This window comes from Balaenoptera physalus (assembly GCF_965194825.1).
Source record: "Balaenoptera physalus genome assembly, chromosome: Y".
Classification (NCBI taxonomy): Eukaryota; Metazoa; Chordata; class Mammalia; order Artiodactyla; family Balaenopteridae; genus Balaenoptera; species Balaenoptera physalus.
Window position 1 is genome coordinate 2,330,511 of NC_138904.1, and position 72,089 is coordinate 2,402,599.

The window sequence follows — 72,089 nt, forward strand, 5'->3', positions numbered from 1 at the left end:
GAAAAGTCAAATATTAGTCAGTTAGAGCAAGTCAGGTATCAGCATCAGGTTCGCTTTTTTTTTTTTATAATCACAGTACATAATTACCCATACACTCATTGTAAGCAATTCAGGAGACCTTGTGATTAAAATAGCAAGAAGCCACTCAACGGTCAGCACAAGATTTCTCATGGATTTCACATAGCTTTGAGCAGTGTAGACTTCTATCTGCACATAACATCTCCTTTAAAAGTTGTAATTGCTTTTCAGACACTCCTATGAAAAGAGTAAGGTCTCTTTAAACGTAAAACTAATGCACATACGCTACAGCAGGCTTGCTAATTAATGAGTGGAGCAGTTCTATGATTGGCTTAGGGGGAAAGGTTTCTTAATGTTGAGTCTTAAGTTTGGAGTAAGATGCGAACTTGGACATTTATTTCTAAAACAAAGTTTCCCTCAAGGTCCTACCATAGAGCAGAGGGAACTATACTCAATAACCTGTGATAAACCATAATGGAAAAGAATCTGAAAAGGAAGATGTGTGTGTGTGTGTGTGTGTGTGTGTCTGTGTGTGTATATATACACACACAGACACACACACACATATATGTATAATGGAATCACTTTTCTGTACAGCAGAAATCAACACAACATTGTAAATCAATTATAGCTCAATAAAATAAATTTAAAAAAAGAATAGTCACTGTAAGAAACAGTAATGTAGTGTCAGACCCGCCCCCCCCCAAGATAACCTTCCTGTAAATGAACTCAAAGTCAATTAATTTGGAACAACATGAATGTCCACAGACAGATGAATGTATAAAGAAGATGTGGTACATATATACAATGGAATATTACGCAACCATGAAAAAGAATGAAATAATGCCACCTGCAGCAACATGGATGGACCTAGAGATTATCATACTAAGTGAAGGAAGTCAGACAGAGAAAGGCAAATACCATATGATATCATTTATATGGAGAATCTAAAATACGACACAGGGGTTCCCTGGTGGCACAGTGGTTAAGAATCTGCCTGCCAATGCAGGGGACACAGGTTTGAGCCCTGGTCCGGGAAGATCCCACATGCCACGGAGCAACTAAGCCTGTGCGCCACAACTACTGAGCTACTGAGCCTGCGTGCTAGAGCCCGCAAGCCACGACTACTGAGCCCCCGTGCCATAACTACTGAAGCCTGTGCGCCTGGAGCCCGTGCTCTGCAACAAGAGAAGCCACCACAATGAGAAGCCCACGCAAAGCAACAAAGAATAGCCCCTGCTCACCACAACCAGAGAAAGCCCGCACACAGCAAAGAAGACCCAATGCAGCCAAAAGTAAAATAAATAAAATAAAATAAATTTTTAAAAAACCCAGCATCTTTAAAAAAAATTAAAAAGCCAAAATACGACACAAATGAACTTATCTACAAAACAGAAACAGACTCACAGACAGAGAGAACAGACTTGTGGTTTCCAAGGGGGAGGAGGGATGGGGGAGGAATGGAGTAGGGGTTTGGGATGAGCAGATGCAAACTGGTATATGAAGGATGGGTAAACAACAAGGACCTACTGTAGAGCACAGGGAACTCTATTCAATACCCTCTGATAAACCATCATGGAAAAGAACATGAAAAAGAATATATATATATGAATAACTGAATCACTTTGCTTTACAGTAGAAATTAACCTGACGTAAATCAACTATACTTCAATAAAATAAATTAAAAAAATAAAATAAAGGTTCCCTGTGGATTCCTCTGTTTCCTCACTGCCTGTAGTGCAGAGCTTTCTGAAGACTATGGTCACATAAATGTTAGTGCCAGGACAAGTGCTTTTGTAATGAAGCCTGGGCACCCTCTCTTTCCCGGCATCACTTATAACCTCTCTTGTGGGGTGGGGAAAGCACAGAACTGGGGTATCGTGATTCTGGGAACTTTCTCCCAGTGAAGCGAAGAACAGAGGTAATTATAAGCCATGCCCGAGGACTGTGAAAGTGCCACCAAGTATTGATTTGGGGGTTTCCAACATATTTTAAGGAGCAGGCGAATTGGCAAATATGGAATCGACAAATCACGAGGATAAAATGTATGTTCCAATAGTATAAAGTGTGTGGGTTATAAATTATGTGTGTTCGGTTATTTCAGATACAAAAAGGGCACAATTAGATCTGCTGCCTAACAATTCAGCCACCAGTTAATGGTTTAAAACCACAAGCATTTAAATGAACTTATCTAGAAAACAGAAATAGAGTCACAGATGCAGAAAACAAACTTATGGTTATCAGGGGGCAAGGGGGAGGGATAAATTGGGAGATTGGGATTGACACATATGCACTACTGCATATAAAATAAATAAGTATTGATAATAAGGACCTACTGTAGAGCACAGGGAACTCTTCTCAATACTCTGTAATGACCTATATGGGAAAAGAATCTAAAAAAGAGTGGCTATATGTGTAAGTATAACTGATTCACTTTGCTGTACACCTGAAACTAACACAGCATTGTAAACCAACTCTACTCACAAAAAACAAAAGCAAGAAAAACCAAGCGTTTATTATTATTTCCTACAATTGTGGTGGTCAGTTGGGAGAGTTTTCTTTGGGGAGATTTTTTTTAGGGGGGCTGGGTGAATCTCATATCAGACTCTGTGGGTCTGTGGAAGCTGGAGTCGTTCAATTTCTGTAGATTCTACGCTTCCCAGCATGTCTGACTTCTTATCTCCACTTAGAGTTGTAAATAAAACAAAAAAAATGTCACTCACCATCTGGTTCTATAAGGATTAACTTATTAGCTACTGCAGTCACTGACCTACAGTACGCCCTGAAAAGATCTCAGGGTTAGGATGAGGATGAGGTATTCTGTGCTTTGGGAAAACAGGCAAAAGAGGCCCTTGGATGGTTAGATTATCTAACCATCTTGGATTTTTGCATCTGGTCATGCTTAGAAAAGCACTAAAATCATGCACTGAGGTTATCTGTTCCTCATGACTAGCAGTAACCTTCTATCGAAACGTGTGCTTGATTGGTATACCCCTTCCCCAAAATCATGCATATAATGACCCCCTCACTGCCACTTCTTCAGAGCAGTTCATCAGAGCTACCTGAGAGCCTGTCTCTCAAGCTATGGTCCTTCTTAAGTCCCTGAATAAATCTAAAACTCACAGCAATCCCATTGGGCATTTTTTATTTCACTGGGCAGAGTTTTGGAAACTGAACATTCTTTACTAACTTGCCAATTTGCTGATGCACTTTTAAAAAATGTATGTTTTTATATTTTGTTCACCACTATTAATAGCTGTTCTTGGCAGGATTAGAAATTGCAGTCCCGTAACTTCTTGTTTTCAAATACTTGACAGTCTAAATGGAATTAGGTTCTAAAGTCCTATCCCTGTGGGCTAAGTGAGCAAGCTTGGGGCTGTGAATTCCTGAGTGTTTGCTTAAGTGGCAGAATTTACTATGCAGATACACTTCAAAGAAAAGTAATCAGGGTTTTTCAGGGATGGGTTTACAAGGGTAAGAAAATGCCTGGTTGCCAAAGGAATTGCATTTGGAATGCTGGATTTGCTGGTGGTTATTTTCATGTGAATCATGTAAAAAGTATTCAGTACAGCATGCGAAATATTGTTCATTCTAATAAAGCCGGTGACTCTTTTCTGGGGGGAAATTATACTTGGAACATTACTCCGGAGAGTGGCTATAGTTTCGTGAATGGCACTGCCTGCTTTGTGGCTGTTCTTCCCCTGGTTAGAGAAGTTTTGTGCAGAATTGTTTTGATTCACAGCCCAAGGATTCCTTTCAATCATCTCAGGAGTTTGAAAGAATGGTTTTGCATCACCCACCACTGGCTTCTATGTCATGGGATAATCCAGCCTTGCTTCTGAGGGGAGGGAAGAGGGCAGCAGAGAAGTACATGTGGGCCATTTAATCGAAGAGCAAATCACATCGCTGCAACCAGCATTCAGAAATGACCTTCTCATCTGAATAAGGAACTCCCTTGAGGCCAGACTATCACAACAATATTTGGCAGACAGACTGGCCACAGGACGTCCGTGAATACATGGACCCAGGAGCATATAAAGTGCTTGAAGGTCCTTTCTGTCCAGAAAGAATGCCTTGCATTTTGTATCAGTGTTTCTGAAGTAGTTCCCCCTCCTTAAGATGCTTAGTTGTGATAAAATATACATCACGGGGGCTTCCCTGGTGGCGCAGTGGTTGAGAATCTGCCTGCCAGTGCAGGGGACACGGGTTCGAGCCCTGGTCTGGGAAGATCCCACATGCCGCGGAGCAACTGGGCCCGTGCACCACAACTACTGAGCCTGCGCGTCTGGAGCCTGTGCTCCGCAACAAGAGAGGCCGCGATAGTGAGAGGCCCGCGCACCGCGATGAAGAGTGGCCCCCACTTGCCGCAGCTAGAGAAAGCCCTCGCACAGAAACAAAGACCCAACACAGCCAAAAATAAATAAATAAATTTATAAAATTTAAAAAAATGTATATACATCACATAACATATACCACGTTGATCAATTTTAAGTTTATAGTTCAGTAAAGTACATTTATGTTATTACACAACCAACATTCTCCATTCACCTTCAGCACTCTTTTTTTCTTGCAAAACTGAAATTCTATACCCATTAAAAACTTGCTCTCCATTCTACCCTCCATCAGCCCCGGCACCCACCATTCTGTTTTCTGTCTCTTTGAATCTGATGACCTTAGTACTAGTCTAGGTACCTCATGTAAGTGGAATCATGTAGTATTCGTCCTTTTGACGATTTATTAGTATTAGTATTATTAGTATTATTTCACTTAGCCTTGTGTTCTCAAGGTCCATCCACTTTGTAATGCGTGTCAGAATTTCCTTCCGTTTTAATACTGAGTCAGAATCCATTGTAGGTTTGGAACACACTTGGTCAACTGCCCTGCTTTGCGAAGGGGCTAACCTATGGAATCCTAGGGTGGCGATGCCTGCTTTCCCTATATGGATAAAGAGAAGGTCATCCATAATGGATCAAGTCATGGAAAGAATGTAAACACTTTCCTCCTTAGCCAGGTAGACGCAACCCCAAGGGCAGGAAGCCTTCTCTTTCTAACTGAAGTCAGGGAAATGAATTCAATGTGACATTAGGAAAGCACAGACAACCCTCTGGGGTCTTTCTTCTCTCTCTGAACACTTGAACCAAGTCAAATTTCACGGTGGAGGAGTCCGGTGACGACCAGGGTTGGCCACCTGCACACTCAGCCCAGGTAAATCTTGTTCTTCCAGGTCGCTAGAGAGCTTTCTCTGGGTTACTAACGGTGTTCCTTCCCACCCTTCCTGATATGAATTAGAAGAAGTCAGATTACACCGTCCTTTTGTTACTGAACTCAGGTTTTGTTGGTTGTCGCTCAAGAATCCAATACTGAGAGACAAGGACTGAGTAAAAGGAAAGATGGCTTTACTGAGGAAGCCTGCAATCCTGGGAGAAGGGGGACTCATGTCCCGAAGAACCAACTCCCAACCCCCCAAGTTTTGCTCGGCGATTATAGAGGGGAAAGAGGAAGGGGCTATGCGTAGAACAAAATAGTCGGGTCCGACAATCATCTTGAAATCGGCCATGTGGATGTCTGATAAGCATCATGTTGTTTTAAGTACAGTTAATCTTCAGTTCCAAGGTCAGTTTGTTCCCAGTTCCTTGAGGCCAGTTCTTGGAATTGTGCAAGATGGAGCAGCTTATGCCATGACTAAGGTCTGGTCATCATGGAGCTAATTTCTTCCACCTGGTGGGGGTTTCAGTATCTACAAGACAGCTCACAGGATGTGGCTCAGAATATTCTCTATAACCCTTGAGGAGGAACTAAAGGTCCTTGATTTTGTTTAACAGCTTAAACTATTATTATTTTTGCCTTGCTTGACTGTTTTCCTTTCCTTCTGCATTTTCTTACTTCTCTGATTAAATGTATTCTTTGGAACTCGGGGAAGGCCTAGGAGGCTAAAGTTTTTCTACAAACAAGAGGGGCAGGCAAAGGACACAGGGGGAGGGATCTGTCCCAGAAAGGCCCCATAGTGTCCTGCTCGATTACGGTTTCTGGGAACCATGGGATCCGAGAATGGCATTTGGGCCCTGGACTCCAAACTGTCTGGGCTTCCTTGTTTTACTTCATCATTCTCCTATCAGAGTGACCTACAGAAAGAGAATAGCATTTGTCTCTGTTTGTTAAACCACCCAGGTTTCTTTTATGAGAAGTATCTCTTAGGCTCTCTGCTTGTAGAGCACAGCAGAGTGTAAGAGAATCCCTTTTTGCCCCTTATCTCGGCACACATCTTTCTCGTAACACTTATCTCATTTTGCTACCGCGATTTTTTTGAAGGTCTGTGGTTCTATCTAGACATCCTCTCTTATCCATCAGACAGTCAAAGACTGTGCCCTGGATATTACACATATTCCTATTCCCAATGCCTGGCATGGGTCTTGAATACAGTGTGTGTAAGCAGCTCTTTGCAGGAAGCAACATTTTTATTTTATTTTATTTTATTATTGGGGTAGAGTTGATTTACAATGTTGTGTTAGTTTCTACTGTACAGTGAAGTGGAGTTCCCTGTGCTATAAAGAAGCAACTTTTTGCAGGAGGCCCCTTGTCTTGTCACTTTAGCAAAGCTATATTTTAACTTAACCTTTATACCAGGTGTCCCCATGCTTCACTCATTTCCAGCCCAAGCACACCTCTCACATCTTTTGATCACACAATGCCTTGTCTAACCTGTTGATTCTTTTCTTAGATCAAAGAAGTAGGAATGAAGAATAAGTAATTAATGGATGACTAGATCTTTTCCCCAGCTTTCCCTTCAGTAATTACATGAGAAGACGGTGTGAACAAGACAGCCTCTTAAAGAAAGATCATTTTGACAATATTGATTCTTTCAGTCCAAGAACGTGATACATCTTGCCATCTGTTTGTGTCATCTTCGATTTCTTTCATCAGCGTCTTATAGTTTTTAGAGTACTAGTCTTTTGTCTCCTTAGGTAGGTTTATTCCTAGGTATTTTGTTCTTTTTGATGTGGTGGTAAATGAGATTGATTTCTTGATTTCCCTTTGTGATCTTTCATTGTTAGTGTATAGAAATGTGGCACTATTTACAATAGCCAAGATGTGGAAACAACCTAAATGTCCATCGACAGATGAATGGATAAAGAAGATGTGGTACATACAAACAATGGAATACTACTCAGCCATAAAAAAAGAATGAAATTATGCCATTTGCAGTTATATGGATGAACCTAGAGATGGTCATATTAAGTGAAGTAAGTCAGAAAGAGAAAGACAAATATATTATATCACTTATATGTGGAATCTAAAAAAATGGTACAATGAACTTACTTACAAAACAGAAACAGACTCACAGACATAGATAACAAACTTATGGTCACCAAAGGGAAAAGGTGGGGGGAGGGATAAATTAGGAATTTGGGATTAACAGATACACGCTACTATATATAAAATAGATAAACAACAAAGACCTACTGTGTAGCACAGGGAACTATAGTCACTATTTTGTAATAACCTATAATGGAAAAGAATCTGAAAAAAATATATATATATGGCTGAATTACGTTGCTGTACACCTGAAACTAACAACATTGTAAATCAACTATACTTCAATTTTAAAAAATAAATAAGAATTAAAAATAGAAGGATCACAAGGAGTCAACAACAAATGGGAGATGGCAACTAATCAGACCCCCTACCTTGACGATTAACTGAGATTATTTCCGCTTTCTCCCTTTCAAAACTGTCGTGACCGAGCAGAATCTTTGGAGCTGGTTCTTGGATATAAGTCTTCCTTCTCCTCAGGTTGCCAGGCTCCTGAATAAAGCAACCTTTCCTGTTCCAACCAACACTTGTCTCTTGATTATTGGCTTTTGAGAGGTGAGAAGCCAAACCGGAGTTCGGTAACGCATATGTTAAATACATATTTGCTGAGTGGAGAATGCTCTTTTGAATTCCATCCTGAAGATGGTTCTCATTCAGTTAGTGTTCCTTTTCAAGGCTCACTTTGGGGGCCCCAAGCCTGCCCTTCAAGCTCCCTGGAGGTGGTATCGTGGCATCTAATTGCACGTGTGTCCCAATCATGCCAATAACTGAGGGATTTCCCCCCTCCATACATCTAATTAAAGTCAATAAAATAAATAGATCGAAGCAGCATCCTGGTTTGAAGGCAATTTAAAGGCATGAGCTTAATATAGGAATACATCATTGAAGCATAACGTCTTCCCAGGGACAGTTTGCGCAAGAACATGTGAGCAACAGAGAAGAAAAGTGAATGACAGGGGTGAATGACAGGCTCTCTCTAGGGATGGAGACCCCAGGTACAGGATGGAATTTTGTGGGTTTGGAGCCAAAAAAGCGTCTTCTGAAGTGTGGTAGAGGCTCAAGTTCTTACCCGTCCACCAAATATCCATGCTCCCTGTCTACTAGTTGAGTCTCTGTGGAGAAGTGGCTTCTGCAGCCGTATCTCTGTTAGACAGCTCCCTACCCGCAACCTGGGGACTGAGATGGGACCATGGGATGCAGTCTGGCCGACGAAGTGTGTACAGACGTCATGCATTTATTTCTGGCTCAAGAGTCCAGAAGTGGGCATGACTTCTCTTATGGACTGAATCGTGTCCTCCCCAAATCCATATGTGAAGCCCTCAGCCCCAGTGTTTAAGAATGCGACTGTATTTGGATAGAATCCCTAATGAGGTCGCTAGGGTGGGTCCTGATTCCATAGCACTGGGGTCCTTATAAGAAGAGGAGATCAGGACACAGACACACACAGAGGGACGACCACGTGAGGACATAGGGAAGAGACGGCCGTCTACACGCCCAGGAGAGAGGCCTCGGGAGGAGCCAGCCCTGCCCACACCTGGATCTCAGACTCCAACCTCTAGAACCTGTGAGGCAATAGGTACCCATTGTTTGAGCTTCCCTGTCTGTGGTATTTGGCAGCCCAAGCAAATAAATCCATTTTCTCCACCTTCTCTACTCTGATTAAAGAACGACGATGTCCTGGTGAACCTGGACACAAGTGTCGCAAACATATTGGGCACAAAGTGCAAAGGGGCAGGGTCTCCGCACCAGCTCTTGGGGGACATCACCAGCCAACCAGAAACAATCATTTTGGACATAACACGAGCTATCTGTTAATAACACTGAGATTTGGGAATTCATCATTTAAAGCTTCACATTACCCTAACTAATAAAGCATGTTTTGCCTACACAGGATGCTTTGTTTTTGGTCAAGTGACGCAAGATCAGGTGAGGATGGGTCATACAACTTTGCTGTACATCCCCCATCAAAACAGTCCTTCCTTGAGTTCCCTGAGAGGGCTCTTGACTGCGGGACCCATACTACATGGTCGGGGTCTGGGTGTTCTTGTCTGAGTAATGAAGGTTCCCGTTAAGCTGGAGTTCAGTTGCCTTCCCGGCTAGAGTTGCTTTATGAGAGTCTTCGATGTCTTTAATAAGCTGAGACCGTTGGGTCCCAATACAAAGGGAGAAGATAATTTATTTTGGACAGAATTTTGTTTCCTAAAGCTCCATGTTTCATTCCATTTTAAAGGGCATTTCAGCAAATGATGTATGAAATGGGGAAAAAAAAAAAGTCTGTATGGTTTCACATAAAGGGCATGCATAACTAGAGAACAACTCTGAAATGATTTGGAAAAATGGCTATTTTTCTTTTAAAAAATTAAAGGCTTCGGATAAATTCATGTCAATTGGCCAAACATCATGTGCTTGTTATGTGCAAGGCATCGCATGGATTCACAGGTAAATAAAATATTTTCAAGAAGTGTGCAGTCCTGTTATCCAGTAGGGGAAGGAGTTAGGGACACACAAAGTTACACAAAAGTGGATTATGATGTCGTCTTGAGGAGAAAGAGAGCAAGCGGAAGAGATATAGAAGGAGAAAAGTGTGTGATATTTTCAAGAAAGGGAGAGCAAGTGTTTTTGTTTTTAAGTGGATTAATTAATGTCATAGTTGTAGAGGAAGAAAGTGACATATATGATACCTACATACATACACAGTTGTATAGATAGATACATATGTATGGTTTAATATAAGACTTCTAATGCAATTTGCAGCATGAATTCATTACGAAGACGTACTGCATTGGATAGTCCTTCCCCCCACTCCCCCCACAAAAAAAAGGTATGTCCAAATCCCAACTTCCAGAACCTGTGAATGCAACCTTATTTGGAATCTGCTGCAGGAAGAGTTGCTCATGGGGACCATGTTCCCAGGGCTGGCTACCACTCTCTTGGTAAAATATGCCCCCTGGGAGAGCAAGTTGGCGTCTGGGGTCTCCTGAGGAGCCAGCATCACACTTTCCTCCTGAGAGTCCTGGGTGGCAATGTGCAGTGCTCGAGCTTCCTGCAGCCATAGAGCCAATGCATTTTAAGATGACAAGGCACCTTTAAGATTTTCTCAGTTGATCGCTGAATCCTACCTAGGAGGAAGATAAGGTCTAACGAAGGAAGTGATTCTCAGCACCACCGTGGTGCGCCTTGGTCCTGGCGTCAGGTGTCACGCCTTGCTGCTACACCAAGCTTGTAGAAGGTAATTTTCGTTAAGTTGGAGTTTAATTAATGTCATAGTTGTAGATGAAGAAAATGACATATATGATACTTACATACATACATAGTTGTATAGATAGATACACATATACATGCATAGATGGATGGATAGATACTAAGGGATGATAGATAATAGATTAATAGATAGACACAGATGATAGATGAATGATAGATATATAGGTGGATAAACATTGATAGATGGTGGATAAATACTGATAGATGATAGATATTGATAGGTAGGTGGATAAATAGATGATAGACAGATACTGATAGGTAGGTGGATAGATAGATTGATAAATATTGATAGATAATAGTGATAGATTTTTTTTTTCTTTTCTTTGTTTTTAGAGTATATTTGATTTACAATGTTGTGTTAGTTTCTGCTGTACAGCAAAGTGAATCAGTTACACATATACATGTATCCACTTTTTTTAGATTCTTTTCCAATATGTCATTACAGAGTATTGACTAGAGTGCCCTGTGCTATATAGCAGGTTCTTATTAGTTATCTATTTTATAGAGTAGTGTGTATATGTCAATCCCAATTTCCCCGTCCATTTCCCTTTCCCTTTCTCCCCTGGTAACTATAGGTTTGTTTTCTACACCTGTGACTCAACTTCTGTTTTGTAAATAAGTTCATTCATATTGTTTTTTTAGATTCCAAATATGAGAGATATCATATAATGTTTGTCTTTCTCTGACTTACTTCATCCAGTATGACAATCTCTAGGTCCATCCATGTTGCTGCAAATGACATTATTTTGTTCGTTTTAGTGGCTGAGTAATATTCCGTTGTATGTATGTACCACATCTTCTTTATCCATTCATCTGTCACTGGACATTTCGGTTGCTTCCATGTCCTGGCTGTTGTAAATAGAGCTGCAGTGAACACTGGGGTGCATGGCTCTTTTTGAATTATGGTTTTATCTGGATATATGCCCAAGACTGTTGATAGGTAAATAGATATATACATACATAGGTGAATAGTTAGATATATAGTTAGATAGATATTGATACTTATAGGCGGATAGGTAGATAGACAGAATGTAGCAATAAAACGCACCTACCTGAAAATATAGAGTTAATAAAAAAACAGAACATGGGTTTTGTATTCTCTAACACTGAGGCAAAGGAAATAATGGTAATGAGAAAGCAAAGAATGGCAAAAATAAAAATGTTTTTTCCTGAATCTCCCTTCCAGCAAAAGAGAATTAGGTGCAAGCAGAATACTGGTTCTGTGCATGTGCCTAGACAATGGAGCAGGGCACTATTACACGGAGACGAGAATCAGCGCCGAGTGTCTGAATCCGTTATTAACAGGCACAGAGCTTTCCGACATTTTGAAGGGTTGCATGGAATCACAATTTCTGGGGTCTTAGTTTTATTTTTTATGGTCGAGTCTCCCCATTTCTATTGGATGGAATGCAACTCCGTGAGGTTTCCTTCTTGAAATAACATCTCCGCTCTCTCCCTCACGCAGGAACGAAGTAGGTGAGACACAGGACACGTTTGCTTGCCTGGGGTCGGAACCATGAAGGGGCAGGAGTCTTGCGATGCTCCGGCTGGGGGGTGGGTGCCCTGCTGCCCCTCACCACCTAGAGGGATGTGGGGTGGCCTGGCATCTCGGGGACCTTGGGCGGCCCAGAAAGGCTTCCCTGTAGCTGTGAGGATTCCATAGGCGGAGGGCGGGGCGGGGCGGAGGGTCCCTGCAGAGAAGTGAATCCTTTCTGTTCAGAGGCTGCTGCATGGGAGGGAGAGCGAGGGGGCCTGAGAAGGTCACTCACTATCCCACACTCTATCCACCCTCCCCAACCCTTCCCTTTGGGTTCCCAGCTGGTATTTGAAAGCTGTGCATGTGCTGGCTTGAGAGATGGCAGACACCTCAGCTCTCCTGGCAAAGCAATGCCAGGTGTGGCCAAGGCACCCACCCAAATCCCTCCCCCTGGCATCCAACTCAGCCTCATCCCAGACTCTGACCTGCCCGCCTGTTTCCCACTCTTCCCCAGACATCTACCATCTACGTGTCTCCCGGCTTTTACTTTTGCTCTACAGCAACTCATCAAAGGCTCACAGGAGAAAGACCAAATAATGACCCACTGGTTTTGCATAGAGCTGTGTCTGCATATAGCTTTTCCTTCCCAGAGCGGTGAACACAAGGCATTGACATGGAAGGTACTTAATAACAACCCGAATGACATCTGTGAACAAAGGCTGAGCAGCCTCTGAGCCCTGGGATGCACACGGTAAGAGCATCCCATCGTTGTTTACCGCGGGGACGGTGAGACCACCTGTGGACAGAGGGCCACTCAACAGTCCTTAACAGGTCAAATGGGGTGATGAAACTGAGCAGGACCCGGTGGGGCTCCTGGCACAAAAGGCTTTTTGTGTCCCTCCTTTCATTTTCTTCTTTTTTCTTTCCTCCCTCCCTCCCTTCCTTCCTTTCTGGCTGCGTTGGGTCTTCGTTGCTGTGCGTGGACTTTCTCTAGGTATAGTGAGCAGGGGCTACTCTTCGTTGTGGTGCATGGGCTTCTCATTGCGGTGGCTTCTCTTGGTGTGGAGAACGGGCTCTAGAGCACAGGCTCAGTAGTTGTGGCATGCGGGCTCAGTAGTTGTGGCATGCGGGCTCAGTAGTTGTGGCATGCGGGCTCAGTAGTTGTGGCTCACAGGCTCTAGAGCGCAGGCTCAGTAGTTGTGGCACGCGGGCTCAGTAGTTGTGGCTCACAGGCTCTAGAGCGCAGGCTCAGTAGTTGTGGCGCATGGGCTTAGTTGCTCCGCGGCATGTGGGATATTCCCGGACCAGGGCTCGAACCTGTCTTCCCTGCCTTGGCAGGTGGATTCTTAACCACTGTGCCACCAGGGAAGTTGCATCCTCTGGTACTTGATTACAGGAAATAGGCTTCATTCAGCCCCCATGACCTTCCCTGAGTTCCAAGGAGCAGTTCAAACAGTTGCTAATCAGAGAATGGAGGGGATGCAGAGACAAGGCAGGAGCAGCCAAGCAACAACAGTGCAGCCTTGGGACAGGTCCTGGTTCCCCCTCTAGGGATACACAGAACAGTATCTTTGAGCTGCTTTGCAGATGGGAGAAGTTAACTGCATGCTGCCCACCAGCACACAGACCCCAGACCGGTTGGAACCAGAAGGTTGATGATGCCGACTCCTTATGATCTCCCCACCAACCAATCAGAAGAAGGTCCACGAGCTGACCACGCCCCCTTTGAACCAGGACTATAAAACTCCTCACTACCCCCTGCAGGTCAGGACACAAAGTTTTGAGGGCATGAGCCCACTGTGGCCCCCTTTGCCTAGCAGAGCAAGAAAGCTATTCTCTTCTGCTTCACCCCAAATTCTGCCTCTGAGACTCAATTCATTGTTGGGGTACAGAGGCCAAATTTCGGGTGCAGTGAGTGGTGGGGAGATATGAGAGGGTCAGGAGGTTAATGAGAAGTAGGGACAGTGTTTGCGTGTGTGTGTACGAGTGTGAGAGCCTGTGAACATGAGCATATGTGTGACTATGATTGTGTGTGTGTGTGTGTGTGTGTGTGTGTGCTCTCAGAAGAATGGATTGGGGCAAAAGCATCTCTCACTGTCTGTTCCATCCTAAATAATCTCCTCCGTCGCCCCCCCAGCACCCACCATGAGGCAAAACATAAGAGTTATTTCTTTTTCAGAGTCTTTGAAAGAATACACACACACACACACACACATATACATATAACTGAATCACTTTGTTGTACAGTTGAAACTAACACAACATTGTAAATCAACTATATTTCAAAGAAAAAAGATAGGTAAGTATTTCTTTCCTTCTCTGCTTTTACTCTCTTCCTACCCAGGGCATCACCATCAACTTCCCCATCACCTTCAAAGGAGGCATGTGGATGGATCCTTGGATAAAGACAAGGAGGTGTGTACACAGAATGGAATTCTATCTAGTCTTAAAAAGAAAGGAAATTATGCCACTTGTGACAACACAGAGGAACATGGAAGATATTCATCTCAGTGAAATAAGCCAGACACAGAAGGACAAGTATTGAATGATGTCAATTATGGAATGTAAAACAGTTGAACTCATGGAAGCAGAGAGTAGAACGCTGGTGGCCTGGGGCTGGGTTGCGGGGAAAAATGGGGAGAGGCTGGTCAAAGGCACAAACGTTCAGGTATGAGTAAATCCCAGGGATCTAATGTCCACTGTGGAGATGCTAGTTGATAACTGTCAGTAAGTCCTGCAGACGTAGTATCCAGCATGGTGACCACAGGTGACAATCCTGTGTTCTATACTTGAAATTTACAAAGACAGTAGATCTCAAGTGTTCTCACTACAGACACACAGAAAAGCTAACTATGTGAGGTAATGGATGTGTTAACTAACTTGATTGTGGTTGATCATTTCATGATGTATGCACATATCAAAGCGTCACATTGTGAAACTGAAATATATGCGATTTTATGTGTCAATCGTACATCAATAAAGCTGGAAAAAAAAAAGTTTCTTAGCGAGGAATTAAACAGGAATAAATTCTAGAATTAATCTTGAACAGGGGGGAAAAAAAAGAGGGCTGTGTCTCTTCCTTCCAACCACTGGTTGTCAACTCGGTAAACAAAGGATGTTGCAGCCGCCAAGCCCTCAGCCACTGCAGCTGCCCCCAGCTGTGCCCCCTGAGGGGACTCAGGATGGAGAAAAACAGGAAACTGGCCCCAGATAGCTGAGGTGCCTACCAAAGGAATGATTTCAATGAGCCCAGACTCTTGCATCTTCCCATACATAGAAAAGCGCTAAATTCATTCCGTTGAGATGTCTGGTTTTCTTTCATTAACAGTAATCTTTTGATGTTCCCACTACCTAGTTGTTTTTGCAAAAAATCCTATAAATCTGGATCCTGCCTTGTCCCTTTGGAGCCGTCCCTCAGAGCTACCTGAGAGGGCTTGTCAGAAAGTGCACCGAATAAAGCACAATTCTCAACTTTTAGGTTGTGCCTTTTTTTCAGTTGACACTATTAAGCCAGGTATTGTTTTAACTAGAAAAAATGAAGTGTCAACATTTTGAGCGCCGGTTCACAATCATTTTTGAAAAAACCGATTCTGCATTTCATTGGCGTTAAAAGGGCTCCCTGACTTCCCTCTGTTAGTGGTCAAGAAATACCGCGTTAGGTGGAGTCATAGCAAATCGCACCCTCTAGATGGCACCAAACACCAGCATTTTTCTATCTCACTCAGAAACACTGTTTTGGACACATCTTAGTGTTTTAAACCCTCATCTGACACTGAGCGGGTAGGTGGAAACGTGTGAACTGGTAATGATTTGTAATGGAAAGCTCTACCTGGTTCATGGAACCCAGCTATGGAATATTTATCATCACATTAGAGGTCCCCCAGGTGTGCTTAGAGTATGCGAATAAAAAGCCTATCACCTCCAGGTGAGGTCAACCAATGGGTGAGTGAAAATTGCATCATCGCCTGCTGGGGGCACTTCTGTGAGGTAAAGACAGCAGGAAGGTGGAAAAGTCAAATGCACAGGTGTCAATGAGAGTGTGAACATTTCTGAAACATTTTCGTAATGCTTGTGGTGACCACAGTTTGTTATAACCATTTACCTGTTTGGCCTATTATGCATGAAACCGCAATAATATTGGTACAGAAATCTTTTTTCTAATCCCCCTTTCCTCCCCCTGTCATTTTTTTTCTTGGTTTATATACTTAGGAGTAAAATTTCTGATTCATATGTCAGACGTTTATTTTTCAAAAGTAGTTGTACTATTTTTTATCTCACCCAGGAAGGTGTGAGGATTCCAGGTGGTCCACATCCATTGCTTGGTATTGTCGGGCTTTTAAAATTTTGTTCATTCTAGTGGTTGGGTGGTAGTATCTGTTTTTAATTTAATTTAATTTATTTCATTTTTAATTGAAGTATAATTGCCATACAATATTATGTAAGTTACAGGTGTACAATATAGTGATTCACAACTTTTAAAGGTGATACTCCATGTATAGTTATTATAAAATATTGGCTCTATTCCCTGGACAGTATGTCCGTGTAGCTTATTTCATACCTAATAGTTTGTACATCTCTCTGTCATTTCACTTTGCCTCACTCTGATGACAAATGATGTTGGGCATCTTTGTTTATATGCCTATTGGCCCCATTTATACATAATTTTGTGTGTGGTGTTTGTTTAAATATTTTTGTCAATTGTTTATTGGGTTGTCTTTTATAATTGAGTTGTTTACATATTCTGAATGCATAACAAGTATACAATACCTACGTAAGTATAATACATATTTTATGTAATATTTTCTTTCAGTGTGCAGCTCATTGTTTCATTTTCTCAATAGCGTCCTTCAGAGAGCAAAAGTTCTTCATTTTGATAAAGTCCAATTTATTAATTTCTTTCTAGTGTGGTTCATGCTTTTTGTGTCCTAAGAAATCTTTGCATATTCCAAATTCAGCAAGATTTTCTCACCTGTTTTGTGCTAGAAGCTAATAGCTTCAGTGTTTACTTTTATGTCGGCGACCCATTTTGAGTTGGGAAATAAGAAAAGACCACCCAGATGGGAACAAGCAGATGCTGCTGATTGAGACTCTGCCGTAGTAAGGGAGCTGGCTGCCATCGCTGGCCTTCGGCAGAGACTCAAAGGCAGGCGGAGGAGTGGGAAAGATGAGCGGATAAACGGAGGGATCAGATGTGCCCTGAGGGGGGCTGTTGGCTTGGAGAAGCTTTGGTGGGCTAACTAGAAGCAGGGCATCCTGTGTGACTGGCTAGGGGGCGCGTATTTGGTTTTCTCCGCTTGGTCCTAAGTTGGAAACAAAGACGGACATTAGGGAAGCTGTCTGTAATTCATCAAATCCTGGCCATCTGGGTTGATTGCTAAAGGAGACATGCGGATGCTCAACACTGATTATCAGAGAAACGCAAATCAAAACTACAATGAGGTACCACCTCACACCGGTCAGAATGGCCATCGTTAAAAAGTCTACAAACAGTAAATGCTGGAGAAGGTGTGGAGAGAAGGGAACCCCCTCCTGTGCTGTTGGTGGGAATGTAAATTGATACAGCCACTATGAAGAACAGTATGGAGGTTCCTTAAAAAACTAATAATAGAATTATCACATGACCCAGCAATCCCACTCCCAGGCATATATCGGGAGAAAACCATAATTCAAAAAGATACATGCACCCCAATGTTCACTGCAGCACTATTTACAATAGCCAAGGCATGGAAGCAACCTAAGTGTCCATCGACAGATGAATGGATAAAGAAGATGTGGTACATATATACAATGGAATATTACTCAGCCATAAAAAAGAATGAAATAATGCCATTTGCAGCAACATGGATGGACCTAGTGATTATCATACTAAATGAAGTAAGCCAGATCGAAAAAGACAAATATATGATATCACTTTTATGTGGAATCTGAAAAAATGATACAAATCAACTTGTTTACAAAACCAAAACAGACTCACAGACATAGAAGACAAACTTATGGTTACCAAAGGGGAAAGGGGTGGGAGGGATAAATCAGGAGTTTGGGATTAACAGACACCCACTACCATATATAAAATAGATAAACAACAAGGACCTCCTGTATAGCATAGGCAACTATATTCAATAACTTGTAATAATCTATAATGGAAAAGAATCTGAAAAGAATGTATATGTGTGTGTGTGTATATATATAGATACATACACATATACACACACATATATAGACTTATATATATAACTGAATCACTTTGCTGTACAGCAGAAATTAACACAACATTGTAAATCAACTATACTGCAAATAAATTTTTAAAAAAGGCTTTGTGAACCTAAAGATCCCCCAAACAGATGATTAGCCAAATAAATTATAGTACTCTCATAGGATTAAAAAAAAAAAAGACAGAGAAAGCAGATCAGTGGTTGCCTAGGGCTGAGGGTGCAATTGTGGATTAACTGCAAACAACAATGAGGGAGTTTTGGAAGGTGATGGAAATGTTCTGAAAGTAGTTTGTGGTGATGACTGCAAAAGTTTATAAATTTACTAAAAGTTATCACCTTGTACACTTACCGTGGTTGAATTGTGTGGTAGGAAAAGCATGCCTCAACAAACTTGTTGGAAAAAAAAAAAAGAAGTTATTTTGCGTCCGGCATCATTGTACCTAGAGGTGGCAGTGAGGCTGGTCCCTGCACGTAAGGGCTTGGTGTTTGGAGCTGGTGCCTGTAAGTCATGGGTCAGAATTCTATTTTTATAGTTGGTCCGTCCATTGACCACTCGTATACTTAGTCTCTCAATCAAAGTGTGTTCTTTCAAGTTTCAGGGACGTTGTTACACACAGCAATGGGGCACCCACACGGACGGATTTCAAGGTCTCTTCTTGCCCAAGTGGTCAAGAGATGTGTGATCATGCCCGCTAAGTAGTAGCGACAGCTGGGGATTCTAGCCATGAGGCTGGGGTGACCCTCTCCGCCCCAGCGGGGGTACGGGGAAAGCTCTCTTATTTCTGGGCGGCTGGCGTTAAATGGGGAACAGCTTATCCGCAACTCCCAAAACCTCTCTCCTCTGCAGTTAGCAAGCGAGACCCACATCTCTCCCTGGAGGGAGACCACGTGTTCTTCTGATCTCGGTAGAACTGGAAATTTGTAAAATGGGGCAGGCTCTCCTTACAGAAACCTAAAGCCACTTGTTAACTGCGTGAAGCGGTGAAGTGATTTAGCAAACGATCAGTTACTCAAGTGCAACTGTAAGGTGTTTCACCGACTCCTTCCATGGCTGTTCTGGGAATACCTCTTCTCAGCATGCTGATAAAACCTGAAAATGTTCTGTGAAATCATGCCATTGGCAGCAACATGGATGGACCTAGAGATTATCACACTAAGTGACGTAAGTCAGACAAAGACAAATACCATATGATATCATTTATATGTGTAATCTAAAATATGACACAAATGAACTTATCTACAAAACAGAAACAGACTCACAGACATAGAGAACAAAACTGTAGTTGCCAAGGGCTGGGAGTTTGGGGTTAGCAGAAGCAAATCAGGATATATAGGCTGGATAAACAACAAGGTCCTACTGCAGAGCACAGGGAACTATATTCAATATCCTATAATAAACCGTAATGGAAAAGGAGATGAAAAAGAATGTATATATGTGTATCACCGAATCACTTTGCTGCGCAGAAGTTAACACAACATTGTAAACCAACTATACTTCAATAAAATCTTTTAAAAAATCTTGAAAATGTTCTGTAGGAGCTTACGTTACTACAAAGAAGATTCACACACATAAAAGGGCAATGTCAACATCTACTGTCTTTTTCCTCCTGGTCCATGATGCCACTGGTTAGAAAATATATTTTGGCTTCACCCTTCACTATCTGCTTCTTTCAACATTCTGCTACCTTCACATAATGGTTATATGGAAGAAAACATTTTACAAAAAATTATGTTTGATGCTCTAGAGACAGGCTGCCTGGTGTTGTGTCCTGTCTCTGCTGCGTGCTAGCTGTGTGATCTTGGACAACTCCTTACCGGCTCTAGGTCTCTAGCTTTGTCATCTGCAACGTGGAGGTAATAACATTATTACATCATTATATTAACATTTGATACTATATTATATTACATAATGTTATAAGGATTAAATGACTTACAGCTTTTGAAGTGCTTAGAACATTGTACATAATAATCCTACATAAGTGTATATAGTTTATTTAATCAGAATTTCTTGGTAGGCATTTAAATTATTAACACTTTTCTACTAATACAGTCAATTCTGTAATGGATAGTTTTTTACATATGTCTTTGCACATTTGTCTAACTGTTCTTGAGATAAATTCCCAGAAATAGAAAAAAAAATAAAAGAAAATATTATTTTGGAAATTATTTTTGAATTTCCTAAAGGCATGTTAAAGTATTCCTACCCTCCCCTGTTGAAAAATGACCCAGAATATTGCCCCAAACCCAAATAGTTTTGGAAAGGATGAAGATTTATTTCTGTCGAGATGTACTTAAATACAGTGAGGGTCACAGCTAAAGTGAGCTGAGTATAGACATCAAAGTCTGTGCTCTAGGCTCTGAAAACGTTTCCAGAAGGAAGAAAGTTCCAAGATGTTGGATGAATAGCAGCACCATTTTCTCTTGAAATATGTCAAACAGATTTAAAAAAATATATATTATGGATAGGTGTTAAGATTTGAACAGTTAAAATGAACAAGCTTGATCAAACATACACACTATATAGAACCTTTATTTCAACACAGAAAGAAAACACATTTTTCTAATCATATATGGCACATTTTCATTAAGTGACTACATATTAGATCAAAAAGGAATTTTTTTACAAATAATAAATGTCACCATTTAGATCATATTCTCTAACTAAAATGAATAAAATCATTTATAAGAAGGTAGTCTCCCCCATCTGTATATTTGGAAAGTAAAAACAGAATTCTAAATAATTCCTTAGTCAAAGATTTAAAACTATAAAGTAGATTACAAAATATTTAGTATATAGCATCACATGAAAGTTCCATGTACCCAAACTGATACTGCTTTATCAGGGGGGGAATATAGATAGAACCGTCCAAGTATATTCCAGAAAATAAGAAATGCTGAAAGTTAACGAATTAAATATTCAAGTCAAGAAATTTTAAAAAAGTAACAGAATCAACTCAAGGAAATCACAAGACAAATTAATAAAAAACAGAAATGAATAAAACAGAAAGCAACAAACACGAAAATAAAAAAGGAAAGAAAACATAGCGTGGATAATAAAACCAAAAGCTACATTTTTGCAACTACTCATAAAAGAGAAAACGTTGGGGAAAAGTAAACAAGAGATATAAGAGAGCTGGCCCCAGTCAACAATATTAAGAATGAACAAGGAGGCAAAATTACAGATAAGAGGTAAAATAAAGATCTTACTAGAGTCACAGGGAAAAAAAAACTTACACTGATAGATTAAAAATAATGAAAGTGTGGGTAAAGCTTTAGTATAACATTGAATCAAAATGCTTATTTCATTACCTCAACTCTGTGCAATTGATATAGTTCATTACTCAAAGTAAATAATAATACTACCTTCAGCATCTTAATTAGCAACCAGACTGCTAGATACTTCAATTACCAACCTACAGAAAATTTCTAGTTCAAAGACTAATAAGTGACTCAAAACAGATCCTGGGAATACATTTAGGGGATAGTTGAGTTTTCAGTGCCGACTGTAGAATAATCACTTGGGTACTTCACCAGATCAAAGAATTAAGTTTTCCCCTGGAAGGATTACAAGACTGACCTCTATTGTGAGAACGATGGAGGTGTCCCATTGTTTAATCTCTTAACAGTTTAAAGGAGAGGCGCGTCATTGTGTATCTTTCCCCCAGCTTGGCAGCATTTCATGTGGTCTAACACGGGGAATCAAATGTCATTAGCTAACAAAGATGCTACAACCTTACATTTTAATTTTGCTTAACATTGTTCAAAGTGTGTTCACACATCAAATCTGTCCACTCACTCGACTGATGTGTAATTGTGCCAATAACCACCCTCTATTTCTCGGTCATTCAATCGACATTAGAATAGATGGACGTCTCTCTGCGTCCTCACCTGGCGGAAGGGGCGAGGGAGCTCTCTGGGGTCTCTTTTATAAGGACACTAATCCCATCATGAGGGCTCCACCCTCATGACCTCGTCACCTCCCAAATGCACCACCTTCTAATACCATCACCTTGGGGGGTTAGGGCTTCAACACATAAATTTGGGTGGGACACAAATACTCAGACCACAGTGATGAGCAAATCAGGCTTGTTAACAGACAGTGCCTCACAGCAGTCAGAATGGTCCTCATCAAAAAAATCTACAAACCATAAATGCTGGAGAGGGTGTGGAGAAGAGGGAACCCTCCTGCACTGTTGGTGGGAATGTAAATTGGTGCAGCCACTATGGAGAACAGTGTGGAGGTTCCTTAAAAAACTAAAAATACCATATGGTTACCAGGGTATGCGGGGTGAGGGATAAATTGGGAGATTGGGATTGACATATACTCACTACTATATATAAAATAGATAACTAATAAGGACCTACTATATAGCACAGGGAACTCTACTCAATACGCTGTAATGACCTATATGGAAAAAGAATCTAAAAAAAGAGCGGATATATGTGTAACTGATTCACTTTGCTGTACAGCAGAAACTAACACAACACTGTAAATCAACTGTACTCCAATAAAAATTTAAAAAAACAAAAAACAAAATGCAGATGTCTTGTTTATGTTAATAAGGTGGCTTCGCAATGTCCCTAGGTCATTATCGGATGGGGGCTGGTGGCCAGGGGAACCAACTATGTGATTAGAAGTGTGGAATTTTCAGTCCCAACCATGACCTCCAGGGAGGGAAGAGGAGCTGGACGTTGAGTTCAATCTCCAATGTCCACGGATTTCACCAATCATGCCTACATAATGAAGCCCCATAAAAACTCAGAAAGGATAGGGTTTGGAGAGCTTCCAGGCTGGTCAACCAAAATGCATCCAGGTGGGGAGGTGGCACACCCCAAACTCCACTGGGACAGACGCTCCTGTTTTGGGGACCCTTTAAGACCTTGCTGCCATATGCATCACTTCATTTGGCTGTCCATTTTTACCCTTTAATATCCTTTTTAATAAACTGGTAACTGGTTTCTTGAGCTCTTCTAGAACCGGTAGGTAAACTGGTTTCTTGGGTTCTTTCTTTTATTGAAGTAGAGTTGATTTTCAGCATTGTGTTAGCGTCAGGTGTACAGCATAATGATCCGGTTGGGGGTTATGTGTGGGTTTTTTGCACATTATATTCCATTATAAGTTATTACAAGATATTAAACATTGTTCCCTGCGCTCCACAGTGAATCCTTCTGCTTTTCTCTTTTAGGTAGAGTAGTGTGTGTCTGTTAATCCTGTACTCCCAATTTATCCCTCCCCCCTTTCGCCTTTGGCAAACATAAGTTTGTTTTCTATGTCTGTTGGTTTGTTTCTGTTGTGTATACAGATTCATTGGTATTATATTCTAGATTCCACATATAAGTGATATCATACAGTATTTGTCTTTCTGTGAATTATTTCACCTAGCATAATATTCTCTAGGTCCATCCATGTTGCTGCAAATGGCATTATTTCAGTGTTTTTAATGGCTGAGTAATATTCCATTATGTGTGTGTGTGTGTTTATATATATATATATATAAAGAAGATGTGGTATGTGTATGTGTGTGTGTGCACACACACACATACACATACCACATCTTCTTTACCCATTCCTCTGTTGATGGACATTTAGGTTGCTTCCATGTCCTCGCTATTGTAAATAGTGCTGCAGTGAACATTGGGGTGCATGTATCTTTTTGAATGAGAGTTTTCACCTTTTCCAGATATATACCTGGTTTCCTGAGTTCTTTGAACAGTTCCAGCTAATTAAGTGAACCTGGTCATTGTCTGCTGCGGACTGAAGCATGGCTCGGTGATGTGGGAAGCAACACACACTGCAGGTAGCTTACCTCCGCTGATTTTTGCTGGGGAACTCAATAAAACAACCCAATGTCAGGCAACGCAAGTGTCCCAGGGAGAAGATGGCTTCATTTTCTAAGTCAGACCGAGGTTAGCAAATAGAAACCTCAAGAAGCAAATCAATTCAGAGCTAGTAGAGAACACACAGCATTCAATAAACCCAGCAACGTGTGAAAGTCAGAGATCTGCCACAGCAAAACAAAATTAAAAAATTCTCAATTCCCATGCAATCATCGTGCTAACACATTGCTAGATCTTGAGATTTACCAAAATGTAAAACAGGAAATCATAAAATAACAGGAAGTTTTCGAAAAGGGATGCTTATCTCTGAGTGAGAGGCGTTTATGAGAAGCATTTTGTTTGTTATGGAAGCCAGGAAAGCACTCAAAACAAAAACGTTCAGTTACTTTCTCCACTCACAGAAGGTGACCCCAGACCCAAGATTAGGTCTCCCAATCAACCATTTTCTTCTGTGGTGCCTATACTGTGTTAGTTTCTGCCTGCCCTCCCTCCATCTTCCTTCCTTCCTTCCTTCTTCCCTTCCTTCCTTCTTCCTTCCCTCCTTCCTTCTTCCCTTCCTTCCTTCTTCCTTCCTTCCCTCCTCCCTCCCTTCTTCCTTCCTTCCCTCTCTTCCTTCTCTCCTTCCTTCTTCCCTTCCTTCCCTTCCTCCCTCCCTTCCTTCCTCTTTCTTTTTTCTTTTTGACCCATTTCCACCCACCCCTTTCTGGCAACCACCAACCTGTTCTCTGTATCTGTGAGTTTGGTGGTTGGTTTTAGATTCCACACATAAGTGACATCATACAGTATTTGTCTTTCTCTGTCTGACTTATCTTACTTAGCACAATCCCCTCAAGTCCATCCACGTTGTTGCAAATGGCATGATTTCCTTCTTTTTATGGCAGACAGTCCATTATACGTATATTCCAATATATTATATATATATTCCTCTCAGGAAGGTCTGGACCCACTTCATAACGCTCACCTGATTAGGTCAGGCCCACCAACGATCATCTCCCTTTCCTTAGCTCCCAGTGACCAGATTAGGGACCTTAATTAAATTTTCAAAATCCCTTACCCTTTGGCACATCATGTAACCCAATTAAGAGACTGACTACTTCATTATATATCCACAGGGTATCGACACCAGGTGTCAAAAATCATGGGGATCATCTTTTAAAAACCTGTCTACCAGAGACCACCTTCTGCCCCCGCAAAGATGCACATCGCTTCCAAACGCAAAAACACATTCACTTCCTTGCAAGGTTCCCAGGAATCTAACCCTACCTGTTTTAGAAAGATGCCCCCCCCCTAAAAATTCTATTTGTGATGCTCCCAGCCCACAGTGGTCTCCAATTTTTAAAAAATTTAATTTTTTGCAATGAATTGATTCATGTATCTTTGCTTTTCCTCTCTAACTACTCTGTGAGTAGAAACATGCCTTGTGTTTCTCTGGTTTATCATGGTCGCTAAAGCGTAGCTTGATGAATTGTGTAAGAGCCACAGATGTATACTGACGTACTGGGATGGTTTACCTAGCAAGTCTGCAGAAACTAAGGGCACATAGAAATAATAAAGTTCTCTGGAGGTAGAATAAATAACTGAACAAGAAGAGCCATCCCAATCAAGTGCTCAAATAATTCAGAAAAGATTAAATACTACAGTCTTAGACTATGATATTATTTTAATAGATTTTAATAAAATTATGACACGAAGGATATTCAAGAAGAAGGAACGTTGCGATTTGAGGTAGGATGTTCTTGGAGAATCAGACACTTCATAATTGAGACAATAGAATAAGAAAATGAAGTTTGAAAATCTCTTGGTCTGGGGCATTAAAAACTTTGATATAGAGGAAAATCCTACAGAGGGCTTGAATTTTAAACTCACCTACCCTTTCTGCAGCGCGGCCAGACTGATCGGATATGTGCGTGTTTTCAAGCTGCCAAGAAGCAAGCAAACCTTTCCCAAGGTTGGTTACCATTCGTTCTCCTTCCTTAAGTGGAAAAATAGCAGGACAATAGAGGGAGCTGTGGTCCCACGGAAGATACATGGCCAAGGAGCCCTGCCCACCACTTCTTTCCCACTTGAACAAAAAGATAAAAAGGAGTAGCAACCAGGACATTTAGCAACGAAGAGCTACGATTATTCTCGGTGATTTGAAGAACAGGTCCTGCGCTGCTGGCTGTGGGGATGGTGCAGTGGGTCTGATCCAACCTACTTATAAATGTCAAAGGCAGAAGCGCTCCAGGGCTGAGCTGCCCAAGTCAGCAACCGAATGAATCTCGCAGGTGCCGTCCATACCTTCCGGATCATTCATTAGCTGCCAGGGTAAAGCCAGACTTGCATTCTTGCTGGGGCAAAATGTGTGCAGAGAGAAAGAAAGGGTGCAGGGCTTACTTCTGCCTGATAGAGCTATTAGACAGGAAAAGTAGCTGTGGTCAAAGGCAAAACTGACCTGCAGACCATCTTCCTAGCAGTACCTTTGCCTATTCAAATCTTCTGCACATGGTGCCAATACTTGTTTGCAGATCAGCTTCTAGAGTGTGAGCACCTGTGTTCACTAAAATGAACCGATCACATCCCCCACGCTCTGGGGAAAGCTGTATGGCTGCCGTCAGCCACTGGATATATTTGTTAAGATAGTTCTTCTTGGGACTTCCCTGGTGGCGCAGTGGTTAAGAATACACCTGCCAATGCAGGGGACACGGGTTCGAGCCCTGGTCCGGGAAGATTCCACATGCCGCCGAGCAACTAAGCCCGTGTGCCACAACTACTGAGCCCGCGAGCCACAACTACTGAGCCCACGCACCTAGAGCCCGTGCTCCGCAACAAGAGAAGCCACCGCAATGAGAAGCCTGCGCACCGCAACGAAGAGTAGCCCCCGCTCGCCGCAACTAGAGAAAGCCCGCGCACAGTCACGAAGACCCGACGCAGCCAAAAATAAATAAACAAGTAAATTTATTAAAAAAAACACAAAACCTTGCAGGGAAAAAGAAAAGAAAGATATTTCTTCTTGCCAACTGTTCAAAACTTCCTGCCCATGTACGTGGTCCCAGGCAAGCAGGTAGATGAGGACACAGTGGTTTTGTTTTTGCTTTGGCAACAATGTATGTCTTCGTTGAAGATTTCAGTCCTTACTATGGCCATGTATTCTCTTGAGTAACTTACCCCACCCTCCCATCGGTATTGAAGTATAATTGAAAAAAAAAAACCCCAAACTACACATACTTAATGTGTTCAATTTGAGGAGTTTGGACACATGCAAACTCTCATGACACCTTCACCACTACCAAGATCATAAACATATACATCATGTCTCAACATTTCCTTGTATCCCTTTTTTGTTTTGGTTTGGTGTGTGTGTGTGAAGAACATTTAACATGAAATGTACACTCATAACAATTTTTTTAGGGGCACAAAAAGCTGCATGATTCCACGAACATGAGGTATCTAAAATAGCCGAATTTATAGAAGTGAAAAATTCCAGAAGGGTGGTTGCCAGGAGAGGGGGATTGAGGGGAATGGGGAGTTTTTGTTCAGTTGGTATAAAGTTTCAGTCATACAAGATGGGTAAGTTCTAGAGGTCCATGGTACATGGTGACTAGAGCTGACAATACGGTTTTGTAACTTTCATCAACTCTTACTACGTGATAGATCCTGCTTTGGACTCGGCAAGGATTAATGGCAATGGAAAGGACAAATTCCTTGACATGCTTCCCAACAGCTCAAGATGCTACGTAGACACTTTGAGCATTGACAGGTGTGAAGCCCTAACCTTTTATGGTAATGAATTTATTTCTTCTAAATGAAAAGGAACACAGTCCATTGTTCTTTACCTGCACTTCCGCCCTGTAGTAGCTGGATATTCAGAACCCTTCTGATTTTTATCCTCTGGTACACAGGAGCTTGTAGACTTTTTTCTCCTTCATTTCTCCTTTGCTATTCCAGCTGTGTAGAGTTAGAACTGAAAAAACATTTTCTTGGTTTCCCTATGAGGCATTTATCTTTTTTTTAAAAAAAATTAATTGATTATTTTTGGCTGCGTTGGGTCTTCATTGCTGTGTGTGGGCTTTCTCTAGTTGCGGCGAGCGGGGGCTACTCTTTGTTGCGATGTGCGTGCTTCTCATTGCGGTGGCTTCGCTTGTTGCGGAGCACGGGCTCTAGGCACACGGGCTTCAGTAGTTGTGGCACACGGGCTCAGTAGTTGTGGCTCGTGGGCTCTAGAGCACAGGCTCAGTAGTTGTGGCGCACGGGCTTAGTTGCTCCGCGGCATGTGGGATCTTCGCGGACCAGGGCTCGAACCCGTGTCCCCTGCCTTGGCAGGCGGATTTTCAACCACTGCACCACCAGGGAAGCCCAAGGCATTTATCTTCTTTAAGACAGTTCCTGACCTTGGATGTGGAGAGGGCTACCGAATGCACTGGTGGATCCTGTGGTTTCCAAACAAAATCACATTCAGTTTTGTGGAGAGCTGGAGGCCAGGGTGGTGTTGAACTGTGTCATTCAGTAATAAGGAAACACAGTGAAACATTCAAAGCACGATGGCGGATCTCCTTTATCTACTGTGGAAAGCCAGAACCATGGCTCAAGCAAAGACAGCTAACGAGAAAAATAGAGATTTGAGGTAGCCCAGGTGAACGTAAAGATGGGACCTGCGTCTTTAACTGATATGTGTGTGGTTCTATTCAAAGTCATAAAAGAAAAGAACAATAGAACAAACGTATGGATACCAAGGGGGAAAGGGGAGGGAGGGAGGAATTGGGAGATTGGGATTGACATATACACTACTGATACTATGCACAAAATAGACAACTAAGGAGAACCTATTGTAGAGCACAGGGAACTCTACTTAATGCTCTGGGGTGACCTAAATGAGAAGGAAGTCCATAAAAGAGGGGATGTATGTATACATAGAGCTGATTCACTTTGCTGTACAGCAGAAACTAACACAACATTGTAAAGCAACTCAGCTCCAATAAAAATTAATTAAAAAAAGAAAAGACAATAAATGCAGATTTATCAGATGAATCCAACCAAGTTCAGGCAGAAGGTAATTTCCATAAGAAACTCTTCCCATAAATTCTTTCTAACACAACGTGTATGACAGGAATGTGTATGAGAGGGGGTACCTTATGCACAAGGTACCATAGTCCCTCTTTATATGTTGAAGAATTATGTGTGTAGGCACTTATAATTTAACCAAAGAGGTCTAACAGAGTGTTCTGTAAATTTTCATCACCTTAAGTGGGCAATTCCCCAGAACCAATATCCTTGATGGACTGGATAGAGCTCATTTCTTCTTCATTTCACCCTTTCTTCTTCCTCGATTGAAATCATGATAGAGAGTCTCAGCCAGTCAACGCCAAGGTAGAACTTCTTTGCTGGAGAAGGGTGTGCAGGATGTGTTTGAGTCCCCTGCAGGGTGGAGTAGCTATTTTAAAATTCTGATTGCAGAGTTAAGGAAGTATTGTAATCTGCACGTGAAAAGTCCCAGAGCGTCTCATTTACACAATGAAGGGGTTGAAAAAGATGTTGTCAGAAATCTCTTCCAAATCCGCACTTCCTGTTATCTTATGATTCTTTAATCGACGTGTGGTCTTCAGAACTTCATTGCAGATAGGATGAATATTCCCTTTCAAGCTGAAGTTCTGGGCTGGTTCCCACCTGCTCTGTATCAGACAGTTGGAGCTGCCAGCACCTGCTGTCAGGATGATTGGATGGAAGATGATTTACCCAACTTTGTTCTTGGTCTCATCAGTGTCTAAGGAGGGCTATGAATCTCTCCCCCAAGATGTCAGAAAGGACAGATGCTGTGGACTTTCTGCTGTTTTTCATCAGCCATGCCGGCTCCCCGTTAATCAAATGCATTATCTCAAGCATATTTTGTTGGGTTCACACTCCATACACAGGTGGGCTCGCACAGCACAAAATACAGTAATTATGTGTCTCACTGAAAATGTTCAGACTCGCTATTCCACACAGGAATGCAAATCAGACAACATTTCTGCTCTGTGGAGTCGAAAATTCACAACAGCTACGAAAATGGCTGGTAAGTGAGATGTCATGGTGAGCGAGGGTTTGAAGTGAAAGGACCACAATGTCATGACATTCAGTGGCCAAGACAATTTACAAAACGATATGCATTGTCTATAAGTTGATTGATACGACCGCACGATCGTCTTCCAGCGCCAAGTTGGCTGCCATGTTATTTGTTTTAAGTGGCCGTTGGCAAGTGGATTTACAGCGAGCATTCCAAGGCAAGCTATTTTTCCAAGGGCAGCTTTTCCAGTTTCCAGAGCATGCCTTATGGTTGCTTGCTTCAATGGCCATCACATTCAACAGGATATTATTAAGAAAGAGCGAAGGCAACGTGGGACCTCCCAAGTGAGAACACTCGGGGTCTTCCACGGCCTGAGCATGCACGCGTGGCGACGTGCCCGTGTGCCTGGGGAGGTGCATCTACATCCCGAGGCGCAGCTGGCGGACGCCTGGGCGGGGCGCTTCAGCAGCCCACACTCACTTTCTCGCTTGCATTCAAACTGACTTTGCTTTCTGGTGTTTAAAGTCCGAGTGTGGCTCTCATAAGGACGTAAAAGTCGGGAGGTCCCTATGGTTGAGTGGCTGTTTCCCAAGCCCTAATTTCAGAAGGGCACGGATGGGCGCGTAGCCTCCTCCTCCATGGGGAAAGGGGTCTTGATTGCACCTCGGGGCTGAACGTGTGAAGACAGAAAGGCACGTAGGCATTGTGGGAGGGTTTCACTACTTGTGAATGTGTATGCTTGTAGGTAATACATATTAAATATTCTAACATACACATATGCACGTGTCACTCCAATGTAATTATATAAGTATGATTTATATATCCTATATTACATATAGTTACTATATTATACTATATATTGTACTTATATATAATATATATTATAGTATATACTTACTATATATTATACTTATATTACTATAAGATGACATAAATACTTATATTACTAAAAGAATGCATTTACTATTCATATAAAAGATAACCGTACTACTGCCATGTACATATATCACTGTATATATAAAAATATAGATATTGCACAGTACATGTAGATATCACATATATAATTATAAATCCCATGTAATAATAATTAATACAATTTATGTAAATTATATATGTATTTTTATTATAGATTTAAATAAATAAAATATATTTACGATTGCTATATTTATATATAACCATACTGGGACTTCCCTGGTGGTGCAGTGGTAAAGAATCCACCTGTCAATGCAGGGGACACAGGTTCAAGCCCTGGTCCGGGAAGATCTCACATGCTATGGAGCAACTAAGCCCGTGCGCCAAAACTACTGAGAATGCACTCTAGAGCCCATGAGCCACAACTACTGAACCCGCATGCCACAACTACTGAAGCCCGCGTGCCTAAAGCCCATGCACCTAGAGCCTGTGCTCTGCAACAAGAGAAGCCACCGCAATGAGAAGCCCGTGCACCACAACAAAGACCCAACGCAGTCATAAATAAATAAATAACCATACTACTATAAAGTGCACATATTATATGTATATTATATGCATGTTATTAAATGTATATTATTATATGTAAAGATATTACATAGTACATATATATCATATATAATTACACATCATATACAATATATAATACAACTTATTTAAATTATATTTGTATTAATTTTGTATTTATATTAATACAGTTTTTGTATATGTATGCGTGTATACAGACACATAAAATTCATAATAACAGTTTATACTTTAGATGCTTCTGAACGGTCCATTTCCAGAATTCCCAGCGTGATATTTCCTCATAGTCTCCCTTTTCAGATCCCAGTTGACAACACAGGCCACGGGCTCCAATTCAATGAATATCTGATTGAGTCTAAGGCCTGCTATAAAGCTTCCTATCTTTGTGTTAATTGCACATCTTTCTCTTGAATAACATCAGCGTTTCCTGTTTTACAAGAGTTCTATCCATCAATGCCACTGGCAAGATATTGAAACAATCAAATGATGGCCGGGTCCCTGGTTTACATGTATGAAAAGGGCAACACTGTTTGCAGCTCAAGCTCCGAAGCAGCTGCACCAATGTGCATTCCCACCAACAGAATACAAGTGTTCCAAAGGGTCCTCAGGTGCGTACCGTCAATAGAAAACGGAATTTCCACTCTACCAGAAAAATCATGCAAGTGATGCTTCTGCTTGTGACTTGGAGACTTCTGGTTTAATAATGGATGATGACCATTATCTTAACAAGAGGAGGGTTCCTAGGTGATAACAGAAATGGGTGCAGGAAGGTATTCTCTCCTTATCAGCCATGGACTTTTTGTCTCTGCCTTGCACTCTTACTGATAATACGGGTTTCAGCGGTTTTGTACTCTGTGTAAGATCCTGCAGAGCAAAAGTGTTCTGTGTCTCTATCTTTTCAATTCCTAATAAAAATGCACTGCAAGATGTTAAATAACTAACTGCACTGACTTTGTGCCTTAAAGCTGAAAATGCTCAGGGCATTGCCACCTGGTCCTCTTTCTGTGATGGGAAACCTCTCAAAATAAACAGATCTGACCATCACCTTATGTTGCTATAACAGAGTGGTTTTCCCTTCACAGGTATAGGCTGACTGTTTATTTTCCCCTCTCCAAATATTTCACAATCCCTGTTATTTGTCAAAAATATAAAAAGGATCAGACTTCCCTGGTGGCACAGTGGATAAGAATCCGCCTGCCAACACAGGGGACACGGGTACGAGCCCTGGTCCGGGAAGATCCCAAACAGTGTTAATACGGCAGTCGCCGTAATCCTTTGTCATAGACTGTATGGCCACCATTACGTCTTTAATAAACTTGTCAAAATTATGTGCTGCTTTTTCACTAGTGCAGCAAATAAGCCAGATGTTTTTTTCTTTAATTGCATCTATTCTGAATACTTTCCTGAATAAACACCTTGGTGAAAAGACTCACACAAGGATGGCTATTTAGGTGTCGAACAGAGTGAGGCAGGTAATTCAAGATCAATTGATGGCAGTAACAAAGTATAACTAGTAGTCTAAAATATTGAATGTTTACTGAAATTTTTAATTTTTTTTAAAAAAGTTATAACCATTTATTTTTTAGGGTAAATTTTCAACATTAAAATAGATTATCCAAATATTGATAACTATTCTTTTATATATATATAATATCTTGTGCCTAGGTATACATCTTCATCTTTTATTAGACAACTCTTCTTTATATTAATGAAGAGGCATGAAACTAAAGATGTTGCTGAGGGGTTAGTTAAATGTTATTTTACTTTTATCTTTAGTAATATTCCGATTTATGATTTGCTCCCCATGGAATATTTTCATTTTGATTTTATTAATTTTACTTTATCATTGTAATACTTTTCGTTCCTGAGAAAATACAGCCATTCATGAAGCAAGGGGTATAGATACAGGCCACCTGGAAAAGGGAGATGGGAAATTATTTGGGGATCAAAAATTAGCTCTAGGTAACTAACAAATTAAAGTTTGGCTGGAAAAAAATGATACTGCATGCAGTTTCATGCCGTAAAAGATGTTATGATTTGGACTCACACAGCCTGGGCTTGCGTCTCAGCTCACGTGATCACGAGTACTTTACTTTAAAAAATTCAAGCCTTAATTCCTTATTTTCAAAATAGAAATAATAAAACACACCTTACAGGCTATTGTTAGGAGTGAGTGGGATATTTTATGTGACGTGCCAGACAGGTGCTTATTTAATAAACGGATGGATTGGTGAAGGAGTAACCCACGAGGAATCTACCCACTCATTTTTTCCTCAGCCCGTCTCTAGACACGTGGTGAAGAAAAGAAGTTCATTTCAGGCTTTATGCGTCTTCAGCTCTGTAAGCACCATGGAAGCAGCTTAAGACAAAGCAAGATGATGGTCCTGCCAGATAACATCCCTAACCTGCCGTCCCAATGTTCGCATGCTTCAGAGATGGTTGACAGAAGCTCTATCTACTCAAGAATTTCAACATCAAGGCATTTTTCTGTTGACTTGCTATTTGCAAGTTGTCTTGAAGGGGCAGAACCAAGGGGGTGAGTAGGCAAAATGCAAACCATTCAATCAAGCAGCCAGCCAGTTGTTGGATGCTGGAGCTTGGCAAAGAACTCATTTGGTTTCTTCTTATTGGGTTCTTTATTTTCTCAGCTTCCTGTGGATAGAGACATGGGAATTCAAGGGGAGTCACTTTTCATCAGCTCTTGAGGCAGCGTTTCTCTGCTTCTCTCCCCATAAAAGACATCAGAAAGAGAGAGAGAGAGAGAGAGAGAGAAATGGGTCTAAATTGTGTCTTTCACGAACCACTGCCAGAATAGTCTTTTCTTGATGAAGGGAGGTACAGATACACAGAACAGGTCTCTGCTAGGATGGAAAACGTTCCTCTATTCACGACTTTTGTGAGGACGGTGACTTTGCAGGTGAGGGTGGGAAGACATCAAGGGAAGGTGGAAAATGCATTAAATTTACTAATTTATCTTCAGGAAACTAGAGGATAAACTTTTCCACCAGGCACGTGGTACCTGGAGGACAATTTGTAATGAGTCATGACTGAACAAACTGTCATGAGCCCAAGAGTGGCATTTTGAGCTATTTTTGATGGCAACCCACTATAAGAAACATGTTTCTCCTCTTTCGTGGGGATGGAATTGTATCCTTCAAAATTCGTGTCCACGTGGAACCTCAGAATGGAACCTTATTCAGAAGCAGGGTCTTTCCAGATACAATTGGCTAAGATGAGGTCATCATGGGTAATGGTGGCTCAGATCCAAAGATGAGTGTCCTTATAATAAGAGACAGAAGAGGAGAGACACAGACCCAGAGGAGAAGCCCCGTGAAGACAGAGGCAGAGACAGGAGGGTTGCGGCCACAAGCCCAGGGATGCATGGAGCCCCCAGAAGCTGGGAGAGGCAGGAAGCACCCTCCCCTGGAGCCTCTGGAGGGAGTTTGGCTGCTTGGACACCTTGATTTCAGACGTCTGGTCTCCAGAACCGTGAGAGTATAAATTTCTATTGTTTTAAGCCACCCATTTTGTGGTCCTTTGTTGCAAGCATCCCTAGGAAACTAACACACTCACCTATTGGTGTCTCTTGGGCTCTCCTCTCAAATAACAATTTGTTCAGAATGATTGTCTCAGGGTGTGTTTCTGTGGGAACCCAAGCTAAAAAAGCATGCACAAATTTTTTTTTCTCGGTACCTTTGCCAGCCAATTTCGGTATGTATTTTCCATTCTCTTTCTTTCTATCCCAAAGCTTCACCAGGGTTTAGCACATTCAGGAAGCAGGTGGCATCCTCCTGTCTGGATGACCTCAAAGCGCAAGCTCTCTGGGATTTAAGGCTGAGAAATGCTCTCAGCTGCTGCTGTGGAATCAACACCCGAGCTAGGACGTGACACAGCAGGAGCATCTTTATTCCTCCTGCATCCCAGTGTTCTTCAGGGAGACATCTTTCTTTCAATAGGCTTTCAGTAATATTGTCGTATCTGGGAACGTAGGGTCTCTCTTTCTCCATCAGCTCCCGAGTGACTACAGGCCCCTGTAAAATTAGCCCTTGGGTTCAGGATGGTGGAAAACGATGCGTGATCACCCTTCCAACATTCTCCAAAGAAGACATGCAGACGGCCATCGGGCACGTGAAAAGACGCTCAATATCACTAATTATTAGAGAGATGCAACTCAAAACTACAATGAGGTATCGCCTCACACCGGTCAGAATGGCCATCGTCAAAAAGTCTAAAAACAGTGAACGCTGGAGAGGGTGTGGAGAAAAGGGAACCCTCCTGCACTGTTGGTGGGAATGTAAATTGATACAGTCACTATGGAGAACAGGATGGACGTTCCTTAAACAACTAAAAATAGAGTCACCATATGACCCAGCAATCCCACTCCTGGGCATATATCTGGAGAAAACTATAATTTGAAAAGATACATGCACCCCTATGTTCATTGAAGCACTACTTACAATAGCCAAGACATGGAAGCAACCTAAATGTCCATCGACTGATGAATGGATAAAGAAGATGTGGTACATATATACAATAGAATATTACTCAGCCATAAAAAAGAACAAAATAACGCCATTTGCAGCAACATGGATGGACAGAGAGGTTGTCATACTAAGTGAAGTAAGACAGAGGAAGACAAATATCATATAATATCGTTTATATGTGGAATCTATATTCAATATTTTGTAATAGCCTATAATAGGAAAGAATCTGAAAAAGAATATATCTATATTCTTTATTCTATATTCCCATATAGATCTATCTGAATCACTTTGCGGTACACCTGAAACTAACATGACATTGTAAATCAGCTCTACTCCAAGAAAAAGAAAATGGAAAAACCACTCAGAATTTGTCAGCATTGAGTTGAGCCCAGAGGAGCCAATCCTGTTTGCAGCGACCTTGAGATCTTGTAGTTTCGAATGGCAAGCAGGTAGGCTGCCAACTTGGACAGCAGACATCGCCACAGCATATGGCTTGGCTTTCTGTCTGTGATTAAAACAGAGAAGTGCAGCAGAGCAAAGTCTGGCTTCCCTGCTCCTGAAGCTGTAGCGTTCCTGTGTTTACACAGCGACATGCAATAACACTGCTATCCATGTCGATTCCTCTGTTCACACATTCTGTTAGGCATATGAAGATGGTTATCACGATTAGCCCAACTGCGGGGAAACTAGTCAAGAAACCCATTTGCAGCAATATTATCGATGTGCATATATCAGGGACTTTGCGCTAAACCTTTTGGGGTGTCCAGGGCAATCCCATAAATGTGTTGTGTATCTTCCATGAAATTCTGGAGCCCACCTCACTCTAGGGCAAAGGATTGAGATTTGGCAGGTGCGGTGGTTTCCTCTTTGTCCATCTTCCCGGTTGTCATTCTGTCCTTCCCCATGTTTCTCAATTCCCAACCATTTCAATCAGCCCAGGCCAAGAGGAAACAACGGAAAAGTTGATGGAGAAGATGAAAATAGGATGCCTGCAGCTGGTGTGGAGTTGGTGGTTATCCTTGGAGTGTGCTCTTTCTCTAGCCCTTTGAAAGAAAGGTACCACTTATCACTTGCCATTGGCTAAGGATGGTTTTCTTTCTTTCTTCTTATTTTGTATTTATTAGGATGGCTTTCTTATTTGGGTTCCCTTGAGCATAGCATTGGTATTTTAAAAAAATTTTTATTGGAGTATAGTTGATTTATAATGTTGTGTTAGTTTCTGCTGTACAGCAAAGTGAATCAATTATACATGTACAGATATCTACTCTTTTTAAGATTCTTTTCCCATATAGGTCATTACAGAGCATTGAGTAGAGTTCTCTGTGATCAGCAGGGTCCTTATTAGTTATCTATTTTATATACTGTAGTGTGTATATGTCAATCCCAATCTCCTAATTTATCCTTCCCCCCCTTTACCCCCTTTGGTAACCATAAATATGTTTTGTACATCTGTGACTCTATTTCTGTTTTGCAAATAAGTTCATTTGTACCATTTTTGTTTAGATTCCTCATTGGTATTAAGAAACCTAACTCATGGGAAAAATACTTCCTCAGATAGACTCTGGAGCACCTAGACTTGTTTATTCTAGAATATACTTTGCCAAAATTTAGTCCCTGGAATCTCCTTTACTACTTTTGCTCTAGGCTAATGCCACCTCTGCTGCTGCTTCTGATGAAAGAAACCTCTGGAGACAAAGCCCTTTTCTCTCTGTGTTGGAGAGATGATGGTGGTAACCTGTGACATCCCACTTGATATGACCTTTGGAAAGGAGATACCTGTGTAAATAAGTGATCTGATGACAGTTAATGGGTTGCTGAGGTATCAACCAGGGTTGTCTCCTGCAACTGTCCATGGTACCCTTTTCTCCCCCCCCACGAGAAACACCCCCTAGGACTCTGAAACATTTCTAGCGTAAGAGGCGTCTCATGAAACATGCCCCTGGGGAGCCCATGGGTGGACTTGCATCTGGAAGATCTCATATGTTACCTTTACTCCAAGATACTGAAAGGGAATAAGGTACCTGTGTCCCAAGAGGCAACATAAGCATGATGACAATTTTAAAAGACAAAAATGCCTTTTGGAAGGGCAGGGGGACGGGAAAGTAGGAAAGACTATGAATTAGACAAATCTTGAATTGGGTAGAGAAGTACGTTTAGGATTTTGACTGATACAGGAGTAACGATATTTCTCGCAAAGGAATAAACCACGTTTAATGGTTGTGAGTTGTGAAATTAGAACATCTAGAAAATGAATACTGTGTGAATATCAATGAATGGCATAAATATATAATAGCATTAGCTGGACATTTTTTCTGTCCTTAAACAATAACATTAATTGGTACAACCACTATGGAGAACAGTATGGAGGTTCCTTAAAAAACTAAAAATAGAGCTACCATATGATCCAGCAATCTCACTCCTGGGCATATATATCCAGAGAAGAACATAATTTGGAAAGATACATGCACCCCCATGTTCATAGCAGCACTATTTACAATAGCCAAGACATGGAAGCAACCTAAGTGTCCATCAACAGAGGAATGGATAAAGAAGAAGTGGTACATATACACAATGGAATATTAGTCAGCCATAAACAAATGAAATAATGCCATTTGTAGCCATATGGATGGGCCTCGAGATGATCATACTAAGTGAAGTAAGTCAGACAAAGACAAATATCATATAATATCACTTATATGTAGAATCTAAAAAATGATACAAATGAACTTATTTACAAAACGGAAACAGACTCACAGATTTCAAAAACAAACTTATGGTTACCAAAGGGGAAACGTGGAGGGGAGGGATAAATTAGGAGCTAGGGATTAACATACACACTCTACTATACCTAAAATAGATAACCAACAAGGTCCTGTGAATAGCACAGGGAACTCTACTCAATATTCTGTAATAACCTACATGGGTAAAGAATCTCAAAAAGAATGAATATATGCATATGCATAACTGAATCACTTTGCTGTACACCTGAAGCTAACACAACATTGTAAATCAACTATAGTCCAATAAAATTTTTTAAAAATTTATTGTTACCAATGACATTTATTGTTGGGAGGCCTCAGTAACCCTGAATGCTTCCAGATTTCTCTGTTTTAATAATTCTTTGGGTGACTATATTCCCTATTCCTCCTTTTTTCTGTTTTTAGCCATTAATTTTCACTACTGTCAGCCTCCTAGCCATAGCTCCTAATCTTCTCTCTGATTTTACACAGAAATGGTCAGAAATGCCCTGGATATTTCTAAAATACATCGCTTCTTTCTCTGCGCTTACTATTATTATTATTGTTATTTTGTTCTGAACTTACCATTATTATTGTTGTTACTGTTATTTTGCTCAGTGCAACCCCTATCAAAATACCAGTGACATTTTTCACAGAACTAGAACAAATAATTTTAAAATTTGTATGGAAACACGAAAGACCCCCAAACAGTCAAAGTAATGTTGAGAAAGAAGAATGAAGCTGGAGGAATCAGGCTCCCTGACTTCAGACTATACTACAAAGCTACAGTAATCAAGACAGTATGGTACTGGCACAAAAACAGAAATATACATCAGTGGAGACGATGGTGTAAATCCTGGTCCAAGGGCAGGTGAAGATGAAATGAGATGTCCCAGCTGAAACAGTGAGGTGGAAATAAAAGGGTACCATTCCTCCTTCTTCTGACTTTCAGTCTATCCGGGTCCTCAACTGATTAGACGAGGCCCACCCACACTGGGGGAGGACAATTTGTTTTAGTCAGTCCACTGATTCAAATGCTAATCTCACCTGGAGACACCCTTAGTGACACACTTAGAAATCATGTTTAATCTGGGCACCCCGTGGCCCAGTCAAGTTGATCCTTAAAATTAACTATTGCACACATGCATGCACACACACACACACACACACACACACGCACAAAATCACACAGCCTCAATTACAGAGGACTACAGCTTGCTCTCAGAAAGGTATCAGGGCAGCTTTCTGAGAGCAGGCCTTGTTGTGTACCACATGGGTTTCCTGCTGACTACTCATTATAACTCCTGGTGATGGGAAAGCAAATCCAAAGAAATGCACAGAGCCATGAATTCATACGCTAAATCAAAACCATGGGAAAACTTTGATTCCTTTCCTAAAAGCACTGTGAGCTGGAACCTTGTGTATTTGGGGGTGACAGAAAACCAGAATTCCAGCTCCGTTTACAACGTTTGCAGGGTCCTTACCTTTCGGTAGCCAATAAAATTTACCAAGCATGGTAAATTTGTTGAGACCTCCAGCAACTGGTGTTATTAGGTAGAGAAATATCTTTATTTTCAGGACCCTGGGGTTCAACTCAGCGTGTATATTAATTATTGAAGATCCCATCATGGTAGATATATACAATGGAATACTACTCAGCCATAAAAAAGAATGAAATGATGCCATTTGCTGCAACATGGAAGGACCAAGAGATGATCATACTAAGTGAAGTAAGTCAGACAGAGAAAGACAAATATCATATGATATCGCTTATATGTGGAATCTAAAACATGATACAAGTGAACCTATCTATGAAACAGAAACAGACTCACAGGCACAGAGAACAGACTTGTGGTTGCCAAGGGGCGGTGGGTGGGGGAGGGATGGAGAGGGAGTTTGGGATTAGCAGATGCAAACTATTACGTTTAGAGTGGATAAACAGCAGGATCCGTCTGTAGAGCACAGGGAACTCTATTCAATATCCTGTGATAAACCATCATGGAAAAGAATCTAAAAAAGAATGTCTATATATGGATAACGGAATCACTTTGCTGTACAGCAGAAATTAACGCAACATTGTAAATCCACTACACTTTAATTAAAAAAAGGAAAAAAAATCACATCACACTTAAACTGGGAATTCTGGTTTCAAGTATTTTGGAGGACATGCTAATTGCCTTTGTTTGAAGGATTTCAGTAACATGTTATTTTTGAAGATTTCAATAACGGAAGTTCAAGCAACTAAAGTAACTAAATGAGCCACAAATGCTTCAGGACATGTGACATCGAAAGGTAGTCACAATATACGATAGGCTTTTTATTTCATTGAGATTGAAAATAAATAGAAGAGTGAGTCCTCAGTGATGTATCTGTTAAACAAAATGCCTTAAAGAGGGTCCACTTGTTTTTTTAACTGACAATTCCCTGAATTTAACCCTTCAGCATCCTTCTGTAGGTGAGCTTTGATTCCATGAACAATATTTAATGAATCACAATGAGAGGAGATAGTGAAACAAATAGACTGCCTAACAATCTCGGGTTAACTGCCTGTAAAATCTTACAGAAACAAAGGAAAACAATTGCTAACACAAGACTCTAATTCTGAAAATAACCTTCCCGTACACTGTTTATAACGTGGTTTGCTCCTGGGTAAACTCATTCATTCGAGTGATACCCATGCACGAGGAATGGGCTGTGGGTTGGTTTTACAAATGAATCAAACACAGTATGGCCCTGTGGTGGACACAAATGCAGCACCTTGACTCCTCCCCATGGAAGAACTTGCTGCCCAGGGTCCTGAGGTTCTTCCCAGAGCTAGCCTGTGTCCAGCGATGGAATCTAGGTTATGAAGGATTGGCTCAATTTTGGCTCAATTCAGATGGGTAGAACTTTCTTTGGGGTTTAGTGCTAGGTTGGCAAAGATTGGTTGGCCCTGCCCATCATCCTTGCTTTCACAAACATCTTGCACCCCAAAGTCCATCCCAGGGTCCACTTCTGCAGAAGTCCAACTGGAAAGGTTGATACCTGGAAAGATCTGAGATAAGATGACAAGACACCGTGTAGAAGATAGTGTTTAGAAGTCGAACCATTCACCAGCTGTGAACATGGTGGGTGGGCCTGTACTTCTCAGACCCCAGCAAAAAGGATCAGGCGAAACTGGGCCAACAATAGACATTTCTTCCAAGATGGATTTACCTATTGCTCCACATGGCATAAATGGCAGAAGGGAGGGGGAAAAAAAGAGTTTTGTTCATCCAGTAGGAATTTCTGTCACTTCATTAATTATGTGTGGCATGTAGAGATAAGATTCTATTTTTTTCTCACCAGCAACGGAGAGGCCCATTTCCTTCATCCATCACTTTTTCTATTCTCTATTCTGTCCTTCTGGGGAAAGAATTTGTCTTAAACTTTCATTCTGCATTATCCATAGCATTCAGCCTTTTACTGATGGCCACTGAGACCATTAGGCACAAGTGACATCTATTGGGGGCTGTCATGGCCATTTGGTTGGTTTTCCTCCTCACTGATTCCTTAAGGCACTTCTCCATAGATTAATGGATCCGAACCCTCATTTCAATTACTTTTATTATGCCTGGCTACTGCTTGGTTCTATTAAAAATGAGAGCGTACAGTTCATTTAAGGATTCAATATTCCTGTTAAGCAGTAATTCACGTCGGTTTCTCCATTACCATGCCACCAACTCAGGCGACCTGATTTACAGACATAGTCCTTGGTGGAACTTTGCCTCTGTCCACTGAACATGGTTCGTCTCATGGGAAGTTTACCTCGAAATGCTTAATAATTACTAATGAAGTTCTCTAGGGTTTGTTCGGCTGGATCCACTGTGATTATCAGAGTGAACTCAAGGCAAAACTACAAATCTTCATGCATTTCTGGAAGATGAGGCAATTTTGTGCTTCCACAGGGTACCAACAGGAGCAACTTCTCTGGGAGCAAATAATTGAAAACCTATAAAAACAGCAGCCATCCCTGACATGGGTTCCATGAATTCAGACCGTCAGTTGAGATCTACGTTCCGGGTGATGTGGTGATGTTTTTACTCATGTTACCTACTGGAAATTTCTGAACAACGGAGCATCCTTTCCAAAGTATTCATTGAGGGACAGGTAATAGTCACATCGGACGTGTTTTATCTTTCCTACGCCGTGTCACAAATTGCCACAAACTTTGCAGGTTTTAAAACTACATCTGTTTAATAGCTTACGGCTCTGTAGGTCAGAAGTCCAGCATGGCATGGGCTGGGTAATTTCCTAAGGCTGAAATCAAGGTGTTGGCTAGACTGAGTTCTCGCCCAGAGGCTCAGGGGAAAGAGATCTGACTCGAGACTCCTCCTTGCTGTCAGCAGAATTAAGTTCCTCGTGATTGCAGGACTGAAGTCCCTCATTGTTTTGCTGGTTGGTTATCAGGTGGGGACCTCTTTCAGTTTCCTAAATCTCATGTGATGTTCTCCATCTTCAAGCCAGCAACAGCACACTGAATGCCGGTCATCCTTCAAGTTCCTGCCTGTCTCTTCTTCCGCCAGCCGGGGAAAACTCTCTGCTTTGAAAGGCTCTTGTAGTTATGTGAGGCACAACTGCATAATCTCTCTGCGTAACCTTAATTGCATCTGCAAAGCCCTTCGCAGGGGTTCCCACATAAGTGTTTGAATATCTTGCAGAAGTTATGTGTACACAAGGGGCCAAGGATCTTGGAGGATCATCTTAGAAACTTTCTTACCTAGTATTACATTCTTGGGTCTCCCCAGACAGAATCCTCCGGGAACCTAAGGGCTCATCCAGTCCCAAGGGTTTAGTTGTGTTGTTCCCAAATATCAAGGGAAAGCAGAACTGGAGAGAATCTGATGTTCATTATTACTGATGCTCCTATTCAAGGGAAAGTAGCAAACGGACTGAGCATAGGACAAACCAGTAATATAGGTCTGCAGAAAGGACCAGTGTACACGGAGAGTCTCTGGAGAGCCTGATTTCCTGGGAGGCACATGGAGGGTTTATCTATAAAGTAAATAAAGCAACAGTGGGTTTGTATTCTACATCAGTCCAAGCTTTAGCAGCACCCCTGGCTGCTTTCATTTCAATGCCTGTAACAGTTCCCCAATTGGTTTTTTGTTGGTGAGAATATTTTGTTTTTATTTTGGTTTACATTGAGTCCAACCCTCCCCCATCTCCAGATATTGCTGACCCCTGGGGAGTAAAATCACCCCCAAGGAAAACCAATGCCCTGTATGAAAAATCCAAACTTTCGCGGAATTCAAGGAAAAGCTGCTCTCTGCAATACCTACACATCTCAAGGCAGGACACGTTGCTCCGAAAATGCCAGATCAATATCGTGCCCTAACCAAGGAACAGGGGTCATCAAAGACAATCACTCAAAGATTAGGACCCAGGCAAATTTCTTCTGATGATACCTTTGGACTTCCTTGGAGATTAAACAATCTTTAATTTTGTAAGAGCCTCCAGCATTGAATTCACAGAAATGCTGTTTCCTGGCTTCTCAATTTCTCCAGGTAAATGGCCTCCCTACTGGGAACCTATACAATACCCCCAGAACGGCCGTGGAAGCCCTTCTGTTCCAGTTTCACAAATGGCATATGTTCTTTCATGAAAAGGGTACTGGAAATATACCATGTTCTGTAGTCACGTTAGTGCTTGAAAACGAATGCTAGAAGATGTAATCCCCCCTACAAAAGATGCTTATATTAAATATTAGAAAAAATGTCAAACACTGGTAAATAGGTCTTTCAAACCATAGTTCCTATTTACCAGTGAGGTAAGGTCTTTAATCCTACTGGGGGTTTTAGGCTTTATGTTATCATTCATTGCTTCTGCTACTTAATTGGATGGTGACCTTGTGGAGGGCAAGGGTTAGACTCTGGTCCCACCCTGGGCAGGGGACTCAATATGTAACAGGAAGTGATAACACTGTTGATTGCATTGTGATGACAAAATGAGTCCTTGCCTTTCCTACATTATCCCCAGTCTTGCTGTATCGCTTAGGGATATCCTAAATTCAGTCTTCTTTGAGCCTATGTTTTTCTGTGTTCCTTATCCACATATTAAATGATCAGAGATCAATAAAGTTTGAATATGACCACATGATAATGCAGGTTTAAACCACAATTTGAAAAAATACATGCACCGCTATGTTCATAGCAGCATTATTTACAATAGTCAAGACATGGAAGCAACCTAAGTGCCCATCAACAGATGAATGGATAAAGAAGACGTGGTACATATATACAATGGAGTATTACTAAGCCATAAGTAAGAATGAAATCATGCCATTGGCAGCAACATGGATGGACCTAGACATGATCATACTAAGTGAAGTAAGTCAGACAAAGAAAGACAAATACCATGATATCACTTATATATGGAATCTAAAAAATAATACAAATGTATCTATATGCAAAACAGAAATAGACTCACAGACATAGAAAACAAACTTATGGTTACCAAAGGGGAAAGGGGGAGGGAGGGATAAATTAGGAGTTTGGGATTAACATATACACACTACTATATATAAAACAGATAAACAACAAGGACCTACTGTATAGCACAAGGACCTATATTCAATATCTTGTAATTACCTATAATGGAAAAGAATCTGAAAAAGAATATATGTTTACATATATATATACACACACACATATATATAACTGAATCACTTTGATGTATACCTGAAACTAACACAGCATTGTAAATCAACTGTATTTCAATAAAAAAGATAATTCAGGGTTTTTTTGTTTTTTGTTTTTTTTACAAACAAGCCATTTGCAATGAAAATATTTCCATGGCATCAATTAATATGCATAGAGCATTCTCATTAATAATCCATTACCCTGAAACTGTGTGACAAGGAGGTCTGTAACGGGACCAGAGCTGCTATTTATTTTGAATTTAATATTTTGATGGCGTCTCCCTGTTTCTTTGTAAATTATGCTCCAAACAGCCTTGCAAATATTCTGCTACTGATGAAGTACTGTGGAAAACATAAATTTCCAGGAGGTTTTTCTAATCTTATCTTTGTCTCTTGAAGTACTTTTTGCTGGGTCGAATAATGGGGGATATCATATTTCACCACCGTGTTCCACTAGATTTAGGATTTTGGTGAGCTATAAAAATAGAGGAAATCATTATTATATCATGCAGATATTGCCCCTAACGCATTCAAGCATCTACCAATAAAATGTTCTTGAGTTGCGATGGTAAAGTTTATCACTAGCAGTGACAAGAATTAAAGGGAAGTCTGTGAAAAATTGGCTAATAATAATGAGATAAATTCTCTTTTTTATTTTGCCCTTTCCTTACATCTTTCCTCCCTTCCCTCCCTCCCTCCCTTCCTTCCCTCCTCCCTTCTTTCCCTCCTTCTTTCCCTCTTTCCCTCCTCCCTTCTTTCCCTCCTTCTCTCTCTTCTCCATTTTGTGTTTCCAACACTCGGTATGTGATGACCTGTGCTTGGCACCAAGGACAAAACAAGATGAATAAAACCATTTTTAACTTTAAGGAAGAGACAGAAAGGTACTCTGAGAATACAAGGTAGAAACAGAACCTTTATTAGCCTGATTGTAATACTAGTTAATTCCCTTTATTGTGTCTCATTTGACAATGTGATGTAAAAAAAAAAATTCTGTGAATGCCATCATCCTGATTGGCTAGAACAAATGCTAAAATTTTGCTTCATTTTCATCATTTTTTAAAATAAATTTATTTTATTTTATTTTTTAAATTTATTTTTGGCTGCACTGGGTCTTCGTTGCTGAGTGCGGACTTTCTCTAGTTGTGGCGAGCGGGGGCTACTCTTCGTTGCAGTGTGTGGGCTTCTCATTGTGGTGGCTTCTCTTGTTGTGGAGCATGGGCTCTAGGTGCGTGGGCTTCAGTAGTTGTGGCACATGGGCTCAGTAGTTGTGGTGCATGGGCTCAGTAGTTGTGGCTTGTGGGCTCTACAGTGCAGGCTCAGTAGTTGTGGCACAGGGGCTTAGTTGCTCTGCGGCATGTGGGATCTTCCCGGACCAGGGCTCGAACCCGTGTCCCCTGCATTGGCAGGTGGATTCTTAACCACTGCGCCACCAGGGAAGCCCCTCGTCAATTTTTTAAAAGAAGATGTAAAATGTTAAAGAACCAGTAGCACTATCCACTGTATTTCCTGTACCTCAAGTCTGTCTTTTTCCAGAAGTACTATGTTGGTATTTTTTATTCTCACTCAGATTTAAAGTTTTTACTTACAAAGCTCTGCATTCATAAACAATAACTGATTTAATGTTGCATGTTGTAAGCTTTATACAAATTGCATCAGAGCATATGCAGCATTTAGTCAATTTAGGGTGTTTTCTGTACTTAAATTTATAACTTGAAGTTTATCTATGTTGTTACGTCCTGGGGTACATGCTGTATGCAACTCTGCTTACTCTGGTCACTGCTTCCTGGAATGTCATTATATTAATGCATAGTGCTTATTTTATCCCTCTCATTTTGATGAACATTTAGGGTTCTTTTTTTTCAAGTTTCGCCATGACAAACATACACATGTAATTCATGTAAGGACTGAGATGAGGTCCTCCTGGATGAGGGTGGCCCTACATCCAATGACAGGGTCCTTCTAAGACACAGAAGAGGAGAGACACAGACACAGAGGGGAAGCCACGTGGAGACAGAGGCAGAGACGGGAGGGATGCGGCCACAAGCCCAGGGACGCCTGGAGCCCCCAGAGCTGGAAGAGGCGGGAAGGACCCTCCCCTGGAGCCTCTGGAGGGAGCGTGGCCCTGGGACACCCTGACCTCAGACATCTGGTCTCCAGGACTGTGAAAGAATCATTTTCTGTGGTCTTAAGCTGCCCCGTCTATGGTATATTATGTTTTTCATCTACACGAGAGATACTCTTACCATATTTGGTAAAAGCTCACCAGAAGGATTTGGTTAATGAATGCTAACCTGCCGTAAGCTCCTGGAATTTATTGAGAGGCTCAACCAAGAGGTTGGGAAAGCATTCTGTGAGCTTTCAGGCATTATACACATATGAGTTGAGTGTCCTGTTTCTGCCTAAGATGCGTAAAAAGGTTGCAAGCTTCTGGGTAGAGTATATGTGCACGCAAAAGAAATCATCAATCAGGGTCAAGGTTAATTGTCTTTAAGATCTTTGGCAAAGACAAATATGGATTTTTAATTAAAACTTCTACTTCTATGTGTCTTCTTATCTACCTGGAGAAAGAAATCACGCTTATAAACACTTAGCACACAGATTGACACTCATGCATTGACTACACCCAGTTCGCATGACTCACCTCAGTGAATGGTTTTAAAATATTGCCCATGTCCTCATAGAAACAGACAGTAGAGTGGTGTTTGCCAGGGGATGGGGTGGGGGGATTGGAGAGCTGTTGGTCAAAGGGCACAAACTCCCGGTTATAAGATAAATGAGTTCTGGGATATCTATGCCCAGCGTGGGGATTAGAGTTAACAATACTGTGGGACTTCCCTGGCGGTCCAGTGGTTAGGATTCTGCGCTTTCACTGCCGAAGGTCCGGGTTCAATCCCTGGTCCGGGAACTAAGATCCTGTAAGCCACTCGGCACGGCCCAAAGAAGAAACAAACAAAGAAAACAACCCTCAAACCAATACTGAATTATATACTTGAAATTGCCAAGAGAGTAGATCTTAAATGTTCTCACCAAGACACAAAAGAAGGGTAACTATTGGAGGTGATGGAGTTGTTAGCTAACCTTATGATGGTGATCATTCTGCAATATATATATGTATCAGATCATCACAATGTACACCTTAAATGTACACAATGTTACATGTCAGTTACAGCTCAATAAAGCTGGAAAAATTATTGTTTATCTCATTAACTTTCCGTTCTTTTGGACATTCTGGTTAGGGGGTGTGTCTTATAGAGTATGTCATCTAACTGAACAGAAGCCCCAGGACTTCCCTGGCGGTCCAGTGGTTAGGACTCCGAGCTCCCACTGCAGGGGGCACGTGTGCGATCTCTGACCGGGGAGCTAAGATCCTGCATGCTGCGGGGCGTGGCCAAAAAACAAAACAAAGCAAACAAACAAAAAAACAGAAGCCCCTGTATCATTCTGTAAGTAGAATAATATTCAAATATTGGGGGGCGTGCTCCAATTTGGATAGTTTCTGATATAGAGACCAGGGGTCCAGATTAACACGGAGCTCAGAAGGATGAATTCCTGCCGACCAAATTTTCTCTCCTCCAGGGAGTGTGAGCTCCTGCCTTCTCTGAATAAAGGCAGCAGAGTTTAAATAAATATGGTCCCCGGGCGACCCCTCCCCTATTTCTATACGTAGTAGGCAATTCACTCCTGAGATACTTGAACGATATTCTGAGAGGTGAAGAATAGGAATGGCCGGGCCTTTGAAATGACAACTCCGAGAAAGGTCAGAGCAAACAAGTCTCTGTGAAAAACAATTTGCATAGCAAATGATGCATTAAATGATGATTCCACTTTGCCGTGATCATAATTACAATGGTAATAGGAAAACTCTCCACAAGGATGATTACTGAGAGAGCGGACACGGCACACTCAGAGCCCAAAACACGCCAACTCATGGAAGTCTGTCACTGATAGTTATAGAAGGAATCATCCGGTTAGATTCGTTTTGAGGTCTATTTAAACTAACGAAATCCATAGTCTGTCAACAGCATGGCTGTGCTAGAGTATAGCCTTCCATCTACCTCGTGAAAATGTATTGCTTTGCAATTTCTTTTTCCGCCATATGGTCTGCTAACCTTGGAGGCTTTTAAGTACTTTTAAGGTCTTGGAAGAGAATCATTGAGCTTGAGTTGGTAAAAAAGAAGATTGGACTTTGGGGAGCCTGATTTCCTGGGAGGCACATGGAGGTAAATAAAGCAACAGTGGGTTTGTATTCTATATAAGATACTGACAGATGCAATAGCACTCTCCTTCCCTTTGCAGTGACAACCAAAAATGTCTTCAGACACTACTTGATGCCCCCTGGGCATAAAATGCCCCACAGTTAAGAACCACTGGAATAAAACAGGGACAATGCATTTAAGTGTCCAAGATCACACGGCCGATTCATGACAGTGTAGAGATGGGGTCTTCTGAGATCTTCAGGGCATCCCTCATGGGGTCACACTGCCCCATGGGGAGCCTTATCTTTTTTTAAATTTAATGTTTATTTTATATTAGAGTTGATTTATAATGTTGTGTTAGTTTCAGGTGTACAGCAAAGTGACTCCATTCTCTCTCTCTATATATATATATATCCATTCTTTTTTTAGATTCTTTTCCCATATAGGTCATTACAAAGTATTGAGTAGAGTTCCCTGTGCTATATAGCAGGTCCTTGTTGATTATCTATTTTATATGTAGTAGTGTGTCTATGTTAATCCCAAACTTCTAATTTATCCCTCCCCCTCACCTTTCCCCTTCGGTAACCATAAGTTCATTCTCTCAGTCTGTGAGTCTGTTTCTGTTTTGTAAATAAGTTCACTTGTATCACTTTTTGTAGATTCCACAGATAAGTGATATCATATGATATTTGTCTTTGTCTGACTGACTTCACTTAGTATGATCATCTCTAGGTCCACCCATGTTGCTGCAAATGGCATTATTTCATTCTTTTTATGGCGGAGTCATACTCCATTGTATATATGTACCACATCTTCTTTATCCATTCATCTGTCGATGGATATTTACGTTGTTTCCATGTCCCAGGCATTGTAAATAGTGCGGTTATGAACATTGGGGTGCACGTATCTTTTTGAATTATTTACTCTGGATATATGCCCAGGAGTGGGGTTGCAGGATCATACCGTAGCTCTACTTTTAGTGTTTTAAGGAACCTCCATCCTGTTCTCCACAGTGGCTGCACCAATTTGCATTCTCAGGGAGACTGATCTTCAGTGTCCAGCTTGATTATCGATAGCCTGATATCATCTTCAATTGCATTATCATTACCTTCCTGATTCTACTGCTTATAGAGTCCTTGGGACAGTCTCACAGGTTACAGTCTGCTCACAATTCTCTTTTCATATCCCTGTGGATGTCAGGAACAAGCACGTATTGCAGAAGACTTGGGAAAAGCTCTGGTGTGACCAGTTCCTGGGAAGCATATTGATTTCTGACTTTCAGCCTCCCTGGCCCCTCTTTACAGCTTCTTAAAAGCATCAAGCACAGGACATCCCCAAAAGAGGTTTCCTCTGCCTGAGAATACTCCTTCTCTCCTCGCTTGCAGAATTAATTTTCAGTCTTGCTACAGATCTGAGCACCAATGAAATTCTTTAGGGAAGATTCTCCTCCCTGACTTTCCAGACCTAGTCGCATCCCCCTTCTCTGTGTTCTTATAGCGTGTTATCACTTTTCCTTCACAGCCTCCCTCATCCTTGGAAATCATGTGTTTATTTGTGTGATTATATGCTGAATGTCAACCTCTCCGTCTTGACTGTAAGCTCCAAGGAAGCAGAGATGCTGTATCTATGTGCTCATCCTTTATCCCTACCCCTGGGTGTTCAAGGGAAATCTGGTCAATGAATATGTGAGGAAGGGCAGATACCTGTAATGGTTGCAGGGAGGCCCCCAAAAGATATGTGCATCTCACAACACCTGGAACCTCAGAATGAGACCTTATTTGGGAATAGGATCTTTGCAGATGTGATGGAGTGAAGGGTCTGAGATGAGGTCCCCCTGGATGAGGGTGGCCCTACATCCAATGACAGGGTCCTTCTAAGAGACAGAAGAGGAGAGACACAGACACAGAGGAGAAGCCCCGGGAAGACAGAGGCAGAAATGGGAGGGATGTGACCACAAGCCCAGGGACGCCTGGAGCCCCCAGAAGCTGGAAGAGGCGGGAAGGACCTTCCCCTGGAGCCTCTGGAGGGACTGCGGCCCGGGGACACCTTGACCTCAGATGTCTGGTCTCCAGGGCTGGGGGAGGATTAATATCTCTTGTGTTAAGCCACTTGGTTTGTGGTCACTTTTACAGCAGCAAGAAACTGATACACCACCCAAAAGGATTTAATTTACTAAGACAAAGCACGTTTCTTTTTCATTATTCTTCTTCCCATTATATCACAGCTAAGGGGGAAATGAAGAGACACTGACCATCAAAGCATATTGTCTACTGAAGGGCTGTCATTAGTGAAACTGTATTCCAAGGTCAGCTTTGCATTTCAGTCAGTTGTTTACGAAAACAACTTCAATGTGGGCATATTTGTTTTGATATTTCATTCCACCTCCAGAGAGATTGACCCTAACCCTTACTTTATTATTCTTGACGTTGTTCTATGACTCAGTTTCTCTCCCCAATAAGTACGTTGGTTGAGGTCAGGTTCTGAGTCTTGCTGATTTTGGTGTTGTCAATGATAAATGTAATGCTGTTATAACAAGTCTCCAGAAAACTATTTGTCGCGGAAATACATGCATACCCAATTTATAAATAATGCAGATTTTTCTGAGGTCTTTGTCTGAGTTATGACACCAAGATCTGCCAATCAATTTCCTGAGACTTGAACACGGAAGAGTTCCAATGGCCGGTTTGCTTCTGGTTGGAAGAGAAGGGAGGTCCCAGAATGAGAGGGAAGAACACAGTTGTTTATCATTCTCTGATTTTCATTTTAAACACTACATTGGAAAGTCAAAATTCATGTCACTGTCTTGATCTCTCTCTTCGTCTTTCTTAATGTTTTTTAACTGTCATCCATTTTAGAAAGACACGTTGCTAAATTTTTTTTTTTTTTTTAAAGATTTATTTATTGATTGATTGCTTGCTATGTTGGGTCTTCGTTTCTGTGCTAGGGCTTTCTCTAGTTGCGGTGAGCGGGGGCCACTCTTCATCGCGGTGCGTGGGCCTCTCACTATCGCGGCCTCTCTTGTTGCAGAGCACAGGCTCCAGACGCGCAGGCTCAGTAGTTGTGGCTCACGGACCCAGTTGCTCTGCGGCATGTGGGATCTTCCCAGACCAGGGCTCGAACCCGTGTCCCCTGCATTAGCAGGCAGATTCTCAACCACTGCGCCACCAGGGAAGCCCCTACGTTGCTAAATTTTATTACTTATTTTTTTTTTTTAACACTGCCAGCAGGGGTATCTTCATGCAATGTGACCATAAAATATATGTATCCTCAAGAAGCAGCAATGCCATAAAGTGCATCACTAGTTTTGACTGCCCCCATCGCTTGCAGGGAGAAAATTCCACATGAGGACTTGTACTTTGATATTCTGAAGGAATGGAGAAGAATCTCTTTTGAGGTGGAATGAAAGCATGAAACTCCTGGAAGCCATTTGGTTTACATAATAAACTCTTGTAAACTAGATGATTTTATGACTGAATCTTCCCAACGCTATCCTGAATCAGATATTATTGAGGTTCTTGACCACGATACTCTTCAAGGGGCCAGAATAGCTCTGTATTAACTCAATAGTTAAAGAATTCTAATTCCAGTTGGTTATAATACAAAGTTATCTTCCTACTTTGCTTGTAGTAAGTCTTGTTGAGGGTTCACCGACTGATTCCGATCAGTTATGATACAAGGTTATCTTCAAGTTTTGGTTATAGTAAGTATTGTTGAGGGTTCATGGACTTCAGAGTACAGATACCATTTTATAACGAGGATCTGGGAGCAGAGAATTTAGTGGAAATGCACTGATGGGCTTGAATAGACTTTGAGTAATTCATGTCTTACACCGATTTGGTCATGGAAGTGATGCCGAAAACCTTTAGTTTCCTATGGACTCCTATCGATTCTAGGGGTCTCACTTGTTTGGGTAGCTGTTACCTGCACGTAGGTATGGGTACATGAAGACTTTTTTTTGAGTTTGGTTTTTATTTTATTTTCTTTCATTTTTATTGAAGTATAGTTGATATACGATTTGTGTTAGTTTCTGGTGTACAACAAAGTGTGTTCAATTATACATATATATACATATTTTTTTCATATCATTTTCCATTGTGTCTCATTACAGGATATTGAATATAGTTCCTTGTGCTATACAGTAGGTCCTTGTTGTTTACTTTACATACAGTAGTTTGTATCTGCTGATCCCAAATTCCTAATTTATCCCTCCCCCACCACTTTCCCTTTTGGTAACCGTAAGTTTGTCTTCTATGTCTGCTTCTGTGTCTGAGTCTGTTTCTGTTTTGTAAATAAGTTCATCTGTATCAGTTTTTTTTTTTTTAGATTCCACATATATGTGATATCATATGGTATTTGTCTTTCTCTCTCTGATTTACTTCACTTAGTATGATAACCTCTAGGTCCATCCATGTGGCTGCAAATGGCATTATTTCATTCTCTTTTATGGCTGAGTAATATTCCATTGTGTAGGTACCACATCTTCTTTCTTAACAAGTGGCAAGAATGACCCTTGTAGAATCTGTTAATAACTGTGGAATTCTTTAAACAGCACCATGATGCTGTGACTTTCCTGGGGTAAAACATTCTTGAAACAGCAAGTTGAGGTAGGTACAATGGAACCAAGTTGTGCAGATGACAAATACACCTAGAAAAAGGACTGTTTTACATCCAGGAGAACAGTCTAGGAGAGCCTGCAGCTGACCTGACAGGATGCAGCCTCCAGCACAGCTGTATCTGTGCATCAGTTGGTACCTGGGCGTGTATGTATTCACTGCAATTATGTGCAGTGCCCACAGGTGTCATAGCTGGTGCTTCATTGGGAGAGCAGAGGTTATTTTGTGCCTCGTGCAGTATGATGTGTCTTAGGGCATTGGCAAGGGGATCTGGAACCCATATGGGGACACCTGAGTCATTTGGAACAGCACAGGGCACAGATGCCACAGGAAAGGTTATAGGATGAGAAGTCTCAAGGGTTCAAGTTAGCAAGGAGGCATGGAATCTTTTGAGAAAGTGTCAGGGGAACCACTGGCCAAAACCGCCCGCCCTGGCCAGGCACCATAGCAACCACTGCCATGAGTTCTCTTAGAACAGGAGGTCCTGGTAAGGAACGCGGAATTGACAAGCTACCACCAACTGGAAGAATTCGGGAAAGGGCAAAAGGAGAGAGGAGATGCCCATCCACAGGTCCTACCAACCTCCCGGAAACCTTCTCGGGGAATCCACCTTGGCTGACCGATGCGCGCACCATCAGGAAGGACCCTGAGTCAGAACGATTGGCCAGAGACAACCCGGAAACTCACCCCATCACCATAAAACCCGAGACCGCGAGCCACGGGGCAGAGCAGTTCTCCTGGGTCCCCTCACCCTCCTGCTCTCCACCCGGGCGCCCCTTCCCAATAAAGTCTCTTGCTTTGTCAGCACTTGTGTCTCCTCGGACGATTCATTTCTGAATGTTAGACAAGAGCCCGCTCTCGGGCCCTGGAAGGGTCCCCTTCCTGCAACCAAGGCACATCTCAGGCAGATGAAACTGATGTGTGAGGTCTAAGCTAAAGAGTGGAGACTGGAGAGATATAAATGCGTAGGATTTGGTTGGATATAAACTCACGTGTATAGACACATATGTGGTTACAGCACAGTTCAAAGTATTATAATCAGTATTCTGTAATACTAATCTGTATTATAATCAGTGCAATAAAACTCCTGCAATAAAACAATGTCTCTTTAAATAAAGAAAAGAAAAAGAAAAAAAAGAAAAGGAGGTAAAACAAATTTATGGTTACCGAAGGGGAAAGGGGGGTAGGGATAAATCGGGAGATTGGGGTTGACATATTCACATTGCTACATGTAAAACAGATAAACAACGAGGACCTACTGTATAGCACAGCGAATCAGCTCAATACTCTGTAATGACCTATATGGGAAAAGAATCTGAAAAAGAATGGATACATTTACATGTATAACTGAATCACTTTGCTGTACACCTGAAACTAACACAACATTGTAAATCAATCATACTCCAATATAAAATAAAAATTAAATTTAAACAAAAGGAAAGAAAAAGTAAAGAAAAAAATAAAGCAGAACCCAGTTTGAAAAAGCCTCCTGAAATCACAAAGATGCCCATCAACATTTCCTAGTATCTAGACTGTTCCACTCTTCCCTTGGTTATTCTATCTTAGGTGACCATTTAGCATCTGGCTGAGCATTAAAAGGTTGGATTAACTCAACAGGCTTTGCTCTAAGGCTCAAGGCTGTGCTTGCTTCCCATTACAAAGATGGTCTTTCCCACTGAGAGTCTGCCTTCAAAAATAATCTACCCAACGGAGACTTTACGAAGCTCTGAGCCTGAAACAATACCTTCACTCTATTTGCTGACATTTCAAGCATTAAATTAATATTCTTGAAGCCATGCATCAGGCTCCTAACCTGTCATTTGGATTCAACAAATGCGGACGATTAGAGGAGAGAGCAGTTGGTCCACGGAGAAAGATGACTTTGCATTTTGCATCCAATCACAGAAAGCAAACACAATCAGGCAACGTCCCGGGGGCCGGGAGGAGCTGCAATTTTAATGATGGAAGCAGCGAGAAACAGAACCTTGCAAAAAACAAGGAATAAGGCTTTGTAACCTGTGAACCCCACCTACCTCATCCATCCCTAATTTTTTTAATGTATTTTTAATTTTTTTTACCATCCCTAATTTTTATAGACCCCTACAATTTATTTTTAATTAAAAAAATTTTTTTTTTACCATTCCTTATTTTTATCACATAGACCCCAGGCTGGCTATTAATACATCTTTATCTTCTAGATGCTTCCATGTGTAGCAATATAGCCAGAAGGGGGTGGCATGATGTATTCAAAGTGCTGAAGGGGAAAAACCTGCCACCTAGGATACTCTACCCAGCGAGATTATCATTTAGAATAGAAGGAGAGAGAAAGAACCTCTCAAACAAGCAGAAACACAAAAAATTGATCAATAGTAAACCCACCCTAAAAGAAATGTTGAAGGGTCTTCTCTAAATGGAAATGAAGCAAGAATCTATAGAAAAGGGGAACATCCTACTAGGAAAGGCAAATATACAGTACAGATTAAAGATCACATCAATAAACCAGTATGTAGATTAAAAGACAAAAAAGTGTCAAAGCAATTATAACTACAGTAAACAGTTAAGGGACAAGCATGAAGATGTAAAATAGGACATCAAAAACACAAAATGTAGGGGAGGGGAGTAAAAAATGCAGCTCTTTTAGGATGTGTTTGAACTTAAAGGAAGCGGTGTTTTTTTCTTGAGGGTGTGTAATTTACGGAAAGCAATGAAAACTAGGCAGTGTTTGTTTCCAGCCTGGATGCATGGTTAAGATTACAGCTAGCCTGTCACAGAGTTGACACTGTAGATTATAGTAAGGTCAGAGTCTTGTTACAATATTTGAGACCGCCTACACCCATGTTCACCTGTATCAACAGGTTCACGCTTAAGAAAGTCTACAGCTTGAGGGATTTCTTTGTAGTCCTTCTGCAAGACAAACCACAAAACAGGGAGTGTCCTTCATGTCGAAGGCAAAGTTTACTCCAAAAAGTTCGAGGATGGTACGGTCCAGACTGCTAAGGCAATGCAACTATTCTTTCCCAAGAGCTGATGTGTTATTTTGTTTCTTTTGGGGGGGGGGTCAGTTGCTCAAAATCACAGAGCTTAGTTAATTAGCTCTTTTTTAAAAAATTGAAGTATAGTTGATTTACAATATCATGATAGTTTCAGTTGTATAGCACAGTGATTCAGCATATATATATATATATATATACACACACACATACACACACATATATACGCACACACACACACATATATACAAATTCTTTTTCAGATTCTTTTCCCTTATAGGTTATGACAAAATATGGAGTAGAGTTCCCGGTGCTATACAGTAGGTCCTTGTTGTTTATCTATTTTATACATAATAGTGTGTATCTGTTCATTCCAACCTCCTAATTTATCCCTCCTCCACAGCTAACATCATACTTGATGGTGAAGAGCTGGAAACATTTCCTCTCACGTCAGGGACAAGACAAGGATGCCCGCTCTCACCACGTTTATTCAACAGAGTTTTGGAAGTCCCAGCCACGGCAATCAGAGGAGAAAAAGGGGCGTGCTCTTTGAGACGTCCTTTGTCTGATAAAATCAAAGCAAGCCGGCTAAATGGTTCTAATGAGGTCTTAGAGAAGAACCCAGTCGCTATGGTTGGCTTTCCTTTCGGAAATATTTGTCCAAGTATTTCAGAACAGCCGGAAGTCTGCCAGAGCAAATCCATTCTAAAACAAATCCTTGGTCCTTTGTCTGTAATCCGTGCTAATGCCTTTCTTGGGCACTGAAGCTTCTCTGGAGACAGACACAAGAACCTATGATATGGGGCTGTACGCCAGGGTCTTACGGCTTTCCTTATGCATGTCCTGTGTCGTTTTAGAAAGCCAGCAAGGCAAGGATAGATTGAGCCGTGCAGGGCTGGAAGCTTATAGACAGTCGGGCATCCCCCACTGTCAGAGGTGATTCCTTCTTCCTGATAGTCAGGCATCTCTGCTTTGGAGTTTCTGCCCCTTTCAAAATGCGTTTTCAAATCGTATAGCCTCTTGAGCTGTTTGAATCATTTAAACAAGCCCATAGAAGGATGTACTTAGAACTCAAAGGATCGACACTTTAATATTTTCAAAGGATCGACACTTTAATATTTACAATAGCGAGTAAGGGCGAGAGAGTGCACAAATGGCTTTCTTTCCAGGAGGAGAGAAGAAGGTTTGGGGCTCAGTTTGTTTATTTTTTTCCTCTCAATAAATAACACTGTCAGAGAGGTTTACGGGAAAAAAATGAAACTTTAAAGTCACCAAGAAAGAGCAGAGGCCAATAAAACATATTCATGATTTAAGAAGCCAGGAGTGTCAAAGAAATAATAGACAATTGAAGTCTTCTTTGTACAGGCGTGGAGGTAAAAGCTACACAGCATCTTGGCACCTTTTAAGTGACAGAGCAAAACGGATGCATGTCAATGGATTTGAGACATTTATTTTTGTAAATATAAAAATGTAGACTGCTGCTTCATTATTGCTTTTAAGTACCCTCCCATTTCCTGGCATTAAAATAAGTTGTGTGCAGATATGAAATTTCCACCACAGCAATTGGCTAACAGGTGCACTTCTGGGGTGGGGGGAACTTTAGCATTTAGCAAGGGTAAAAGCTTTGCACATTCATATTTAAATGCAAGCCCAAGGGTGTGGCAGGAAAACAAGAGGAAACTCTTCAAGCACAGGCTTTAAAGATAATGAAGCTACTTTGTATTGACTTCATGCTTATCCACTATCTCTAAGTAGTTTAGACGTTCACAAAGCCTCCACAAAATGTCTTTTGACTCACACACTTTAGCATTTTATCAGGGGAGTAATGATTCGTGAAAGGCTCAAGGTCACTCACTGTTGGCCTGAAAGCAGGAGTGTATGCAAATCTCTTTTCTAAAAAGATTTTTCTTCGGTGGTAAAATATGCATCACATAAAATGTACTATGTTTATCACTTTTAAGTGGCATGAAGTACATTCACATCCTTGGGCAGCCATCACCACCATCCTCTCCAGAATTTTTCATCTGGCAAAACCAAAGCTCTGTCCTCATAGAACACTCACTTCGCATCCCCCTCAGCCACCCACCATCCTACTTTCCATCTCTGTGCATCTGTACTCCTTTACGGACCTCCTAGGAGTGGAGTCAGACAATGTTGGTCCTTTTGTGTCTGGTTCATTTCACTCAGTGTCATGTGTTCAAGGTCCATCCACATTGTAGCCTGTGTCAGAGCTTCTATCCTTTTCTGCACTGAGTAATGTTCCATTGTGTGGATGGACCTCATTTGGTTTATCCATCCATCCATCCATGGACGCTTGTGTTGCTTCCACATGTTGGCTACTGTGAATAATGCTGCTGTGAACCTGAGTGAGCAAATATGTTTTCCAGTCCCTGCTTGAGATTCTTTGCAAATCTCCTTTTTCCCCCTAAGAGCAGCAACTGACAGAACATGCTTGATACTTAAGAAATGGGTCATTTTGCAATTTTTAACGGAGGATAGCCCAGTACACTAGGAAGCAGGTTCTCACGTGAATACTATAAGATGAATAGACTCCAAGGCTGCAAGGAATGTCTTTGAAACTGTTTGGAGGATGTTTGTTACATGGCATCTGTGACTAGCTGTTACATTTTAAAGCTTTATTAAGGCAGTGTTGCCCTTTGTAACTCTCTTGACCTTACAGTGTCATCGCTTTGAGCTCCCTTGCAGCAATGATGCACAGCAGAGAACAGTTCAAAAGAATAAACACCTACTATTTTGCAGAATGGAGTCACCTCTTAGAGGGAAGAGTATTCTGAGTTCTTGTTTATTTAGGATAAATTCTAAACGTGTACCACCAGCACAGTTAAAAGAGTGAGGTTTTGTGTATGGTAGGTTTACTCCTCAAAAACAGGCATGGATTACCAATGTGGTTCACCAAGTTAATAGGGTTATGAGAAGCAGAGGGAGGAAAAGTAGGTTATAGGTTAAAATGTTGATAATCTGCTTTGTGACAAGTATGTTCCTGCCATAGTTTGAACTGGTATTTCCTCAGCTGATGTATGGCACAATTCTAGATGGAGTTTTCTCTCTCTCAGCTGCCTTTCTCCTCTATCTATCTATCTATCTATCTATCTATCTATCTATCTATCTATCTATCTATCTATCTACCTATCTATCTACCTATCTACCTATCATCTACCTCTATCTATCCATCCATCCATCACCTATCTATTTATCTATCTATCCATCCATCACCTATCTGTCTATCCATCCATCCAACCATCTACATCTATCCATCATCTCTCTATTCATCTACATCCTGTGAGTATGCTCATTCCACAGTGGGAAGCAAGTGTCCCTCACATCAGTAATCACATCTGCCTTCTCAAGAAGAGTTGTTTTGATACATCGTCCCACCCAAGTGGAATACAGAGTCAGCCCGAGCTGATGAAGACACTGGTCAGTAGCCAACCTTGCAACCTGGCCTTGCTAAGGAGGGCCGTGTCCAGTCTGCTGCTGTGTTAATTCTTCTCTGCACATGGGCCTCGCGATGGCACATGTCTGGGGTTACAAAGGCCAGATGGGATGATGCATTTCTAAAAGACAGTGATGTGTTCAAAGGTTGATGGGTGATGAGTACAGAGTTGGGGACAGGTCTGCTTCAAGGTAGTAGGTGAAAAAGCAGGTAGCAAAGGGTTACCCGCTTTGCTGTTGATTTTCTCACCACCACGAGGTGGTTCATGCCTTGGCAAGGGCTCTTGGGCTGGCTGAGGGGGGGTATGCTTGGCAGCTGGTGACTTTTCTAGAAGGAGCTCTGAGCCCCAGGGAGGTTGAAGCAATGAACACACCTGGAGGAGAAGGTCCAACACGGAGACCTCGCGTGGGGTGCACAGAGAGCCGCCGGGACTCCTGGGCAACCTGATTTTGGAAGTGGGTTTAAGAGCCAAAGAGGCAAGAGATGATGAACTTAGGATAATGGCCAGAACACACACTTCGAAAGGACAGCTTTGCTGCCCCCAAGCCCCTCAGCACTCTGTCCGATCAACCTGTGTTGGTTTCAAATCCTCACCCCAACTCCCCTGGTTTAAGCCACTAGGGTTGCAACCAACACAGTCTGGATGCTTCCGAGTTTAAATCAGCATTTGCATGACTCATGGAAAACAGCTCCCACCCCCAACACAAAATGGAATCGCTGGTAAAATGGCTTGTAAAGAGGTTTTTACATGCTGTCTCAAATTCTCCATAAGCTTGGGGTTTCAGGCTTTGAAATCTCTAAAGCTCCTTTTGACTAGGACCCAGGAGGTTGGATTTACCCTAATTCCAAGGGAGCTAAAACAAGGATGCTCAAAAGGGTCCTGGCAGGGTACCGGATGCTGTTTTCTTTTTCCTTGTCTTTTCCTAGCAGATAGCATGATTCCCCAGATTAAAAAGGGAGTAATATCTAGTACGAAGCCTCCGTTTTCCATGGGGACTGAAATTCTGAAGCACTTCATAAAACCTCCCTTTCAGTAAACCCTACACGCTCCTTCTCATTAGTCTTCCAAGAATATTAAAAGGAATTTTAATTCAGATTTTGCAAATAGAGAAACAGCACATGTTGTGTATATTTCATACTGTTGAATATTAATACCCCTGAGGGAGCTTCAATTTCCATTTTTTTAAAAAGCTGAGAATTCAAGAAAATAATATTCTGACAGTCTCCACAGCCAAATAAAAAGAGAGTCGTATTCATTGTCCATATAATTCTAGTAAAGGGGTTGTCCTGTCTCTCCCACACCTTTTCCCTCATAAAGATGATGTCTTCTCATCTGGCTTGTAGTTTCTTGCTCAGTTAACCCTAGAAATTTCCTTTTTCTCACCTTCCCAAACTATGAGTCAGGTTTTGCAGGTGTTTCCTTCATTACTGCTAATCTTGATGAGTTTGAATTCAATGTCATGTCCTTAGAGGATCTGGAAGATGTGGTTTCTTTAGTGCCATTGAGGGTTATACATGAGCAGCAACCTTTAGAGGGGCTGCAAATACTTTGAGTTTCTGGATCTTCCCATACCTTGGAAGGAATAAAAGCATCTTTTACTGCATCTCTCTTAAAAACAAGTTCTGTTTCTCTTACTGGTCTGCTACTGACTAGAATTGGTGGTGGCTTTTAGCCCTTTCCTAACTGTGGGATTTGGTCCTGGATCTGCCCCTGCTGAGGAATCAAGCGTGTCCCCATTTAGGATACTGTGTTTTATCTTTAATAAGCAGAACAGCCTCCAAGGATGCTCTAAGGTAACAACCCACATCCGTACGTGGCTTCAGGGGTTGAAGGAGACCTACTACAGAGACACCATCCCCCAGTGACTCAGATTCTAACTTCTGGACCCCCCTTCCATAGTTCTGGGTATATAAACGGCACCTCACATTTGCTCAATTCAAATTGCCTACATTTTACATACAGGTTGAAAAAATATATATGCGGGCTCCACGGGGCTCTTCTACAAGAGCTCCTAGAGAATTAGAAAGAAAAAGTAAGCCTGAGCCCAAGATGTCAGCCTCAAAGACATTCTGTCTCCAGGTGACGCCAGTACCTTGAGGAGGAAAGAGTTGTGGAGATTTTCCGTCTCGTATGGAGCCTCTGTCTGGTTATTAATATTATGCTTGGGTTCGTCCTGTTATTCCAGGACCCACGGTCAAATTTCAAAGTCTGATGGACTTTTTATCAGTGACAACTTGGACAGATATATTGGGAAATGACCAGAAAGGCTAATTTCTAAAGTTTTATAGGTGAGAAAGGGCATAACATCTGACTTTTTCTAGAGGCTGAAGCCCTGTACAAAATCATGGTCTCTAAACAGCAAGAAATTGGCAATGTGTACTCCCTTTACTGGAATTTAGACACTTCAATATCAAAAGCGTTTTCTTTTTTTCAAAGGCAACTTGGACATTGCAAGAAATAAGACAGCAAGATTTGTTGTATTAAAAGTGCCTAGTCTCTTCTGAACGTAGGAACTGGTTTCAGAATTTTACTTTACAATGCCCTAAAGTGCTCTTTGAAATTTTCTCTGGAAATTCTTTCTGACTGCTTTAAAAAAAATTAACCCCATTTGGAAAAAAGGGAATTGGCCATAGGCTATATTATTTGGTGTATGGTAAAAGCTAAAAGCTCATTATGTAGGCACTGTAATTTTATCTGGATTAAAAAGGTTAGTTCTACTTATAGAATTGAAAGAGGGAAAAAAGGCAGCAGGAGGCTATTTCACATGGGGACAAAAAAAAAATTAGAAAACTGAACCTTGGGGAAATTAGAAATTTCTATTTAAAATGATTTCTGTTTAAATGGTTGTGATAAAAACATAATGGAACTTCTCTCTTTAGTAGAACAACATTTAATATTAAGAGCCAGTTTAATAGAGCTCTTTTCATATTCCTGTCCCCTTTTTTAAATTCTGAATTACCCAGATGCATATGGCCAGTTTAAGAGACATAGTTTGTGTTCACTTACCCTAAATATTCTTGAGAGTTAAACCTCTATGCTTCTCTAAAAATTCTTCCTGAAAGTTGAAAGATGAAGGCACCACTAGGGGTAAATATTAAAGCACTGGTTGCCTTATTGGGTGAATGATGCTCAGAGAATTTTAGATTCTTGGAGTATACAATGTTCCTAGACATCAAGTCATCCCACCAACATGGGCATTCCCAATAAATAAAATGTACTGAAATGTACATTTGCTGGCTTGTACAAAATAGTCTGTGAGTTTTTCTGTTGTGCTTCTCACTGTTTATCTGCATTTAATTTGAAACTTATTATAAGAATTGCAAGAACAGAATAGGGGAATCGTATATGCTTCTATGCATATTTAGCAATTATCTACATTTTGTCCTAATTGTTTTATAATCCCTCCTCCTCTCTTTGTATGTATACACACACACACACACACACACACACAATTTCTTCTTCTGAACCACCGTGTACATTGAAGAATTATGTTCCTTTACTCCTAAATACTTCATATTCTAAATAAAATCTTAAATGTTTCATAACCATTAGCATAACAAGGGCATTTCCTTAGACAACCAAATAACTGAATAATGGAAGTCAAGATATGGAGCATTTATACAACATAAAAATAGATACTTGCAATAAGACGTGAAGAAAACACAGGACTTCAGTGCTTTAGGTGAAACCCATGGACCCCAAAGTTTTCCAAAGTTCAGCCCTAAGCCTGGTTGCTTTGAGCTGCAAGGAAGCAGTCACATCCTGGGCTTGAACATCTCTTTGCGATGAAGGTGCAGTAAGTCTTTGTGATTCTCTGGTCCCCTTCAGAGTCACACGTCTACATCGGGTCTCACATGGTCCCTGATGCAGGTTCCTTCAACCTCATTCACCCTTAAACCCTGCCCAGCCAGTGCGTCACCAACAACTGGACTCCAAACTGTCCTAGATGAATCTCTGCTCTGTGTTAATTACGAACTGTCTTTCCTGTCACTCCTAAGGCATCTGGTGTGGAGAGCGTATTATAAGGTCTCCCTGAGAACACAATCGGTACTCAACCACATACTTCAGTGTCACTTGAACCACGGGGCAAGGGAGCAATTTTATGGCAAATCTTCCAGATAATCACGTATAACTGAATGAGAAAAGCACATTTCTTGGTTAAAGGAGATGTGGTACATATATACAATGGCATATACCCAGCCATAAAAAAGAAGGAAATAATGCCATCTGCAGTAACATGGATGGACCTAGAGATGATCATATGAAGTAACTCAGACAGAGAAAGACAAATATCATATGATATCACTTATACGTGGAATTGAAAAAAAATGATACAAATGAACTTATTTATGAAACAGAAACAGACTCACAGACATAGAGAACAGACTTGTGGTTGCCAAGGGGGAGGGATTTGGGGGAGGGATGGATCGGGAGTTTGGGATTAGCAGATACAAACTACTACATATAGGATGGATAAACAACAAGGTCCTACTGTACAGCACAGGGAACTATATTCAATATCCTGGGATAAACCATCATGGAAAAGAATATGAAAAAGAATGTGTATATATGCATAACTGAATCACTTTGCTGTAGAGCAGAAATTAACACAACACTGCAAATCAACTATGCTTCAATAAAATAAATTTTTAAAAAATATCACATCATTGTAGTTCAGTTAACTTAATATAAATAGCCCATTCTTTATCATTTTTCCACTCAGGTAGATATCTAACAATCTACCAGACTATTCTCAAATCTATGGCTGTATAGCATGCTTTTTAAGGTAGATATTATATTTCGATAACTAATTTTACCTGTCTCCTTTCCTTCTCTCTATATGATCCTACCTGTATTTTTTGCTTCATTTTACATGATAATTCTGGAACAATTATCCACCCAAAAATCTTTGTTCTGATTTCTGAATACCTATTCTAATGAGAAGTTAAGCCCTATAGCTGAGATTATCAGGTACCCTTTCAGCTGTTTCCCATAATTTAAAAGACTCTCATGTCTCACTCATTTTAAGGATTCAACAAATGTTGAATGAATAAGATATCTGTTTGAATATCATTGCTTTGAGGATGAATCACCTTAAAGTTTCTTGGATGCTGAATCTAAATTTCAGGACGATGAGTTCGTATAGGACATTTTTAGTTTCCTTTCCAGTTGAATGGTTGTTACAGAAAATAACACTTAGTGATTTGAATAAAACGTTTATGTTTCCATCCGAGTAGGATATTCTGTTAGATTCTGGGTTAATTACATAAGATTTGGGAAGCTCTACTCTCTAACTTTAAAAAAATAATCAAACATATGTGATGAGGGCTATAAGAATTTTGAAAATATAATTTATCATGGAAGAAACAGGGATGGTAATAGAATAATGAAGCAGACCCTTTTGTAATTGTAAGGAATAGTTTATTTATGTAAACAGGCAGAACTTTGATTACAGACATTTAATAGCATGAAAAATATAACTATCGGTTTTCCAAGTCTGAAATTTCATAATAAACAGGCTTAGTTAATTTCCCATGGGAATACTTCCAATTGAGTCACAAAGCATGCATGAAACAGAATGACAGAGGGTTAAACTTTAAATATCAGGATAGTTTGCCATTTTACTGATTATTTTTCAGACCTAATTGCCATTGGGTTAGATTTCCAAGTTCCATATTGAGTTTCACTGTAGCCTCAGTACTCTGACAGAATGAGATTTTGATTCTTCCCTTCCAAAAGTGTAGAGGGTACACACAAGACTTGCTTAAATTACTGAGCAACTCAAAATGTATTTATGTGCCAATTTAATGGTGCAGATAAAAGTATTATAAGAATTTGAAGGAGGAAGAGGCTGATGTGGTCTGAGGTTTGCAGCAAAGATCTGAGGGAAAGACTAGAAAATATGTCCTGGCACAGGGTAGAGTTAAAATGGGAATGCAGTGCAGGACACACAGAGGAAAATGAAGCACAAAGGTGCCCACCATCAAGTTGCTAGAGAAGGTGTGTGCTAGGGTGGACTTGGGTATAAAGAGAGGAATTTTAGGGGGAACTCTAAATGCCCCCAATTTAGGACAGCTGTGGACATAAGGTTTATGAGTACGGGATGTGTTGATTGAAAAGTATACTATAGGACCATATAATAGTAAGTATATACATGTATGTGTATATACATATAATAGTAAGGATTTATAATAGTAAGGTTTAATAATGAGTATGGGATGTATTGATTGAAAGATATACTATAGGACGTTGTTTATAATAGTAAGGATAGTAGTAACGATTATAATAGTAAGGTTTATGAGTATGTGATGTGTTGATTGAAAAGTACACTATAGGACATTATTTATAATAGTAAGGATATATACATGAGTTGGGTGGGGAGAGAGAGAGGGAGAGATTTAGTATGAGGAATTGGCTTATGCAGTTCTGGAGGCTGAGAAGTTCCACAGTCTACCCTCTATAAGCTGGAGACCCAAGAAACCCAGGTGTAATTCAATCTGAATCCAAAGCCATGAGAACGAGGGCACCTGAAGGTGTAAAACCCAGCGTGAGGTCAGGAGAAGATGGGATAAGATGTCTCAGCTCAACAGTTGATACAGAAAACAATGGGTGAATTCTCCCCTCCTCCACTTTTGGTTCGATTCGGGCCCTCAACTGATTAGACAAGGCCTACCCACGGTCCGGAGGGCAACCTGCTTACTCAGTCTGCTAGTTCAAATGCTAACCATATCGGGAGACACTCTCACAGACACGCTTAGAAACCATGTTCAATATGAAACCCTGAGCCCCTACCCCAGCCACTCTAGCTGCTGCACAAAATTGGCATCTCAAATACAAACGTGTAGACATTACACATAAGTGTAGACAATACTTTGCTTTACCAAGAACCTTCCATCTTGCTCCTTAGAAAATTCTATGAAGAACGTAAGAGAGTTGGCTCCATTATACAGATGGATGAACTGGAACAGAGGTTTCACATAGCAGAAATCAATGCGCAGGTGGACCCAAAGCTCTACATGTATTATGGACTAATTTATCTTTCCAGGAATCTAAAGTTATTGCCTTGAAATAATTGATATCTGTTTTAAATTAGATGAACTTGTGTTGATGAATGGTCCCATGTCTATGAATTGCCACCTGAATAGGTATGACATCTAACAATCGCCTGGTTAGATTTGTAATAAATGACTCTCAGTGACCATTTTTTAGATGGTCACTCCAATCATAAAGACTATGAAGGTCATGGGAAGACAGAAAATGAACTAAATCTGGGAGCTGGAAAGAACGGTGTATGTTGGTTAGTTTGAGCCTCATATTTAAGAGAAGATGAAGCGTAGCGTGGTGAGCCCAAGATCACAGAGGAAGTTAAAGACAGAGAAAGTTCTAGAAATCTAGGTCTCCTCGGTCCACAGAGTGCGTTGAATGATGGCACCCCCAAAGAGGTCCATATCCTGCAACCTGGGAAAGGGAGCTTATTTGGACAAAGGGTCTCTGCAGATGAGATGAAGGGAAGGGTCTGAGAGGAGTTCCTCCTGGATGAGGATGGCCCTACATCCAATGACAGGGTCCTTCTAAGACACAGAAGAGGAGAGACACAGACACAGAGGAGAAGCCACATGAAGATAAAGGCAGACACGGGAGGGATGCGGCCACAAGCCCAGGGACGCCTGGAGCCCCCAGAAGCTGGAAGAGGCAGGAAGGACCCTCCCCTGGAGCCTCTGGAGGGAGCTCAGCCCTGGGACACCTTGACCTCAGATGTCTGGTCCCCAGGATGGGGGAGGGTGGATGCCTGTTGTTTTTAGCCACTCATCTAATGGTGCTTTTGCTGCAGCTGCCCCAGGGGATGAATACAGTCCGTGTTCGGCTGTTTCAAGTTGCGTGGTTCCCAGAGTGAGAACGCAGTGCATCTGTCTGGGTGAATTTCTCCTCCCATTTCCCAGGCACCCACGTCCTCACGATCACGTCACCAGTGTCCCTGAATAACAGCATCTGAAGGAGGAATCTGCCCCAGTGCCATGCCTAATTGCAGTCCCCAGTTGCTGTCTGCCCCATTGGCAGACTGGCCGTGGGCTTCCAGCCCCAGACCTTGGCACTCCTGCAGAAGACGCATGTTTACTGAAAGGAGCAACTTCAGGCTGACATGTTAATATTCTCCACAATAAGTTGGGCAGTTCAGAAGCATAAATATGAAATCAAGTTCTTTAAGATCTCAGAGAAGGCTTCCCTGGTGGCGCAGTGGTTAAGAATCCGCCTGCCAATGCAGGGGACACCGGTTCGAGCCCTGGTCCGGGAAGATCCCACATGCCGCGGAGCAACTAAGCCCGTGCGCCACAGCTACTGAGCCTGCGCTCTAGAGCCCGCAAGCCACAACTACTGAGCCCACGCACAACTACTGAGCCCGTGTGCCACAACTACTGAGCCCGTGTGCCACAACTACTGAGCCTGCTCTCTAGAGCCTGTGAGTCACAACTACTGAGCCAGTGCACCACAAGTACTGAAGCCCGCGTGCCTAGAGCCCGTGCTCCGCAACAAGAGAAGCCACCGCAATGAGAAGCCCACGCACTGCAATGAAGACCCAACGCAGTCAAAAATAAATAAATAACAAAACCAAAACTTCATTAAAGATCTCAGAGAAAGGCTACAGACCCTTGGCATTTGTCCTATCATGATGTGCTTTTTTTTTTTTTTCCCACATGGTGTGTGGGATCTTAGCTCCCCAACCAGAGATTGAACCCACGCCCCCTGCAGTGGAAGTGCAGACTCCTAACCACTGGACCGCCAGGGAAGTCCCTATGATGTGCTTTTCTGACCTTTTCATCAGCCTGCCTGGACGTTTCATTTATTCCCAACATGAGACCAACATGTTTAAAAAACGTCCTGGAGGTCGGCTGTTACAGCGAGTCTGTTGTTTGCCACAAGACTGCCTCTTTGAAATATATTACAGCAATCAAAATGTAGCTGCTTAGAAAGGTCAATGAGTCATTATTGTTTTACAGGATGGAGAAAGCCTGAATATCAGGGAATATTCTTTCTTTCAGTGTCAAGGTCTCCAAACCAGGAAAAAGCTGGATAAATAAATTGTACCTTTCCAAAGGATGGTACCAAAAAGTGGCTACCTTTCTAATATAGAGGCTCGAGTCTTAATATCTATAGCAGCTTTGCTTAATTACAAAATTAAATGAAAATTCTATTTTATTTATTTAATTATTGATTAAAAATAAGATTTGCTTTATTAAAAAAATATATAAAAGTCCCAGAGAAATGGATAGCTCTAAAGAGAGGAAATTTTAAAGCCAATGAATCTCAGGGACTTCCCTGGAGGTCCAGTGGTTAAGATTCTGCGTTTCCACTGCTGGGGGCACAGGTTCGAGCCCTGGTCCCGGAACTAAGATCCCGCATGCCGCATGCTGCAGCCAAAAAAATAAAATAAAAATAAAAAAGTCAATGATTCTCAGACCTCTTTTCAAAGCAGGTAATTTGGGGGGTAGGGCCTAGAAAGAGGAATTAAATAAATAAGAAAGATGAAAGAGAGGTGAATACGTTTAGGAGCATCAGATGAACTTGGGAAGGATGCGGATACACAAAATGTGTGCCATGTGATGCTGTGTATTTGATCATCTTTTCTGCACGTATGGGTATGAGTGTTAACCAGAAATCCCGCAAACGGAACAAGAGATATTTATACACCCTATGCGTTCATGGCCTCCCTGGACCCTGAGGTATTTGACGGACCCTCTGTGGAAGTCATACTCCTCAGCTTGACCCTACTGAAGTAAGAATCACAGAGATTGAGATAAAAGGGAAAAAAAGGACAGACACTTACTGGGTTTCCCTATCTGTCAGGCATCATCCGTGTTACCACCTTACCTTGTCTATATGTTATGACCTCACACTTACTCTCCTGATTTTGCAGAGTGAGTCTTAAAGCTGAATTGCTGGGTCAGAGCTTGGGCATGGTAACCTGTCACAGATAACACCAAATTTCCATTAAAAACATACGAAGCCAATGGTATCAGACTCATTTCTCCACCTCCTTGCCAAAAAAGCCGATTAGTTTCTTTCAATTTTTTTTTTTTTTTCGCCAGAGTGGTAAAAATGGTAAATCCTGGCTTAGATTTAATTCCCTTTCATTATTAAAGAAGGCTGTGTGTCTTTTCACGTATTTATTGACACATTTGTTTATTTGTGTTGCCTCTGTGTTTTTGCCTCGCTATGACTTTTTTTTTTTTTTTTTAAGTTTTGGCCTCACTGCGAGGCACGTGGGATTTTAGTTCCCTGGCCAGGGATCAAACCCACGGCCCCTGCATTGCAAGCATGGAGTCTCAACCACTGAACTACCAGGGCAGTCCCAGCCTTGCCATGACTTTTTATTTTAAGATTTTTTTTTCATGTGGACCATTTTTTTTTTTAATGTCTCTATTGAATTTGTTACAATATTGCTTCTGTTTTATGTTCTGTTTTTTTTGGCAGGGATCTTAGCTCCGCCACCAGGGATCGAACCCGCACCCCCTGGCATTGGAAGGCGAAGTCTCAACCACTGGACCGCCAGGGAAGTCCCCCTTGCTAGGACTTTGACAAGGAGTGATGGGGAGTCAGGCAGAGTCCGTCTTGTTTCCCTGGTTCTGAAATTCAGAGACACAGCAAGGTGTCCTCTTGGTGTATTACTTGTCTTCTGTAGCCACAGAAAGCAACAAGGGCATCCGCCAGGTGTGTAGGAGAGGTGGGGAGCAACCCAGGTAGCCTCCATCCTCACCCACTGCCTGATACCTGGCTAATTGCAGGACGGGGGCCTGGTCCTGACATAGCTGTGCAGTATCAGCTAGCGCTGCGGACACACAACTCCTTAGTGGGGGCGGATTCAGCCTAGGGGGTAGATGCTCCAAGGCAGGTGAGTTTCCAGAGGTTAGACGTTGGGAGCACCATGCAGTGGGCAATGGCCCCTTGCTCCCTCTCTATACCCCTCTGTCTGAGGTCTGAGCATCCTGCCCTCTCCCTCTGGTCCATCCCCACCCGTGTCCCCAGGTTTGCTCAAGGCACGTTTATGAACGTTCAAGGCAACAGGTGCTGCGTTGAGTCTGTGGCACGTGATCAAGGTAACCAGACGTGCTCTTTGCCCTGTAAAGAGAGATCTGACCTCCACCTACACAATTGCATCCTTTCTCTTTCCTCCCTTCCAGAGCTCCCCAGGAAACTGTGATGCTATTTCTGTAAACCGATTCCAGCTACGATATTGAAGACAGACGTTCCCCTCCCATCTGAAGAACGACCTCTTCTCATGGCTCGGCGAGACGGGCTTCTTTTTTATTTACTGTTTGAACCTGTGCA